The sequence below is a fragment of the Nelumbo lutea genome, chromosome 2 (assembly GCF_056320005.1).
Source record: "Nelumbo lutea isolate HS-2025 chromosome 2, American lotus-T2T, whole genome shotgun sequence".
In the NCBI taxonomy this organism is placed as follows: domain Eukaryota; kingdom Viridiplantae; phylum Streptophyta; class Magnoliopsida; order Proteales; family Nelumbonaceae; genus Nelumbo; species Nelumbo lutea.
Genome location: NC_142685.1, coordinates 6,077,680 through 6,149,768, shown reverse-complemented (window position 1 = coordinate 6,149,768; position 72,089 = coordinate 6,077,680). Strand labels below are relative to the sequence as shown.

The following is a 72,089-nucleotide window of genomic DNA, read 5'->3' as shown; positions in this document are numbered from 1 at the left end:
GGAATATCTCCTCATGAATATTATCATACAAGTATAAGAAATGTTTTCCATGTGTAACTGTAGAGATCATAGCTCCCCACAACATTTCACCACATATCCTTGCCATGTATTGAAAATATCTCCCAATAATAATACAAAAAATGATGGTATCATCATTCGAAGATATTCCCAGTACACACGAGGATATGCTGTGAGACATTATGGGGGGCTGATTTGAACTTGCAGCTGTAATGTCTTGTGGAAAGGGTGTGAGTAGTGGATCCAAAGCTCGGTTTTGTCCCAATTATATGGGTCCGGGTATATAAGTCATGGTCTGTCACAATAATCCTGTTCGATCATTCTAGTCTGTTTAATGTCATATCCATTTTTCTCACTATTTCAATCAATGTCCCGTTGGTCTACTACCCTAATTCTTGTAGACCTTTCAACTCGAAATGCACATGTATGGTTTTGCATGAATAAAAAACTTTCGAGTATATACATTTGCCCAAGTTCTTAGTTCATTGTGGATGAGAGGGACATTTAACTCTATTAGTTAATGACTTTTTTTTTTTCTTTTTTTTAAATCCCTAAATTTACTCCCCGTGGAGGGATATTAGTTAATGACTTAGGTCACCTTCATAATTACTTGATAAAGGGTCAACTGTATTAAATGTGTGGAAAAGGCTCTGTTTGGAAGGAGACAATCACATTGCTCTCAACCAAAGAAAAGATCACATTCAACCCTTTCTTTTAAATCATAAATCAATCACAGATTTCACCATCATTTGGACATTAAAAAAGCTACGGAAAATGACTTATATTAAGGTTCAAAATATCAACACGTATTGACCTAACAATATGTATCATTTTGAGACACTTCCGATACACTCTCGAGGGTTTGACTGGTTTAGGGTGTGGAGGAGGCCTAAATCGACTCTCTTGAATCAGTTGCAAAAAAAAAAAAAAAAAACTAAAAAACTATATCAATTCGCCTGATATACCCACTCCCTTGCTTATAGTATGACCACCATAAATGATTTGAAACTTGATGGTTCTACTTCTAGCTTGTTTGTTTCCATGAAAGAAAAACCAAAGGCCAACCAAAAGAGTATAACTCTGGGTTCTGTTAAAACCAGATGAGTCCATAAATGCTACGACCAAATTGGCTCACAAGGGTCAGATGCCAAGAACAAAAGTGGGTCAGATGGGGATGAAGATGAATACTCCATGCATTGACAACTCAACAGTGGAAGTCTTCTCCAGAAGCTTGTGTAATGAATGAAGGAAAGCAATTATTGGTTGATGAGAAGTCCTGGAGGTGAGGTGACATAACTAGAATTAAGCATCCAGGAACGGTTCTTAGAAGCACAGAAATTAAGAAAGGATTCTACAGACTCTCTCTAGTCTCTACTGCTTCCCTAAGGACATCTCAATCCAGCTAGAAAAGGGAGACATGGTCGGCCTGACAAAATGAGTGGGAACAAAGGAAAAATAAAAAATCCCAGTAGAAGAAAGGCCCCAACTTCCCCATAAAAGCATCCACCAAACATTAAGGCCTCCGAGTTGCATTATTTTAATGTGTCCATGTCTCAAAATTTAAGGATTCTTATCCGGATCCTTCTTTTCTCTCTCTCTCTCTTGTGGAGGCATCAGAAAGTCGTTCATGTGTATTTCTTTCTTTGTGTTGGGTCACTTCAGCCCTACTGTTCACTCACCTTAACTTTCACCTCTTTCCCTTTCAATTCAATTCAATTCAACAACCCCGAAAAAAAAATATTTTCCTATGTCCTTGATATGAAAAGTGAAATCGACTGCACAAGATATATCATATTATCTTGGCTTTCCAACCACCCCAAAAGAAATGATCTTTCAGTGAGTTAAGGGGTGCTTATTTTTTTCTGGGTCACATTAAGGCTGTGTTTGGCTTAAAAGAAAAAGTAAGGAAAAGAAGAAAAAAGTATAAAAATCCTATACAACTTTGTATTTGTTTTCCGACCTTTTCCTTCAAATCAAATACATATTAAGAGAAAGAGCTGGACGAACCTTGATAAACAAGGAAATCCCGGGTAAAAAGACAAAAGACACCCTTATTTTTATCAAGATAGAAATTGATAAGCAAGGGTACTTTTGTCTTAGAGGTGAAGAGATTCTCTCGGTGTTTTTGTGATGTCTGTGTGGAAGGAAGACTGCTTTTAAGTTAAAATGAAAATGGAGAAAGAAAATCAGTGCCCACACAACACATCCATTTATTAATAAAATGACGTTAAATGCATTGAATTATAAAAAGAAAAAAGAGAAAAAATTCAACCATAGATGTACTTAAAAATTAAGAAAAAAAATCTTGAACTGACAAGCATAAAAACATAGATTGTTCTATTCTGAAATCAGTCACTTTATTAGAAAAAAATATTAGTGCAAGGGCACATGCGTAAATAAATATAAAAATATATATTACTTAACATTATACAATCAAATTGGTCTATTTTAAATCTGCCCCTAAAGGCCTTAGATATTTGGGTTCAACGTTTTGAGGTGCCAACAGAAAAATCTAGATGCATGATCAAGTACAGGAATGTGGATTTGAGTTAAGAGTGCCACTTTGCGTGAAATTTGGGGAATAGTTTTGTATGTAGGCTTTTAAGAGAAACGGGGTGGGAAGGTTTGAGTCTATCACATATTTTTTTAAAGAAAAAATATACAAAAAGTCTTTAATTTTGGGAGTTGGAGGAGCATTAAAAAGTGATCAAGCTTGGTGGGGTCCACTTTACTATGTTTGGCCTCCGCTTACTAGCTATTTAAATGATAGTTTTAACAAAAGATTTGAGGGGGCCAAAGACCACTTAATAGCTATTTAAATGATAATTTTGGGTGTTTGCTATTATTGCAGTTTCTACCTGAAATGTTTGAGGTAGAAATAGTAATTTGTATTGAACAATTCAAAAATTTTTGTAGAAAAAAAATATTTTCTCATAAATTTGTATTTACCAACCTTACTTGTCAGGTAGAAATAGCAATGATACAAAACACAACCAACCTATTTAGGGGGTTAGTGGGTTTGTGGTGTCAGGATACATGTATAGACTCACTCTCATTGGCATTCACTACATGATCACTACATGAAGTGATTGTGTTTTCACAGGCAGGGATGTGAGTGAACAACTAAAACTATTTGGTCATTGACAAATCAACTTTATTAATAAAAGGAGAATTAAGTCAGAATTTGTAGGCCCAAAGTATTATTAGGATAGGTGCCAGTTTGGAATTGATGCCAATTTACAGGTAGGCGTTGGTGCATAGAGTGTGGGTTATTGACATTTTGAATGTTTATAGCTTTGCAGTGAAAATCAGAAATCTGCATTGGGCCTATCCATACTTCTCCGAATAATAAAAGGTGGTGTTCATTTTTCGGTAAACGGAAGGTAAGTTGATGGGTCCCGTAGAAAAGAAAGAAACTTATGTTCGTGTTTTGGTATTAATGGGTCCTATGGAAAAGAAAGATTCCTGAACAATTTTTCTTTATGACTTGGGTAAACAACTTTTCTTTATGACTCCGTTCTCTTTTTGGTAAGTTACTTACTTGGGTAAATGCAGTTACTTGGGTAAGTTTATCCTGGGAAATACTTACCCAAGTAAGTGTATTTACCCATATTCATTTATTTCTCATGTAAATAAAGCAATGACTATTTTAATCATAAAAATTCATTATTAAAAAGGACAATTTTGTCCCATTCAAGTGTTGGCAACTTTCCCCCTAAGTGGGAAAGTTATTTATCCACTTAGGAGTTACCTGAGTAAGTGATATCCAGGAAAATAAACTTTCCCTGGTCCCCACATAAATTTGAAGAAGGAACATGGGATTCTTGGTCAATGGGAACCAAAATCCCATTGACCAACTTTCCTCGCTCTCAAAATCCGAAAAAAGAACGCCCCCTATGTGGGAAATTGCTAATGCATGATGAGACAACTTTGTCCCTTCAATAACTAGGGGTGGCCACAAGCTGAGCTTCTCACGAGCTATTCAAGCTCAGCTTGGTTTGGTTTAAACCAAGCTTCGAGTCGAGCTTGAGCCTAATATATAGACTCATTTGCTAGTCGAGCCAAGCTCGAGCCTAGTGAAGCTCGGCTCGTGAGGCCCGTGAGCCTAGTATAATAAATAAATAAATAAATAATTTTTATTATATACATACATACATATACATATTTATACACATAGATATATAAAATATATAATAATATTTTATATATAATATTTTTATTTTTTATGTATAATAATAAATAATTTTTATAATTCTTATTTTTTTGCATGTAAAATAAAAAACATTTTTTATATGTATATTTTTTATTTTTATGTGTAATAATACATAATTTTTATAATTCTTAATTTTTTGTATGTAAAATAAAAAAAATATTTTTATATGTATAATTTTAGTTTTTTAGAAAAAAACTTGGCTTGCAGTCGAGCTCGAGCTCGAATTTGCAAGCTTTGAAACAAGCCAAGCTTTAGCCCAAGCCTAAGACAATTTCAGTGAGACGATCTTGAATAGCCAAGTATTCAGCTCGGCTAAGCTCGAATCCACCCCTAATAATGACTACTCTATGGATAAAATGATCATTATATAACTTTACTTGGGAAATAAAAGAGCACTAGTAAATGTACTTATCTGGCTAAGTATTTCAAAGGATATGCTTGCTCCAATAAATTCATTTACCTAGGTAAATGACTTACTTGAAAACAAATGACAAACTGATACCCTTATACTTTAGGGGTAATGAAACCTCCTAAACTTTCATTTGTAATAAAGACCCACCTTGAACTTCTAGATTTTGACACTTCTGCCCTATTGCTAGCATTTAGACCTGTTCATGGAGCGGGTAGCCTGATGAGCCAATTTGTTCTAAGTTCGGCTTGGACATAACTTTGGGCATGTGGTCTTGGGCTTGGGCCCAAAACACCAGGCCCAACCTTTTTTTTGGGGGTAGGACTCGAGCTTTCTCGAAAAATGATCAACTTTTTAGGAATATATATTCTATATATTTTTCATATATATATTATATATTATATACATATATGCATTATATATAAATAATTCCATATTATTTATAATATAATATATTACATATATTTCTAGTATTTATATTATACAATTATATATTTATGATAATATATTATAAATTAAAAAAGAACCAAAAAACCAAAGAATCAAATTATTAAAAACTGAACCAATCAGCCAGTTAACCTATTGGTTTTGAAAAACAAAACTAGTTCAGTTAGAAAAAAAAAGTCCCATGATTGATTAACCGAACCAGAGTACCCAATTCTATTCCATCCCCACGTAGAAGAATGTTTTATATTGTGGATCCATATCTGATGGTGGGTTCCCATCTTTTTTAATGTTAAAATCATTGAGGATTTGTGTTCAAGAGGGAAGAGAAGAGAGAAGGCGATTTACATGGTTACACCACTAATTAAGCCTACATCTATGGAACAAGCAATTTTTAATTCAATTAAGGTTATGTTTGGTTTTAAGGAAAATATAGGGAAAGGAAAGGAAAGATAAGAAAATTCATACAAGGTTTGTAAAGGTTTCTCTATCTTTTTTTTCCTTTCCCTACTTTTTCATTTAAACCAAACACAACTTAAAGGAACCATCCAACCTAAAAACTTAAGGTTTTTATTATCTAAGATGCACTCTCTCTCATGAGACTACGATTAACCAGTGGTCACTTGGTCATATTAGTGTGTCAAGGAAAATAAATTAAACATCAAGATAGGGTGGGGGGTTTAAGGAATTATTTCTTTATTGAAAAATAAGACAGAGAAAGGCAAAACGCAAAAGAATCGTAGTCTGCACTTCACTACAGTTCCATATAATAGCTGGGCCGAGCCGAAAAAACAACAGTTCCACGCTGAAAGAAAAAATAAAATTCTGAGATTACTTCATCATCAGATTATCTCCGAATGTGGACAATACGAGAAAAGGGGAATTGATTCATGGTAGTCTGGAATTCCTCTCTTTTTTTCCTTTCTTTTTCTTTTTGATTCTTTGAAAGTAATATAATTAGGTGCTCAACTTTTACTTGCCATGACATCTCATCAAATTGAAAACTCTGTCACATTTGACTAAATGCAAGTGGACTTAATAAAGAAGATACCACAAGTTTCAAATTTACTACTACTAGTTGTTGTTGTTGTTCTCCATCCTAACTGTCATCTCTTGCACTAGTTGATTCCATTACTGCTCTCAGCTTTCCAACACAGTTCCTCCAACGATTCTTTCTAGGTTTCCATTCCTTAATCTTGCTGATAGCCGGCGAATGTTTTAAAAAGAAACAAGCCAGAGCTAGCTGTAGCAATACGGCATCTTTCTCTTCTCTGCATTGCTTCCTGAAGAGAAATTCCAACTAACCACGAATAAGCATAAATTCCTGGGTTTGATATCAGTCAATTAAGCATGCTTGCAGGCTATAACTTTAACTATATATAGCCACAACCAGAAAATGAGAGAGAGAGAGAGAGAGGGGGGGGATGCTGTGTACGGGGGACTAGGAAAGGAAAGGAATGGGCAAGAACTCAAATCCTCGTCGTCCAAGACAATTTTATGTATGGACATATATAAATATTCTTCTCCTTTTCTTATAATAATAATAAGGGTAAAATACAAAAACCTCCCCTATAGTTTTATATAAAAAAATACCTCTCTTGAACTTTTGAAAAATTCCACAAAACCCTCCCTTTTATCACCTTCCTAGATACAACATTACACTGATGCACCAAAATTTTCCAAATACCCATTATACCCTTTTATAAATTATTTTACATACAAATTTACTGAAATAACCCTATTTTAACTTAACAAACCTCCTCTAACAATTATCTTCTAAAGTTTTTGTTGAGTGAAAACAGGGTTATTTCAGTAGTTTTGTATTTAAAATAGTTTATAAAGGATAGAATGGGTATTTTGAATAAATTAGTGCATCTTTCTAACAATTTTCATCTGGGAAGGTGATGGAAAGGAGGTTTTTTATCCAAATTTTCAAATTTTTAGGGGAGGTATTTGTTAAAACGAAACTATAGGTGAGATTTTTATGATTGTCAAAAACTTTAGAGGAGGGTTTTGCATTTTACCCTAATAATAATAATAAAAGACTTAAGAAGACAACCCCCACCTTCCTTCCTATCCATTTGCATCCATGACAAGTTTTTTTCTTCATTTCTCTCTTCTATTTTATTTATTTTTTGATAAAGATGAAGAAGAAGAGTACAAACTACAAACCCAATAAGCCCAAAGCTTGGCTGCTTGGCCCACCTCTACCCTCTCTCTCTCTCTATAAATATCTATCTGTCAATCTGTGGTGACCCACTTCCATGTGGCAGAGAAGATGGATATAAAAAAGTGCTGCATTGTATTTGCATCCTCTGTTGATTAGGATTAATTAAGGAGACAACTCATCCTCTTTTTGTTTTGTTTTTCATCTGTGAATATGGGACCCATCCCCCCTTCCAATTCTCCCCAACCTTCCAAGTGGCACATTAGAACTAGATGCGCCTCGTCTTTATATATCTCAAGGTTCTCAACCCAATTCAACACAACACAACTACAAATCAAGATCATTAATCATGCATGCAGATCGCAGAAAAACAAGTCCAAAGTAAGTGGTTTTTCCGATGGAGAGAGAGGCGGAATGAGCACATGCATCCGACTGGGTCTCTGACTGACTTCCAACTTAAGGACGAAAGGCCAGTCTTCAGCCTTCAGCCTTCGAGACAAAGGAATATGCATGCATGCACGCACTGATGCACTGTCTCAGGCTCACACACTTGTTCTTCTTCGCAAAAGCAATTTTTTTTCTTGGGTTTAGGGGGCTGTTACTGTTAATACTGTGGCCGTTTATTTTAGTAAAATTTTGTGTGTGTGTGTGTTTTTTTTTTAATTTTAAAAAAGAGATTAAATAAACAATAAATGTCATTAAATGTCACATAAGCTCAACAATAAATAAATAAACAGCTGGGTGATAAAGAAAATATTAAAAATGGTGTTTCATTTAACTTTTGACTCTCACACAAATTAAAGCGTTTGGAATTGATGCCATTTTGGTATTGTTTTTTCATAAGAAATCACCTTTTGGAAATAAGGAAAGTGTAGTATGAAGCAATGCCAATTTAATGTTTTCTCAGAAAACAGCCCATTGCTGACAGCCATGTAATGATGTTGCATCAATATGGCATCATATTGGATGTTGGGTAATATGACCAATGCTGAAAACGGCCTTAAAGCACTGGTACCAAACAAAACTAGTGCTATTTTCCCAGAAAACAGCCTATGTGCACCACTTCCAAATAAAAAAGAAAACAATGCTCACCACCCAGACATGCTCAACACCAATGCCAAACAACTACTAAGAAAATGTTTGCTTAATAAATAAGTTCTACCAAATAGTGGTGTTTCTCCATCGCCTACATGGTGATGACCTGAACACCATTTTTCAAATAAATGGCCACGGAACCAAACACATCTTAATTTTGCATATTTCAACAAGAGACACAATATACAAGCTGTTCTTACATCCCTATCCAATAGTAAGAGTTCTCTTACTGGGCTCTAAACAACATAACCCACGTAAGTTTCACCACGTTATGCAATGTCTTGTGTGGGGAGGACTGAGGAGATCCAAATTCCCAAGTAGCCTAATACAAATTTCTAAATTCCACTATAGATATATAAATATTCAAAATGTCAAAAAATCCCACTCTATACACCAGTTTGCCCATGAATTGACATTAATACCGAGTTGACTCCTACCACAACTGTACTTTGGGCCTAAAAATTCTGACCCTGGGCTGAACGTCATTCTCCCAAGGATTTATTAGTAATGGGTAGAAGTTGATTCAGTGGTTAAAGCTGTATTTGGTTACAATGCAATTTTATTTGCACTAGTACAAATTCATGAAAATGCAAATAATGCAAATAATGCAAATTCTTTATTAAATATTGTTGTATTTTATTTTATTCTACTTCGGTTATGTTTTATTTAATTTATTTATACTGCAATCAAACAAAATAAGCTAAAATTTAAAACAAAAAAACAAGTCAGGATTTAATTAGATCATTTAGCTGCCATAATTTTGCATCAGTGCAAATTTATGACAAAAGGGTCATGGGCGATGGTGGGTCCCATGCTTATCTTCTTGACAATAAAGTATAAACACGTGAGAGAGTGTTATGGGGGGGCCCAAGACCCATAAACATTTGTCGTGTGGACTCATGCCCACAGGCAAGAGCCAGGAGGGAGGGAGGGCTCCGTTGAGTAAAAAACAGACAACAACATTAATTATTACGGTTTACAAGTGTAGTTTGAGGTTGATGGTTGGTTTGTCACAACTCACAACATGGGATAGGACGTCGCTGGGTTCACCGTACCCTAATAGACCCGTACACGTTGTCCAAGTGGGCTCGGTGGCCCAGACCACTGAATGGTCGGGATCAAAGAGGGCCAGTGGGAGGATCACGTGTACGGCAGACTTTCATTTTATATATATAAAAATATAATATAGCACATCTCTATTGGGCCTCCGCCCTCCACTCTCCACACCTCCATCCATCTCCGTCTTCATTCTCTTATTTAAGATAAGTCAGAAACAAAATACTAGCTATTTCTCTCTCTGTTTACCTCTTTCTCTTTGATTAAGATGATCCCAAAATTAAGGCTTCCACCTTCTTGATTGATTAATCTTCATTCATCTTTTCTTTTATTTTCTTTTGATGTATAAATTATAATTATGTGTTTCTGTCTGAGCTGCTGGGGGGGGGGTTTGAAAAAATAAAAAAAAGAAATTAATGAATGAGTCAATGTTAAATAAGGAGCTCAGTGTTAACAGTTTGGCAGTGAATAGTAGGTGGGTCTGAATCTCATATTTTCAGTGTGTTGAGCTCAAAGGGATATGTCTGTCTCGCTACTATCTTGAGAGTTGAGACTTGGACTTGACAAAAGAAGATGAGACGGGCTACTACTTGGGTTAATGTGGGTGGGAACTGGGAACTGCAAATCATTCAAATCCTTTGTACGTAAAGAGTTATTGCAATGCATTCACTGTGGGTCTGGGGTTGCCTTTCAGCCTTTGGCTCCAAGTTGTACTTTGTGGATCAGAGAGTCCAGAGAGAGAGAGGGTAGCCCAGTTTTGTGATTTCACCATTCAGAAACCAGAACCAGAGCTTCTTGTTAGTACTACTCCATTTTGGCTGTTTTTAACAAATGGGTACGTAGTCGTAGAGTAAAAGATTTCTTCTTCCCTTTTTTTTGGGGTGGGGGATAATTAATGAAGGCCGTGGTTTGCCTTCTACTGGAAATGAGGTTGCCTCTGACGGCTGGGGTCGATTAGGTTAGGTTTTCAGTTTTCTTTCTAGTTTCTACACAACCCCTACCCATTCATTTCTAATTTTCTATTTCTGAAGAAGGAAAAGATGATGTGGCCAATCATGACTCTCCTCGAGGCAAAGCATGCCCCTTTGGATTAGTGGCCAACTATCCGCTCGAGAAAGATTAGAAAGAAAATAAAAGAAAAGCCTAGTTTGGATTGCTACTACAGTAGAATGGATTTGAATTTTGATTCCACCTTTGCTTTTAATAATTAATACCCCCCCACCCACAAAAAAAGAGAGAGAGAGAGAGATTCTCCCTTTCACTACTACTCTCAGAGGTCCAATTCCAAATCCACCCTGATCCACACGAAACGGAACCAAACAGACTAATCAGATGGTTCATGTAATACATTACAAGCACAAGTTCACACTCCAGAGGCCAGAGCATCTTCAGACAGGAATCTCTGATGGCTAACACTCATAAGTCATAGAAACGGGAGAGAAGAACATAATGAGAGAGAGACAGAGAGAGTGAGTGAGCTCTTATGGGCTCTAATTTACTCAAAAAGGCCGACTGGCTGTACAAGAGGCCAAGAGGTGACAGGGGGACTGGAGGGGGAACAGATGAAAAGGCAAAGAAAAAAAAATCATGTTCATGGTCATGGACTCATGGGGCAGAGAGGAGAGGGTTATGTATGTAATTTAGTACCAACAAGGAGTTATGAAAACGGTTCACAAAAGGAGGGAATCCTCAATCCTTTAACCTTAATCAATCACTCTGCCGTTGGCCCGTTGCTTGCTCCCCATGCTTCCACGTGTCACACAAGTGGAGAAGCAGAGAAGCAGCAGGGGCCAAACGAGACATTTATTAGTTTTTTATTTGCTTGGGTTTTCATTGGTTTTGACCAGAAAAAGAAAGAGACTTTTGCTAAAGTGAGAGAGACCCAAGTGAGGGCTGCACCTTACTGCAACATGCTCAACTGGTGCAGATACGAGGACAGTAAATTGTCCATTCCATAGGCCCTACTCAACTCAACAATGAACAATGTGTATAGCTTAGATGGTACATGTACTCTGTCGAGGTTAAAATGTAATAATTATAATTACTATTAGGCCTCAGAACAATCCTGTTTGGGAGTTGGGACCCAACATTCAAAGCCAAAGCCAGGGCCATGGCTTTTTTTCTTTTTTCTTTTTGTTTTTGCCTTTCAATTCAAGGCTTGAGAGAAAATAGACTGGTGAAGAAGAGGATAGAAAAAGTCTGAAAACAATCTTTTTTACAAGCCTGGACTGGAGACTGGAATCCTCTTTTCCTTCTTTCTTCCCCTATTCGTGTTTGGTTCCTGACAGGCTTTTCATGCTACTTAAAGATTTTTACAATACCGACTCTGACTGAACCCAAACCAAAGTCCCCCAACCACATGACACACCCCAGTTCCTCTGTAGCCTGTGTGTGTGTGCTTTCCCCTTGCAGCAGGACAGTGATTCACGTACAGCAAAAAGGTAAAGCCGATGAATTCGGGGTTAAATTCACAAATCACAACCAATCCAATGAGCTTCTTGTTTGTGGGGAAAATAAAAAACAGAACAAGATATAAGAGCATCCTCATTAAGTCCCAAGAATCCAAACCCAATAAAAGATGGACCTGGGCACTGGGCAGAGCTCTTAACAGTCTACAGTCACTAAAAAAGAATAAAGATTAAGAGCATATGAATCAAGAAGAGACCAATTTGTCAAGGAATTAAGTTACATGCCAGATCTTGGTCTTAATTGGGCATGTATAATAATTGTATTAATATAAAAAAACATTCGTGAATCAATTAAAAAAATTAAAAAAAACTAACATGCTCGAGTTTGTTTTGTTTGCCCATCCACCTATGTCTGAGCAGACGGACTATGTCTGTTGTTTTCAGCTCCTGTAATAAAAGAAGTGAGACGTGTTGGCCATGGGATTTGTGGGATTAGGAGGATAATAGTGTTGGTGGGATGTATTCAAAGGGGGTGGTGGAGGAAGGGCAGCTGATGAAGCATTGGCTGTAGAAGATGAGAATCCTGATGATGCTGCAGTAGAAAACAGTGGCATTGGGGTTGCAGTGCCTCCGCTGTGGCCGTGCATTTGCCATGCCCAGTTGGAGAGTCCAAGCGATCCTACTTCGGCCCTCTTCTCTGCCATTCTTTCCTGCCAACAACATAAACGGCAGTGCTGTTACTTTCCTTGCCATTCACCATGGACAAACCACCCTACTAGTACTAATCAATAAGAAAATAATTCTCATGAAATGCTGCAAACTAAACAACAATCCATCAACAGTAATAAAAATGAACTAGGTTTTTCTCCAAAGCAGCCCAAGAGCCATTTACTAAATATACACAAAAGGACTCCATAGAAGTTTTTTAGAGAAATTTCCATGTTTTCAGCTTAACCAACTGGGAATCTGTACCAAAAGATTGCTTAAAAACCCCAACATTTAACAAGTTAGTTAGGTGTTCCAACTGCCACGGGCTAGATTAGCAAGTTATGAAAATCAACTTAGTAACAACAGTGGGCTGGAAGCTAAGATTAATCCTATATATCTCACCAGTCACCAATAACTAACTAATAAAGAAACCCAACCTAAGTTTCAAACTAGGGTGAACCTGAAGGTTCAAGATCCTTTTCATAATCTTTTCATAGACAGACAACGGGCGGAACTTGTGCTCATTGACTTTTATGGAGAAATGCAGATGCTAGATTATTAGAAAGAAGATATATTACCTCATGATTGGGAAAGTAACTAGGACATACACCAGTCAAGATGGGAGGGTTCTCTGATGCCATCGCTGGGCCATGCGAGGCTTGACCACCCACTGTCGCTGAAGGAAGGTTCTCCATCTATGGGAAGCAACAAAGAGGAGATAAACCATCAACCCTATTTAGACTAACACACTAAATTGACCTTCTATACTATTCTACATCTATCCAAAGGCAAGGACAAACGACTCTTGCTCTATAATTCTCAAGACATTTGGCTTTTAATAGAGTCCTTACTTAAATATATGGAGATGATACCAGAAAAAGATCACCTAAGACAGATTTGTCAGCAACTAGTGATTTTGTTCCCTAATTGAATTGTTAGAAACAAGGAGATAAATTCAAGTTTGAATTCAGATAATTACCCTTGTTCTCCTTGTGTCAGGGATGTCACCAGGCTCACAATGAAGACAGAATCCCCCCACACTTTCATTCCCCTTAGGGCCATCCATAAAACATGGGGGAGATATACCTAGGTTCAGATCAAGAATGTGACCGTTGCCTGCATCAAAAGCACAAGGAAGCCTAATCATGTATTGGTTAACAAATATCACTCGATAGAGACTCTTTGAGTGACAAGTAATATTCGTTCAAATTAAACAGTTCTAAACAATACCTCCATTATCAGCCTCAGAGGATATCTCTCCTTCATAGGTGCTGGGCTCGAAGTTGGTCACTGCTTCCCTTCCATTGCACTTGATAGCTGCCTTGTCATAAGCCCTGATTTCCAGAAAATCAAAATGGAGATTCGAGTTGGATGGAACCCTACTGAGGTTGAGAATTCAGGGTAAGAAATTCAGTATCAGAGAGAGGGAAATGCATGATAAGTAGGACCTTGCGGCTTCTATTTCGCTGTCGAATAGCCCAAGATATATATACCTGCAAGCAAGCATTGCATTCTTACTGATGAAAACACTCCCGGTTCTCAAGCACTTTCATTTGCTTTTTCTTTTTTCTCTTCCTATCTCTCTGCCATGAATTAGGCATCTTGGAGATGTTTTCCATGAGGAAAGATTTCCTCCATAGACAAGTTATCAGATCTTCTTTTTAAAGACTATCTAATCACCACTTAATCTTAGATGCATAAAGTAATACGAAGATGTAATTTCATTTCATGGATGTCTTACTTCTTCCCAAGGAACTGCCCCATTCGAGCTTCCCACCGACCACATTTATGCAACGTCACCCCTCTGTATTTTGAGCTTCCTCTTGAAAATCCGGTGCTTTGGCGTCGAAGAATATGCACAAATTCTTCCTTGGTAAGGTTCCTCATCTGAGAATCAACAAAAGAAACATAAACACTGCATCATTCAAAAAAATTGCGAGTATAGTTGAGACTCTGTGAGCAATGCCTATCCCACCTGTTTCAGATCTTCGTCGTAATCGCTGAGAGTAAAATTGATATCCGCATCAACTCCACGGAATTTGATAGCAGCTCGATCGTATGCCCTGAAAGCAACAATCACCAGATATCGACCATGTGAGTCCAAATTGTAAAAACAAGCAGTCAACCTCAGCGTTCAATCCGAAAACAGGCTTACCTCGCAGCAGCGTGCGCAGTATCAAATCCACCTAAGAAACCCAAAACAAAATTCATCAATCATCACTAATGGTAATAACGTGGAGTTAAGAAAAAGCATCCCTCACACTAGTAAGGGATGATATTTAACCAAAAAGAGAGATAATTCCATACCCAGATACACTTGTTTTCCGCAATCCCTGAACAAAGAGAAAACGAGAAATTGTGGAAAATTACAGAGGAGCCAGAAAAGAATCAACTAGGAATGGACGAATTAGCAAATGGGCAGCTTGTGCCTACCAGATATGGGACTCCCATCTCCCAGTCCTCCGATAAAATGTAACTCCCCGATACTGAGAACTTCGAGACCTGGGCCCACGACGACTCTTCTTGACCTGCGGTTGCTGCTGCTGGTGCAAGACCTTCATCCCCGGCTGGCCACCGGTGTCCGGTTGGCAGAATGAGAGATCCACCCAATGCGGCCGAGAAGAGGAAGAGGAAGACGGCCCTAAACGGGAGCCAGCATCCCCAGCAGCTACTCCTCGTCCTCCGTCCGCTGTGACCGGGAAGAGCTGCCTCGTAACGAAACCACTCGGCATCGTCATATTACCGTTCTCTGATTCACCTTCGTCGTCGTCGTCCTCATCGGCAGCAGCCTCTTTTTTCAGAATATCAAAGCTGAAGGCGAAGAGATCGCCGCCGCCAGGACGCCTGTCGTGAATTGAACATGAATCATCATCTCCTCCGTTGCTCGAAGCATCAGCATTGACAACGGAGGAATTCGAGGAGCCGGAATCGTCCATTTGGCCGCCGGAAACCACCGGAAGCTTGCCAATCATCACCCTATCTCCATCGCAGGTTGAATCAGCGGAAACAACGTTAAGATCCAACATCACGGCTTCCAATTCGTCAACAATTTATGTGGTTTACTTGTACTTTGTCCCTTTCCTTCTTCGATTGATCTTGCGTCCTTAAGCCAAGAAAACTCCGAAAGGGTGTTTATATGTGTATCTGATGAAGAAGAGCCAGAGCAGGTAAAGCAGAGAGGCGTCTAAGGAACATTAGCTCTTCGACACCCAGAAATCTCTGTTACTTCTATCCTTCTACAGCGCATTTAGAGGACTATTCCAGACAATAAACGAAACAATTGAGAAATACATATACAAAAAAAACAGAGTTCGGTGGGCGCACAAAAATTCAAGTCAGAGAGACGATCGAACAGACACGAGAAGAAATACAATCGAAAGCAAAATAGAAAAAAGGGGTGAAGCCAGATAAGAGATAAACTGATGATGCCGGAGGGTATCGAACCAATAAGCTATAGTAGGCAACAGCCGGCGACTCTGGCCGGAGAAGTAACTGAGTAAGAAGAGTGTGAAGCCTTATTTCGCACAGACGGACGCATTTCTCTTACTCAGAGAGAGGAAAAAGAAGTGTTGATCATATTGGGTTGAAGATGATCGTTGGGGGAGAAATCACGACCGTCTGTCTGTCGGGTTCCTGGGAAGGAGGAGACAGAACTTAGTAACAAACGGCCATAGAACTGAAAATACTTATAGAAGAGAGAAACCGAAGCTCAAAATATTGAAATTTTGAAAAAGAAAAAACAGAAAAAAAAACGAGATAACGGTGTTGGTTTATCATTTATGGAGAGTAAGGAAGCATTGAGGCAGGGCTAATAGCCTAATACAGATTAGAGAGAGAGGGCCGACCGGCCGAAGGGCAACGGGCAAAAGGAACAGCCGGTCAGGTCCAACTCCGGACCAGATGGGACGTGTGAAAGAACATCATGTATGTAGGTTGTAGCATATTTTTAGTTGTATTCCACTCCCCAATTTTCTCTAACTACTTTTACGCCCTCCTTTTTTCACTTTTTACACCTTAATTAAATATCTTTTATCAAAAGATCATGTCATTACCGTTTCTTCCGGTCTCACGGTGTTCTAGGTTTTTCTGCTGCTTATCCTAGATATCTGTTGACCTTTTTTCCGGGTCAAGAAATAAAAGAGGAAAAAGAATTTGTTGACCTTTTATAAATAAATAATGCGCTCCGAGCGCGAGTTTGCCTGACTGGCGTACTATGGCCCTAATGACATGAACGTCTAAGCAGATGTATAGGTGTAGTTGTAGAGATCGGAGGCCAAAAATAGCAAAAATCAGATTTTCTTGATCATCTGATCGGTTGATTTCCGGCGACGGTCCAGACTAACCAGGTCAGAAAATACTGTGCCGTAATAATATCACACCATCGTTGTCCTCTAGCCGTGTAGGTTTCCTTGATGGGACCCATCATCGAGCGTCTACCACAGTTAAAACCAACCAATTACGCTCAGATCTCCACGTGTCAAGATTGTTTTTTGGGGGCACAACAGAGTTGGAAGGGATGGACCCACTAAATGGTGGGTCCCAATGGTGTTCTCATCGAACATCTTCTGATCTTGTGTCGAAAAATTTTGGCCAAATAAAAACAAAAAATTAGGTGGCATGGGATTATATAATTGGAATGATGACACGTGTTAGAAAACAGTACGCAGAAACCATCCAATCAGAGGAACCACGTGGGCGAAGAAAGAATCGCCAGATGTCAAATCATGTTACACCAATGTTAAACATGCCATAAATGGTCCTTTCGCTGGGACCAATGTGTCTACTTCTCTATGATAACCAGAATATTTGATCCATCCATGCCTTTTGATCTTATCGCCTCCCTACTCCTACGTATGGGCCCACCAATTTTCCGACCCCTGTTACCAGTTACGAACCAAGTATGCGAAACACGAAAATTGTTTTTTTTTGCAAATAGATCCTCCTTATTTAGCAATTTTCCTTATTTCCTCTATGCATTTGTTTTGCTATCATGCAAATAGATCCTCCCTCTTGTAGTATAGGGTCAATGATAAAAAATTCTCTATACTTTAATTTGCAACAAAGACCTCCTAAACTTTTATATTGACCCTTATACTTTAATTTGTTACAAAATCCCCTCTAAACTTTTGTTGTGACAAATTGAATGGATGATTAATAACCTAAGCTTCTCAACAGACAGAATCAAGACAAAATATAACCATTCCATGGAAGATCGACCCAATAATCAAAGACACTTGAGAAATGGCAAGGGACATTAACATCTTGGTATTAATACAAGTCATCAATTCAGAGAAGGTAAACAAATTGCAGAACAGCATTGACGTCAAGAAATTAAGGGAGATGTGGAGGGGTTAAGTTGCACCATATGCAAAGTTTTATGGAACTCTTTTCTCTTGCTTTACAAGAACCACTTTGTACGCCAATTATTGAATCTCTCATATATTTCTGATTCATCTCACCACACTTGAGTATTTATCCACAAAGGATCGTTTACAAGAAAGTAACATATATCTTATACATGTCTCCAAAGAATTTGCAACCTGCTTGTGAAACTGCAAGGGTGAAGCTGAATAAAATAAGTTCAATCAGGTTGTGCCCACAAGTCTATATATAGTACGAGTGGAATTGACGGGATTGATTTGGAAACTTTGGGACATTTTGATATATTAATAAATGTGTATGTGCATTTGCACGTGACAGTATCTCTAAGACAAAATTATTTATAATTCATTGACCGCTTCTAAGCTATTTTAAGTGGATAGTTTCTAAACAGTTATACGTGGACAGTTTTTGAAATAAGAATAAATGACATACATGTCCTCTTTATGCCCATTGTATCCTTTGACAAAGGGGACAGAAAATATCCAATGAAAATTCTAGAAATAAGGGGCATTGGCTCTTTTATAGGTAGTATAGATATTATTGATTTTAGTGTTTTACTCAAATCGACCTATCTATTCAACACTTGAACTCAAGAACGTACTGAACTAACCTAGCATGGCCCCGTTTCTCAGTTCAAAATCCATGTCTATTTTCGTATTTATTGATCATCCGCATGCCTAATTCCAGCCGTAGTTGAACTATTAAATGCAGCTTTCGGGTTCACACAAGTAGTTATCTGTGGCTATGAACCAGTTCCATCAAAGGAGCAATTACATGAAACCTTTCTCAATTCTGGATGTAGGCGGATTGTCAGATTTCAATCGGAAGGTCAAGTCGTTCTTTTCTTGTTGGAGCTATCATTGTCCCTTTCTCTTCTGTCTTCTACATCATTACTCTTTGTTTCTACGTCCATGGATTCGAATGCTGCATTTTTAGCTATAGAGCCATAATCTCTCAATGATCGCCATAAAGAAGTTCGTGATCAATCTATAAGATATTTTCCACAGATTTGCCTTGACAATATTTTGAAGATTGTTTTTGTATTTGACCCAAAATACTTGTCTCCCTCATTTCCATTGATAGAATTCACCAACAAATTTAAAAGTGTTGTCTGCCTGAGCAACATAAGGTTTTGCTCAATTAGGAGGTGTTCTGTAGTGTGGATGATAAATTGGTGGGTGTGGATTGGTCCACACCACACCACACCTTGTGGTAGGGACCAATTTACAGCATACCATAGTCCACAGTTGTTCTTAATTGTAGATAGATTGTGTGGATTAGATGAATCCACACCCACGGTGGCGATATGGTGTGATCCACACTATACTTTTTGATTCCATGTATCCCTTATACATTTTATGGGAGATCTATACGGTCGATCATAAATATCTAATTTTTGCATTTTATATGGTAAATAAATTGAAAAAAGGCATCAATATGTAGACAACTATTGCATTTTTAAATAATTTAAAAAATAATATTTTAAATATTAAAAAATTAAAATAATAATAATATTTTAAATATTATTTTATTGATAAAAATAATACAAATTAATATTTAAATAATGAAAAAAGAGTTGAGAAGGAGAACTGTCGGACTTGTGCTGAAATTAACATTAAAAATTATATTGATAAAATATTAAAAATTATTAAAAGATTAAATAAAATGATAATAATTAGACTAATGTAACGCAGGTGCATTACACTGAAACCTTCCCACAAATTGTCCATACCATAGTATAGACCATCCACGAGAAAATACTGTGGACAATAAATTGGAGTGTGGCTCATCCCTATCCATGCTATTTTGTGGGTGAGGACCGCCACACTTAGCAAAACACCATATCTTACCATGGATGAGACAAAGACGGTCCCGTCCACGATATATACATACTACCGAATGCCGCCTTAATTGTAAAAGGATAATTTGGGCATTTAAAAATTTTAAACACTCAAACGAGAATATTTTTTGAAATTAATTAATGGAACGTTAACGGAGGGGGGTCTTTGTTTAATGGCCAAAGTTTAGAGGGGTCTTTGTCACTAAACCCATAGTATTGGGGGTCTTTGTATTATTTTAGGATGGCCATGTAGTAAGTATGTGGCAACCGGAAACTACACGTACATATCATTTCATGCTTGACTGATTTATCATTTATAGGGTATATTTATCTTGAAGTTTTTTTTTTTTTTAATTTTTATTTTAAAATAATTAAATGGGTTATTTGATATTTTCTATAATGATTTATTTAATTTGAAAGTTTTATAATGAATTTTTTGTTTAAATTATGAAATTGAACCAAATTCATTAACTGATTTTTGAGAGTGGATAAACACGTGTCTAAATAATTCAATTTGATAGGAGATAAACTTTTGTTTGAGAGTGAGAGTAATCCACTTCTTATATGCTCTTTCTTTAAAACAATATGGCATTTGTTTGAAGAAAAAACCTCTCTAGTCTAAGGGCTACCTTGTAACATGAATGGATCAAACTAAATTGTAAATCTGTCTTGACGCTATAAGGTTGAGTATCCGGTTGGCTTTATTGAGCTTGGTGTTAGGTTTGATGTTGGGGGGTTTGACCTCTGTGAGCCTTTGACCAGATAAGGATATGCTTCCAACAAAACGCTCCCAATTATGTTCCAACATGCCACTACAGCCATTGCGTATTAGGAATCTTTCCTTTGTCATTCATGGGGAGATGCTCCCAATGTACGGCTATAATGACTGGTTGAGACATTGTTGGCATCATGTATTGGGTTTTGTATTACGTTTCATTAGTTATATCTCCTGATCAATAAAAACATACAAGTATAAAGATATCTTCAATAAACAGTTGCAAGTGGTTGTAAATATGATGTGAGCACCATTTTATGAACAATGAATCGGAGATCTTCTTGGCAGGTTCGAGTTGAACCAAACCCTTAACGAAGGTGACCCATAAAATTCCTAATGAATATGTTTTTTCTTAAATGCAAAAACATAAAAAACCTTGTTTTAGATGAATGAGAAATCTGTATTCCATTGGCATATAGATCTCTGTTACCATTTAATGCTTTCCTAGTTTTTATTAAATTATTAATATTGATCTCATTACTTGATGTAATGGATCAACAATTTGGGGAGAGAAGTCTTATAAACGTAGGAATTGAATTGGAATTTCAACTTCAATTCCTATTCCTACTCCAATTCAACATTCTAAACACATTCTAATTATTCTAAATCTAGATTGCTTTTAATGACAAGAGTATGGATGAATATCTCAGCCCTACAATATTTATAGATGAAGTTGATTTATAAATCAAAGGGGAGTCCATTAGAGATTTTTGTCGTAGTGCTCGCAGTTACATTCTTCTTCTTCTTCTCTTTCTCTCTCTCCTTTTGCTAGTTGCGTCTCCTCACCTTGTCATTTGAATATTATAAGCCTAAAAAATAAAAAGAAAAGGAAAAGAAACATACGAGGGATACTACTCTATTAGAAAGACAAAAGAAAAAATCATAAATTTGTTTTCCTTTTTTTTTTGCTGGATGGACCAAAATTTTGTTGATGTAGGTTTCTGTTGGAAGGCCAATGTGAATTGGGTTGGATCAGTATGGACTTTTTTTTTTTTTTTTTTTTTTCTGATTTTGTTACAAATTTAAAGTTCTTAGCTTGACTTGATGCATTTTCATCGGTCTTAACGCTTTTGGCATATTAATTAAGCATATAACAAATGGTATCATAAAGAACAAAGGCTTCTAATGTATTGGTTAAATATAACAAATTGTAGTAGAGCGTACCCCACCCAACATCTTAAGTTTTAATCATGAAGATTGCCTGGGAGAAGAAACACCTAGAGAAAAGTGAAATCCGTCATTGAAATGGCTACTGGGAATAGAGTGAAAGCTACCAAAGTGAAAGTGAAATGATTACCACCTATCACTGGAGAGAGATTTGTATGAGTGAAACTGTTGAGACATTGGTTGCGGGAGCATGGTGGTATGTTACGGTTGTAAATGTTAAAAGTGTTTGTTTTGATGTGTTGCAATAGTCTTAAGACTTTTGGCATATTTGTCAAATTTATAATAATTTTCTAGCGTAATCTTTATCGATATGGGTTTCATTTCATTAGCAAATTGTGGGTTTTTTCTTGAGACTGCTGTGCATGTGTTGCATTATTGACCTAATTCTTGAATGAAATCGGTCCTTTCTGATATGGTCCACATAAATCATTTAAAGCTTCCCTAGGTTTTCTGAAAAGGTCTTAAACCTCCCCTTAACTTTGACCTGCGCTTAAACCTCTCCTGACTTTTGGGGACCGAGGGATTTATACACCCCTTTCCGTTACTTTTAAGTGGAGAGGGACATTAAATGTCTATTATGCCCATACTAATTCTTCTTATCAAGTTAGAATATTTTTCCTAATTATAACTTTACCCTTAAACTATTAATATGACCAAATATTATTTTAGTATTTCGTTTTGTTATGTGGCATAAACAATTTATCTATGTTCTTTTATTTTCTAAGTAAATAAGATAATGATAATTTTAGCCATATTAAAAGGGATAATATTGTCCCATCCAAGTGTTGACAAATTCCACTTCTTGTGAATATCTTGGTCAATGAGAATCAAAATCCCATTGATCAACTTTTCATCCTTTCAAAATCCAAAAAGTGAACAAGACTTTGTGTTTGATTTAAGAAAAAAAAAAGAAGGAAAGAAAAATTTAAAAAACCTTGTATAGAAAAAAATTAAGGAAAGGTCAAAGTTGTGGGAAGATTTAAGACTTGTTGAAAAACAAAGAAACGTTTAAAGGGATTTACCCTTTTAACAATGATTATAATTTAGAAGTTTTGTCTCATTTATTAATAATGAGATGTGCCGGAATCGCTGTGGGACTCCTAGAAGAAGTCCTTAACACATGGTTTTTGGAATTGCCGTCTTATTAATGCTAGGAGGAGATGAATGATCGTGTGGAAAAAAGGCTTAAAGATTGGTAAAATTACTAGAATAGGCATTAACTATTTTAATTATTTCATTTAGAGGTATCACAGCAAGGATATCATATCAACCGATCTGTGAGTCCAACCGAAACCCGAGCTGACCCACCCCCATCCCATGAAATAGACCCTAATCTAAGCCAATTGGCAATGGGTTGGAATTTGGAGCGGGAGCGGATCACCTCTCTCTCTCTCTCTCTCTCTCTCTCTCTGACATTTTAATCAAACTGATTATTTTATTATAATGACTATTGATTTTTTAGAACTAGACTCATATTTTTAATAGAATTTAAAAACTCTACTATTTATGAGTCAAACCTTTATGTATTTCAAATTGACCACACAATTATTATTTTAGTTAAGCCAACTTTGAAAAAAAGAAAAAGAAAAATCAAACAGCAATTTTGAATGATACCTCGAAGTATTTAAGAAGTCTGAGTGGGTTGAATTTCTTACCCTCATGACAACGTAGATCGGTCTATGTCTATTGCCTTTGGTGGTAATTTAGCAACTTCGGTTTTCTTTCATACAACATGTGTCGCATGGTTGCCTCAAAAGGACATTTATTAATCCGTGGTATGCCCATTTTCATGAGAAATAAAAGAAAAGGGATGTGGAAATGGAAAAATAAATGGATTAAAGATTTATTTTATATTTTTAATGATATTTTATGTACGAGGGCAAATCATACACGAATGAACAAGTCAGTACTGTACGATATCCAATTATCCAATTATATGCATTATATATATATAATGATGATAATTGTAACGCAATTGATAAAGAAATTGTACTCTTATTGATTGAACTATTTATTCATCATGCCCACTTTTACAATAAGATGGATTCCCTTTATATATAATATAATAGAGCAATAATTGAGAGCCCTGTCATCCACAGGGAGTCACTTTGATGGCTGGCGTGGAGTGGAGAATTGCTTAAGGCAGATGGAAATCATTGCCATGGAGACACACTTTCATAATATGATCACACCCATGAAAATTTAAGTCCAATTGGTGGTGATAGACACATCATTTAGTAAAAAGTTGATGGCATCGGCACTGTGTTTATTAATAAGTGTTGATGGGCGATAGTGTTACTGACAGGATGATTGAAATCTCATAGAAATTGAGAGCAGTGATATTTGGACATTATCTTCCAAAGCTGTTTGGTATAGCCATCGATTTTGATGTCAATTGTTGTTAATCTGCTGGATTTAAATCTAATGTTGCAGAGAGAATTTCACTGAAAAGGAAAAACAATACAAGCAAAAAAAAAATATTGTGGTTTGAAATTTTGTCTATGTCCAAGTAGAAACAAATCATTTTAATGAAAGACAAGAAGAGATAACCATACCAGAATCAATGTTGAAGCAATGGTTCTGGACTTATTGGCCACTGGCCTTTCATATATCATTTTAGTAATTAAATCCCCTTTTTTGAGAAACATTTTGTTAGGATTCATGTGTGATTAGTGTATGAGAGTCTTGTATTGGAGATGAATGAAGGGTGCGAGAGATTTATATATAAGAGTGGCTCATAACCTAATAGGTTAAGCTTTTGGGTTGTTAGTGGTGTTCATCTCTTGCAAGTTGTATGCAAGTCCTTTCCTATACTTGTGTATGTATACAAGTGCTTGGTTTTAAGCGACTCTCCTCAAGCCGAAGATTTGACAAAAGCACGTCGACTCCCATGGCTTTGTTGTCTTCTCCATGGCCAAAATATTGGCAAAAGCATTTGATCTTCCATGATGATGAAGTCTCCACCCATGGGCTCCCCTATGGTCCTAAGCAAATGGCTCTTTTTTGGTTGGTGTATGTCAAGCTTGGCAATATAATAATAATTTTTGTTCAATAGGGGTATGAGAGTTTCACATTGGAAAGGAATGAGAATTGCAAGGTACTAGTAAACAAGACTGGCCTATCACTTAATAGCTTAAGCTTTGGGGTTATAAGTGGTGTCCATCTCCTATGTGTAAGTCCTATGCACGTGTACGTGTATAAACCCTTGGTTTCTTACGACTCCCATCAATACACAACACGTTCCTAGTTGCAAGTAAAACAAAACAAGACACGCGCGTTGTAAATGACCTTGATGTGTTATATATGTGGTTATTAGCCTGGTCGCATCAATCCATAGTTGATTCACCCTTATTTGCCACTTAGTTTTCATTGATATGAAATGAATCAAATTTTTTTTTTCTACCATACGATCATTCAACTGCCTGGGTGGAGACATCAAATTCGTTTAACATAACACGAAATAAGACAGGTTTTAAGGAAGAAGGCAAATCGCTAAGTCAAATATCTGCAAGGATGGAAGAACTCTTGGGTTTAGATAGTGTAGCGTTGATTTGGTGAGGAACTTAGTATTAGTTTATGTTTCTTCTATTTTTCCCTGTTTTATTTGTATATGTGTGGGTGTATGTATATGTTTTATGAGATTGGATTAATTGAACACTTTGGTTGTATTGTGGGTTCCATGTATTTTATGACTGGTGTGGGGCGTTATCTTTAGTTCTACAACCTATGATATGCAACCATTGGCAATCAAATAATCCGAGTTTGTTTTTCCTATACTTGGTTGTGCCTGTACTCCAATATGGATTATATAAACTTAGGCTATGTTTGGTTTGAAGGAAAAAGTAGGGAAAGGAAGGAAAAGATAGAGGAGCCAATACAAGTGTTGTAAAGGTTTCCTTACCTTTTCCTTCCTTTCTCTACATTTTCCTTTAAACCAAACATAGCCTAAGGTATAAGTTGTACACCAACTGATGAGAATTCAACAAAATTCTTGGAGGTGGTTATTATTATCAAACTCTCCCTCATTAGTTAGTAATATACCCCTTTAGCACCAGGGGTGTTCATAAAAAAACCAGAAAATCAAACTGAACCAATGAAACTAAATTGAAAAATCCAATTAATTGAACCGATCGATTTGATTTTAAGTTAACCTATAAAAAACCAACAGTTAATCTAACCAATTGGTATATATAGTTGTATATATTATATACATTTATAATATTTATAAAATAATATACACATTTATGATATATTATATATTATTTACAATAATATTATATTTATATATTTATTTGTAATATATATATATATATATATATATATATATATATTATAAATATGAAAAAACTGAAAAACTGAAGACTTGAACCAGTTAAAAACTGAATCAATCTATTGGTTAACTAATTGATTTGGTTTGGTTTCAATTCAGAATAATCTAAAAACCAGTGGGACTGCTTCGATTTCAAAAATCTATCTATGGTGCAATTAACCCAACGGTGAGCACCCTTATTACAAAGACTTTTGGAATTGATTAAAGGATTTTTCCTTGAGGGTCTTCTTTATTTTTTTTTAGGCCCCAAATTTTACTCCTTGTGGAGGAGTAACCACCTTAAATTTTCTTAATCATTTTCAAAAGGAAATTTTATAATAACAGGAAGGGACTTACCTCACCTTACCCCATAATCTAAGCATTCATAACTCTCCCTCACCACCTCAAGCCCATCCCCCCAAAAAGAAAATCAAACCAAACAAGCCTCTAACAATTAATTAATTCTAAGAACATGTAAACCCAAACTATAAATCTCTAGGAATTTGGGAATTACCATTAATCACCTTAAACGAGCATCTTTCGTTTAAAGCCTACTTTAAAAGTAATTTACAATGATTTTTCCTTAAAATTGTCTCCCTTATCTCTAATATAACTTCTCTCAATATTCGAAGCCTAATTTTGGGCACCCCCGCACAGATGCACAAGTTCTGGTATCGTACCATTATTATTATGCAAATCAAAATAGAAAAACAACCAAAAGCATAGGGGGTTTACAACAACTAGGGATGTCAATCGATCGGTTTTCGATTGGATCCAATCCGATCTAAACTATATCAAATCGGATTTAGACAGTACATTATAATTATTGGATTGATCTAATCCAAAATAAATTGGTCCATATTCTTATTGATTTGCATTGGATCTAAACCAAATTTCCAATAATCCGATCATAAGGCCAAACTTTTGTCCAATTTGAGAGCAATCAAAACTGAATCCAGCATAAAATCACTTTATGAAAGTGCTTTTACGAAACCACTTTTACGAAAATAATTTTATGAAAAGGAATTTTACGAAAACACTTTTATAAAAGTATTTTTACATGAAAGCACTTTTACAAAAGCATTTTTATGAAAGTACTTTTATCAAAGCACTTTTACAAAAATGTTTTTTTCAATGACAAAAGGGTATATTTTTGTAATTTTCGATTTTCATGTTAATATATTTTTGTAATTTTTTATATGTTTTATTTTTTTATATAATTTTTGATATTTCATTGGATTTGGATTGGATCCAATCCAGTCCATTTGCATTTTAATAAATTAGATTGAATTTGGTTTGTATTAGATTTGGACTGGATTAGGTCCAATCCACTTGTAAGTGAATTCACATTGGATTGGATCGGGCTGGGCCAAATCCAATCCAATTGACACCCCTGATTATGTCAACAACCATACATTATTTGTAGGATCAACGGTTCAACACAAAAGTCAAAATTCAGGAATGAAATTTGGCAAAATATTTGTTATCTTATAAATTATATTTTATGAAATGAAGAAAAGAAGACGAGAAATATTGAAATCTGAATTTAAGGATTGCAGATGAGGTGGCACTTTGGAGTGGACAAGAGCCAAACACGTCGTTTGGTGTCGAAATCCCGCAAGCTGTCATACCCGAGACGCCATGGTTTTTCCTTGAGAATTTTGCTATATTAAAAGCCGATGAATGGGACTCTATATTATTAAATATATATTAATGTTGGTCTTTGGGATTTTGAGAAGAAGAAGAAAGAAAAGTAGCTCCAACGTAACCAAACTGGCACAGATATTTACTCACAATCTCCTTAATTTCCTTTCCTTTATCCACATGAGTTTCTCACCTTTGATGGGCCCAAGCAAATGTGAATGTCACATTCACTGTATTCTCTCTCTCAAATGTTTCCTTAATTTATTTAAGTTTTGCATGCAATGCATTGAGTTGAATAAGATAGAAGATATAAAAATGGCAGAAGACTACATGAATAAGAAGATTATCAAACATCAATAAAAAATCTGCTAATGTTCCACCTAATTAAGCCCATTCTAAGTGGTATTAGATTTGGCTTTGGTTTGGGTCCTTGCCCAAGGTTCATGTTCATGTTTCCGGCTTTCAGGATTGGTTTTAACCCGAATTAAACCCATCTCTTCAATATTTTATTAGGAGTTGATTGATGAGAGGGATTGAAAGGGGTTTAAGAGGAGAGAAATAGAGATTTGATGGGAAAAAGGAAAAGTTACAAAACATTAATTGTTGGAGAGAGAGAGAGAGAGAGAGACAACAAAAGATTTTATTAGAGAATTAAACCATGCAAAGACTTATATTGTGATATTTTATGTTTTTAATTTAAAAATGAACAAACCGCGTGTGAGAAAACAAGAGGAGAGAAGAAAGAGATGAATCGGTTGAGATTTTTTTTTACAAAGTCTCCAACTTATAACTTGATCAACAATATGTTGTGATGGAATGATGTGGACATTGAATAATTGAGAATATGGTTTTCGAAATCAGACCAGAATGGACGATTGGAACAGAAAAACTGGCAATCGATCAGGTAATCAATTCAGTTTCATCCTAAAATCATTTTTTTTAGTAAAAAAACATTGATTTGGTCAGCAATCCACTGGCCCTGACAGTTGAACCGTTGAACTGGACAGTAATTTTTAGTCTTTTTTTTTTATTTTTTATTAAGTCAGAACGGGCCATTCATTCAAAACGAACAGTTGGGCCATTCGGCCCTGAAACCAGCCCCTACAGGCTAGAACGATTCCCCGTCTATTCCAATTTTAAAAATCTTGATTGAGAAAAATAGTTCAAAATCTTTTGTGCCATAATTCCAGGAACAAATAAATGATGAAAGGTGTCTGTTCTATGGGTCCAACAGCAAACACACTTAAATAGAATAGCACCATGCATGGATTTCCACATGAACACACACTCTCTAATTAGATAGCTTGCAAAGCTAAGAGAGAAAATTTCCATTCGAATTACAAATCCAAATCAACCGACCATTAGAATCCTCATTAAAACACCTAGCTCGATTCTTTGATCCAAGGAATAGCATAACCATGAAATTCCATAATCGATCCATTTTGGTCAAGAACCTGATTAACTGTAAAATCATCAACCTCCTCATGGTCATTTTCATTAATCAACCGACCAAACCCACCAATTATCCTACCAAAAAGAGACATGACCTCTACCTTCAATCTATTGACAACAAGCTAGAGCAATATTTTCAATTGCAACTTAGAAAACTTAAAAAAGGAAAATTAGGCTTCTAGCATTGCAAGGTAGGCCCCTCACATGAAAGGTTGTGGAGTTGTTCTTGGTAGAAAACTTTGAAAGCGAAAATTAGGCTTACATGAGCTGGGAATTCAACTCTACACACACTGAAGCTACTTTCGATGACTTCTTGAAAATGGTTTAGTCAACAAATCTCAATAAATGCTGAAGAGGCCCAATCTATTCCTCACACCAACCGTGAGAGACATTGTAGTCACACATTGGGAACATTTTGTATGTTGAAAATGATTTGGATGAATATATATAATGTGCTGTGCAATTGGTGTGAAGAATACTCTCTTAAGTTGTGTTTGGTTATTGTACAATTTTATTTGCACTAGTACTAATTATGGGAATGCAAATGAAAAAAAAAAAATGCAAATTTAAGTTTAATTTTACTTTGGATTTTATTCTATTCTGTTTTAGGTCATATTTTACTTCATTTGTACAGAAACCAAACAAAGTAAGGTAATATTTGAAACAAAAGTAAATCAAAGTTTACACCCAAAACATTTGCACTGCCATAATTTTGCATCAGTTCAAATAAATTTGCAATGCAACCGACCACAGCCTAAGGAATAGGTCGAAGTTCAATGCCTTAGCCCTCTCAAGTGCCAAACACCTTAAGAGTTTCTTCAAAGTGTATCAACCAAAGTAACTCAATCCTAAAGCGACTTTAAGACCAAATTTGAGAATACTTAAAAATAAGTACTTATTTAAATAAGCACTTGTTTTAAATAGAAATCACACCAATAAGTACTTATTTGTATTTTCATTTTGAAAACAAATCCAAAATAAATACTTATTGATAAGGTTGAAAATATTGATACATTCAATACACAAAATAAATCCATCCACCCTCTGAACTAGTTGGAATAGGGACGCTGCATCATTTTAAAAATACTATCGATTTTTCACCAAAAATTTCTAAATAGGCACTCTCAAATTTGGCCAAAATCGCAATTTCATTCATGTCAAACTCACAATTTAATGCATTTAGAGGAAAGTCAACCTCCGTTGGTCATCAGTAATAATATCTTGAGAAGCACAAGGAGATTGGTGGAGGAGAGCAGCAAACGATTTAAAATTTGCCACGTATACAAATAAACAGACCTCTTAAACGATTTATATAATAAATCAAGCCACATATTAATTGCATTACTTGTGGATGCAAGGAGTTAAAAGAAGATCAGATTTTTTGTTTTTTGTTTCGAAAATTTGAATAGAAGGATCGATGTTAGCGGTTGCGTAATCATCAATACGACCACTGTATATGAGTAGTTCCTTTCAAATAAAAGTTGAAAAGAAATTAGAAAGAAGGTAAAAAAAAACTAATGGATGAATGGTCGCTAATCGCTAAGGAAACCTTAATTTACACATTTCAGTTCAGGTGGTAGAAGTCATCATCGTAAAAGTCACGCACACACGCCACGTCATCCTCCCATTAAGGTCCACCCAATAAAACAAAAGACGTCCCTTCGATAGAAAAAATAATTATAAATATATATCACGGGAAATACAATATCCACCGTCCATCCTCACATAGAACTTTTCCTCTTACGGTAACCCTTCAGTGCCTCATAAGCCCCTTTATCCTGTTATCTCTTTTCCCATTAAAGGCAACCTGCCAGCCTCATCCATCATCCAACTACCCTTCAGTAGCTGGTTGCCACGTGTCCTTTAACTCGAATCTTTTCGTTTTCTCTATCTCCAAAAGTTGTGGACGTATGCATGTGATAATGAATGCTGGGGTCGATCCATAAAAAGGGAAATCAATACTTGGTGATAATAATCAATGAAAATTGCACCAATTTACGCAGTATTTACTCAATCTTACTCTACAGTTTATTCATCTTTGATTTGCTTTGTTGTTGTATTCATACTTTTTAGTATTATTGGACAACTTTAGTGGGAATATAGAGGAACAGGCCCCACCATGACTGTAAATAGATAGAAACGGATCTTACAAAAACTATTAGAGAGTAAAGGTCACTTTTATTAATTGAATTATTGACAAATTAAATATATAGAACCTAGGAAAGCAGCCCACCTTAACTATATAAATATCTCTCTCTCTCTCCGTTGGGTGGCTATCCTATTTGCCACATGATGTTACTAAAATGCCCTCATCCCAATTGAATATTTATTGGTTGAAACTTGAAATATCAAATACATTCAATGGTGTTACCAGACATTGGGACAAAAATCAAACTGGAATGGTTTTCATCATCCGGTTCAATTGTACTCAATCAAAGAGACTGTGGAAGGAGCTGTTAAACACTATTTTTTATAATTAAATCTTGTGAAAATTATGGTTTACCCTATTTTATAATTTTTTATTTGTTTTTGTAAAATTTGTACCTATGATACACATATCTCTTGAATTGTGTCTGATTCCTATATTATTATACACATATCTTTTTAGCTTTCTAGTTTTTTGCTAAACATGGTTCAACTAATTCTTCGGGTTTCTCAGCTCATATAAGCACCAAAAATCACTGCTTAAAAGTCCTCCCAAACGGACACTTATTTAGAAGAAGAAGAAAAAAAAATATAAAAGACAAAGGTAGTTTGGGTAATCTAAGTGAGGGTAAAATGTTAAATGGTGAGAGCAAGCAGGATGCATGGGTAATCACAAATTGGCAAAAAGTTATTCAGGATTCATGAATATTTGAGTGGGATGCTTGGTTGTCTTTTTCTGATTGAACCGGATGGTGGTGGACCTGGACCCCGGTGGTGGCCGGCCAGGAGTCGTGGACTCGTGGTGCTGCCGTTGCTGCCAAATTGCCAATGCATTGGCTGATGCTCATGCTCCCTACAAAGCAAAATATCTGCTGCCACGTGAAACACTCCAAAACTGATATGGGTATTTTCGGTATTTTGATGAGATGGAAAGGACATTTAAGGCAACAAAAATATATAGATGAGAGAGATACAGAGAGAGAAGGCATATGCAGTCTGTGACCCTGTGCTGGGTCTGCGACTGCACTCTGTGACTCTGCAGTATATGATTGGAGACTGGGGACTCACACAAGACATGCCCAACCGTCCATCATGACCTTTTATTTTGCCACGTGGTTAATTGCTAGGTGCTGAATCCACGTGGCTTTTTTCACTTTCCCATTTTATAGTTGATGTGATCTGACGCGTTCCATGCCGGTGGGGCCCACAATTGGGACTACGGGATGGTTTCGTAGCACCAGATGTATATAATAATGTTGTTTTGTTTCCTCTGTTTTTTCCGCTTCTGGAGGGTTAGGGTTTCCTTTTCGGTGTACTGTCGGCAGGGTGTACGAGGTTTACGCCTTGGGAGACGTGGACGCTTCCCCTCCATACAAGGAAAGTCAAGCCAAACATTTATTTATTTAAGTCTTTGATAATTACTGATATATAACCAAATTCAAATCTGATTATTAATTAATCAATTGCTGCCTCAAATTTCAGAAATCACTCTTAGCCGCCTCGAATTTTGGGTGTGTCGTGGGCAGACTCTAAACCATTCAATTTGTGGAATTTTTAAAGGATAAGTTGCCCAGCACTCAACTGTTCCTATAAGCATCCCATAACCACCACTTGGATCATTGAGCTAATCCAGAAGGGAACGGATGGATGGATCGGACGGTGGAGATTGATGCATGGGAGATAATGTCTTGGGGAGCGGAGACAGCATAATTGGTAGTTAGGTGCAAGGTGAGACAGCTAATGCCTAATGGGTAGGCCGGGAGCTCAAAATCTCTAATCCCCACTTGCTGCTGCTGCTGCTGCTGTTGCGCATTAGAGAGATGCAGATTAAAATAAGAACAAGTTGTGGAATTTGGCCACGAGATGCAATGCCACTAAGCCAATATTATAAAGCCCAAATGGTTCCTAGTACCAAATTCCTTTGCTGTTTGTGTGAGCATAAAGCTTCGAGGAGATTAAGATGCCCAAAGTCCAAAATGTTTTAGTTTATATTATAAACGGAAAAGGTTTAATCAGAAGATAAGTTTTAATTAGTGAAGTTGATTAAACCTAATTAATATTTATATTAGATGTCAAAACCTCAAAACCAGGTCAGACACAAATATAGTTTTTTTTTTCTTTTTTTTTTTAATTTTGTTGTTTATTTTAAAGTAAATTCAGGCTGGTGGATGATTCACAAAAGCCATGACTGTCTCTTTTTTCATTTTTGAAAATATATTATTTGGGTATATAAGATATTTAATTGGATACGTGTCGAGAAATAAATCAAATCATGTATTAAAAATAAAAATGAAAAGGCAAAGGGCAAAGGGACCTCACACAAACGGGCCAATCTCGGCTTCTTCTTTCAGCTTTCCTTTTACTTTAAGATCCTCGGCACTACAATACCAAGCACAGCTCGCACATTTGAATTCTTTATTTTCTCTCTCTCTCCCTCTCATAATGTAAAGAGTATACATAGCTCCTGGGTCACGTGTAGGGATTAGTTCTATAGATTAAAATATTGGTTAATCATTAATGATCAGGCGGGAGCGGTCACGCTGGATGCATCCTGTGAGCCCTAACGTATTGGACACTACACTTATTGAACAGGAAGTTGAGGCGAGAACGTGTGTGAGATTCTTCAATTTTTAGGCTAACGAGTGATGATGAACACGGTAGGGGGTTTTACCATTTACACAGCGCGACCGCTTCCTCTGAATCAGCATCCTTTTCTTTCGTGTATCAAAATGTTGATTACCTGATTGATTTACTAAGATGGGATCAAGGTTCAAAATATTGATATAGGATGATACATTGGTAGAGTGTATTGGTCTGTATCGGTATTGTTTTTTATGTTATTTTATGTTTTTTCAGAACTGATTCAGAAGGGCCGGTTTAAGGCCAGTCTATCCCTTGAATTACTCACTGACCCAAAGCACCCCCTATAATGGCATATCGAGAAGGCTCTGATACGATATATATTGACCAATATGTGACAAAATTTTGATCCTTGGATGGGATATCCTACTCTATGCTTCAACCATCGGTACTTGGTTGGCCCATATAATTAGCTACTGGGTCGGAATGGGCAATTTAATTCACAGTCGGATGCGAGCCGGCCCATCTATGAGGGCTTGAGTTGCAGAAGCTGAAAGTTAGCTCAATCCCAACTTGGCCTAAATATGACGTCTTTTGAATTTGAACAAAGCATAGGCCCGATATTAGCCCAAGTGGATTTTCACCAGCCGGTACAAAATGGCAGTGGTTGGATTCCCTCTTTATTTTCAGATCGTCCGATTATCAGTTTTTGTAATTAATGCAAGTGATGTAGTTAAATGGATGTTGGCAGATACATCAAAATATCGGTATGGACCCCAAAATGCATAGATTCACTGATTCAAATGGGTGTACTATTCCTTCATATTTCGTTTGGAACTCACTATCGTGTGGCAAACTTAAGTTGGTTTTTATTTGAATAAGGGGTCTAAGGCTGCATTTGGCATTCCTTATTTTAAGGACTTATCTCTTTTTTGTAGTTGAAATGCCCTTATGAACACTAAAATTATGCAAAAATGAAACCCACACCAAGGCAGCTCAATCCATCTTGTTGATGATGAGATACTTCATAAAATTGTGAATTTAAACATGCAGATAATCATAGATAGGGATGCAAATCAGGTACCTGATTTGAAGAATTTACACTGCATTGATCCCGGGCTTCTGGGTCAGGCTCCTTCAAAGTTTAACAAAATCGCAACCCAAGCCCACCCAAGTTACATCCCTAGATAATCAGACGTAGGAATGTTTCAGAAATCCAGTTGACAGACAATCTAGAGGTCTGGTAAAATTATTGGGCCAACTTTCAGGTAGGGCATGACCATGAAGTATAACATAACTGTGCATCTAACAAGGTCCATAACAATCATTAACCAGTTCTTTCAATGTGCTTGATTGCCTTTCAGTTGATCTCCATTCAAAATTGAGGACATCGTTCTGGTCCCTGAGGTGTTGAACTGTGGATTCAATAAATAACATCATCAGAAACTGTTCTCTTAGCCATCCTTTTGAACAGAAAAACCCATCTTCTACTTGGGTAACCTCCATGAGTAGCACACCTCTTGCAGTTTTAGCTCTCAACGCTGCTCTGATACATGTCATGGGTCAGTCCTTCCGGTTCAACCTTGTTCAACAATTTAAAGCAGTTTACTTCAATCTCATATAAGATATATCTAAAAGCTAACATGTTATGAACAAAAGATGAATAATTAATGTACATAGGAACCAAGCCTCCAAACAGTGGAAGTTAGAGAGAGCATGTTCAACATTGATAATCAGATTTCTTACCTGAAACAATAAACAATATATCCAAATTGCCTGTATAATGATCCTCAAATCAGTGAAGCCATTACCTATTGAAGTCAAAGATGTCATCATATCCTGCATTTTTCATCAAGTAAACTATGAGGTTTTTATATCTCAATCAACCATCAAGTGAACTAAGATAAGAACTAAATTGTGAAGCCATGGATTTGGTGAACGTGGATTAGGGTGGAATCAACCATATAATATGGATGCCACATACAAAAGTAGCTGATAGACATAAAAATCTGCCATAGATCTGTTTCCTTCTTTTCTTTTTCAATGGGATATCTCCTAGCATTTATTCTCTCATATTAAACATTTATATACTAACTTCATTGTCTAGAAGAAGAAGACTCCACATTTAGATAATAAGAGAAATACAATCAATCTCAATAACAGACCTTGACAGTGAATTGCGCTTATCTCTGGTCCAGGTATTTCTATTCCATCATCGCTTACTAATGAAATCCCTGATGAAGTAACGACAAAAGGAAATGCAAGAGATGGTGATACTGGAGATTTTGCCACTTTAATAAACCTTTTACCTACAAAAAGTAAAATAAAATTAGAAAAGGTCGTATGGAAATATGACCCTGATCTCCTGTCTGGTTAAATATTTTAACACATCTCCTGAGCTAACAATAAACATGTAGAATCAAAGCACATAAAGACTCTTCATCACAAAGAAACCATCCCCTTGCATGGATTCTTACTTTCTCATGCAAATATGATGTGGAAGAAACTCCCAATCTTGTAAAGGATGTCAATGGTTACCCAAAGCAGAAATATACTACTTGCCAGAAAAAAAAAGAAAAGAAAAGAAAAGAAAAGAAAATTGTTCAGGCATTTCCCCAAGTGTCCAGAATTTGACTGTCCGGTTCTTGACAGATCTGTCAACTCGATGTAAGAAAGAGAGAACAAAATAGAAAATGTAGATATGTATTGGGTAGTCAAAATTGTTGACTGCTCTGTTTCCTTATCTATTTATAACTAATGAAGTTATGAACAATGGCTAATACACCTAGAGAGGGGCTAAACAGAAAATAAAGAAAAAAAATTAAAATACTTACAAATTGGTAAATACTACTACGTAACATATCTTACACTAATATGGTACAACCAGCTGCACTTTCTTAATCTTCTTCCCAACTATTTAGCACTGCATAAAACACCGTATTATACATTATTATTTATCTTTTTCTGAAGACAACCAAGATCTATAGACAATTCCCAGAATAAGCATGGTTTGAAATTAATGGGATCCAAAAGGATAAATGGATATGATAGGCCAAGGGATCATGCACGAAGGGGTGCATCCAGAGTCTCATGTTATGGGAGAATACTACTTACAGGCAAAAAGGAAAACTTTATAAAATGGTTGAAAGGCCAACAACAATGTTTTGGTGTGTTGAGATGGATGAGCGTGGTAGACTGTTCCATACAACATTGTTGTTGGAAATGAATGAGCATGATAGACATGTGAATGTTGACATGGATGAGTGGGAAAACTAAGAAGATAGGATAAAAATGAACTTACTCAAAAGAATGTAGGAGCAGCTTTTTTCCTGCTTTTCAAAAAAAAAAAGTGATAGAATGGGGAAAATAGACTAAGATGGTCTAGTCAGATGCAAAAAAAGACCATCTACAGCACTTGTAGGAAGAACAGATCCATTACAAGTTGAAAGAGATAGAAAAGCTAGGGGCAGACTGAAAAGGACATTGGTTGAAGTAATGATAGATGAGTTAAGGTCCCATAGATTAATAATGGATATGCCATAGACAAAACAGAATGGTGAAACAGGATTCATGCAGTTGACCCCATATATTTGGGGTAAAGCAACAATCGGAATCTGACTCCGGTTCCCGACTGAACCAAACAGGCATCAGGAATAGGTGATTCCAATTACTTATGTATGCTATGACAAATTTACAGGACCCATTTTCAAAACTTCAAGGGACTGCTTCATGGGCTGTGGAAGCTTATAATCATTTAATTCTTTTTGAAGGTAAAGTATTGTATAGCAAAAAAGAAAGCCAAATACATCAGTCCATGTACTATGAGAACCTGTACATTGGGAATTTACAAAAAGATCTGAGAGATCAGTTAAAAAAAGGTCCAACTTGCAAAAAAGATAAAAACTAAACACCAATAAAAGCTCTTTGTACACTTAACCAAGAACATAGAGAACCTAAAACTTTGTTCTTGACTGAAGCTATATCATTAAAATGATTATATGTTTGTGGTGATTCGTGGGGATTGGGAGAGAGAGAGAGAGAGAGAGAGAGAGGTACGGTTGAGAGAAAAAAAATATCTACTGGCTGCTGCCAGTTTTCTATTTATATTAACTTCATAAAAGAATCTGAAATTATAAGTATGCCCCTGGCGGCATATCCTAGAATCAGAATAATAAGAAAAAAGAAAGAAGAAAAACAAGTAACTGTAACTGTCCTACTAACAGCAGCTATAAAGTAACAATTAAGTAAGCCTTACAACACTCCCCCTCAAGTTGGGCTGAAGATGTCTATCATGCCCAGCTTGTCACATAACTCATTGTGCAACGAGAGCACGGAAGCCCCTTTGTAAGGATATCAGCAAGTTGTTCCTTGGAATTGACATAAGGGATGCAAATTTTCCTTTTTTTTCAGTTTCACCCTTATAAAGTGTTTATCCACCTCAATATGCTTGGTCCTCTCATGTAGGACTGAGTTGCTGGCGAGTTTATTGCAGCCTTGTTGTCACAGTAAAGAGACATAGGACTATGAACAACAACTCCAAGATCCCCTAGAAGGTTCTTTAGCCAAAGGACTTCAGCCACCCCCATGTGCCATGGCTCTATATTCAGCTTCGGCACTTGACCTTGCTACCACACTTTGTTTCTTACTCTTCCAGGTCACCAAATTTCCTCCCACAAATGTGCAATACCCACTAGTGGACTTTCTGTCATCCACAGCTCTTGCCCAATCAGCATCTGTAAAGACTTCCACCTTTAGGTGATTGTGTTTACTGAATAGTAGGCATGTTCTTGGATATTTCTTCAAGTATCTAAGGACTCTCTATTGCCTCCATGTGTGGCTTCTTAGGAGAGTGCATAAACTGGCTCAGGACCCCAACGGAATAGGCAATGTCTGGACGGGTCATGGACAGATAAATCAGCTTTCCCACTAACTTTTGGAACTGCTTCACATCTTTTAGAGGTTCACCAACACAGTCACCTAGCTTGTGGTCCACATCCATAGGAGTATCTGCCGGCCTTGCACCTAATTTACCTATATCTCGTAATAGATCAAGGGTGTATTTCCTTTGAGAGACAAAGATACCCTTTTTTGAGCGGGCAACTTCAATCCCAAGGAAATACTTTAGGAGTCCTAGATCTTTCACTTCAAATTTAGATGCAAGGAATTGTTTCAAGTTCTGTATCTCTAAGCTCCAACTTCCTGTAATGATGATATCATCTACATACACTATCAATACAGCAACCTGCTCCTGACATCTCTTCACAAAGAGTGTATGATCAGACTGACATCGTTTGAATCCCATCTCTCGAACTGCCATGTGAAACTTACTGAACCAGGCTCTGGGAGACTATTTTAAACCATAAAGAGACTTCCGTAGCTTGCACACCTTGTTTTCACTTCCCTTGGCATAGAATCCAGGAGGTTGAACCATGTATACCTCTTCTTCTAAGTCACCATTCAGGAAAGCATTCTTTATGTCCAGCTGATGCAATTCCCAATCAAAGTTAGTAGCTAAGGACAGGAGAACCCTAATCGAGTTCATCTTAGCCACCGGGGCAAAAGTCTCATCATAGTCAACCCCATATACTTGTGTGTACCCTTTGGCTACTAGTCTTGCTTTGTACCTTTCAACTGTTCCATCTGCCTTGTGTTTAACTGTAAACACCCATTTGCACCCCACGGGGTCTTTCCCCTTTGGAGGATCCACCAATTCCCAAGTCTGATTTTTGTGGAGGGCATTAATCTCCTCCTTCATGGCATCTACTCATTCAGGGCATTTTAAGGCTTCTGCAACATTTTTGGGAACAGGGATGCAATCAACTGCCTATAGGAAGGCTCGGTACGAGGGAGAAATGTGGTCATAGGAGACAAAGTGGGTAATGGGGTGTTTGGTAGTGTAGGACCTAACTCCCTTTCGTTGGGCAATAGGGATGTCAAGGTCATCCACAGTAGGAGTAGGGTTAGGGGGTGGATTTACCACCTGGGAGTCTGATGATGTCAGTTGCACAGTGTTTGGCTGCTCCACATTTCTATCACACTGTTGATCTCTCCGACGTGTATGTTGTAAGACATGAAAGGGAGTAAGGTCCGGAATAGAAGGAAAAGATACTTGACCCTGCTTCTCCTCTTCCACACTACGAATAGAAGGAAGAGATATTTGACCCTACTTCTCCTCTTCCACACTACGAATAGAAGGAAGAGATACATGACCCTGCTTCTCCTCTTCCACACTATGACTCTCCCCCCTGAGGAGGAGGGAAGAATGGCTCGGATTCAAAGAAGGACACGTCCATAGACACAAAAAATTTATGACTAGCTGGGTCAAAGCACCGATACCCTTTTTGAGAGGAGGGGTACCCCAGAAAGACACAAGGAATGGACCGAGGGTCTAACTTACCTCGGGATGGAGACAAATCATGGACAAAGGCCCGAGAACCAAAAACTCGCATGGGGATGGAAAATAAAGGAGACTGAGGGTACAATAACTGATGAAGGGCCATGTAGTTCAGTACTCTGGAGGGCATGCGGTTGATGACATACGCAGCTGCAAGTATAGCATCCACCCAAAACCTTTTTGGGACATTCATGTGTAACATCATCCCGCGGGCTACCTCAAGAAGGTGTCTGTTTTTCCTTTCTGCAACACCATTTTGTTGTGGTGTTTTGGCACAAGAGCTCCTATGAATAGATCTGTGGGAGGCGAAGAACTCATTGAGCTCCCCATGGAAGTATTCCTTCGCATGATCAAATTGGAAGATCTGTATTTCAACATGGAACTGCGTAAACACCATCCTTTGGAAGTCTTTCACTATCTTTAGAACCTCGTCTCTGCTACGCATAGGAATTACCCATGTATAGCGAGAGTGATCATCGATCAATGTAATAAAGTACTTATATCCGCCCTCAGAGATTACATTGGTAGGTCCCCATACATCAGAATACACAACATGAAAAGGAACCTTTGATCTTTTATTACTTTGAGTGAAAAGTTGTCCTACATTGTTTGCTCAACTGACACGTTTGACACATGAACTCTGACACTGAACATGACTTAAATAAAACTGGAAACAAACATTTTATTATTTTGAAAGAAACATGACCTAAACAACTATGCCACAAGAAAATTTGACTGTTATTTGACTGACTATGCGACTCTAAGGATGACACCGAGAGACCAGCTTTGTTGTCGAGAATGTAGAGACCATCCACTAGGCTTCCTCTACCAATCGTCCTCCTAGATGTTAGATCCTGAAAAACACATGAGTTAGCAAAAAAAGTCACACTACAATTCAAGGAGCTTATAATGCTACTAATTGAAAGCAAGTTTATGGGAAGCTAAGGGACATGCAATACACAATTCAGGTTAAGGCCATGGGGAAGGGATATTGATCATTGGCCTGCAATGGAAGAAAAATAACCATCTACAAGTTTCACTCTATCCCTTCCTGACAAAAGGCTATAAGACTGGAATAAGTTAGGCTTACCGGTCATGTGGTTGGAGGCCCCTAAGTCAATGATCCAAGGGGAATCTGTGGGAGTGACATGGAATGCATAAGCCATATTACTTGAAGTAGATGCAAATGAAGTAGAGGGAGTACCAGTGATTGAGTTGTCCATTTGCGGCAAGGCCCTACCATAAGATTCCAGGTGCTCTCTGAATGAATTCATTATATCCTCCTTGGGGTCAGACTTATTAGGGTGGTCTCGAGTATTACCGGCAACTTGAGTATCTTGGGTTGCCACATGTGTTGTGCTCATTTTCTTCAAATGACCTTTACCCTGTTCTTGATTCTTTGCTGCCCATTTGGGTTTCCCGTGGATGTCCCAACAAGTGTCACGTGTATGTCGTGAACGCATAAAATTCTTTTTCACATCAGGTTCCCAGATCTCACTGGCGGTGTCTGCCCACATAAAATTCTTTTTCACATCAGGTTCCATGGCTGCAAGGAGCCAAGACATCACCATACTGTTTTCTTGGTCCCACCTATCATGTTCAGCCGTCTCACCCTTGGGTTCTTTCACCCTTCCATTGATGTAACCAGCTTTGCCCATTGCCGTTACATAGAGTTTTACACTCTTAGCCCATCCCAAGTAGTTCAGACCGTTTAAAGGGGTAATTGGCATTGGAAAAACCATGTTTTCGCCTCCCATACCTGCTGTGCTGCGGGTTGGTGTAGCCCCCGATGAAGTTAATTCATGATTTGCCATTGATTACTACTGAAAACCAGTCCAAATACACAGCTGCCACAATCAGAATGTGAGCAACTCAGGGTTTACTCCTAGAATGTGAGCAAAAGAACATTAAATATTGCTAAGAACACAGGGAACTGTTGAGAACAAGGGGTTCAGTCAATACAACGTCCAAACAGAACAATAAACCAGTCCGGTAATCAGTTCAGCAACACCAATACAGACATTATAATTAGTCTGACCGTAGCTCACACACTCTAACCATCCAACGTCCAAACAAATAACTATATAATCAAGGCATGAGCCCTACGCACCATTGGCCAAAGAAGACTGAGACAAACTGAAACAAAAAACACACCTGTTCAGCACTTGTACGAAGGTGCTAGGCTGAACTTGACTTCACAGCATCGAACAGAGGAGTCTGCACCAGCATCACCCTTCTCCGACTAGGGTTTCATTGCTATTACAGCCAGGAAAAAGAAATCACAAAATCTTCCGCCAGAAACTGCTAGGGTTTCCAAAAAAAACTGCCGCCAGAAACTCATAGGTTTTCTGCAGAAACAGCCGCCAGAAACTTGCTAGGGTTTCTGCAGAAACAGCCACGTCCAAACACTTTTAAGAAACCTGATACCAGGACCGTAGGTCTTTTTCAACTCAGAAAACCAGCTCTGATACCATGTGGTGATTCATGGGGAGAGAGAGGGAGAGAGAGAGAGAGAGGTACAGTTGAGAGAAAAAAATAGGTACAGTTGAGAAAAAAAGTAGGTACAGTAGAGAAAAAAAGTATCTACTGGCTGCCGCCAGTTTTCTATTTATATTAACTTCATAAAAGAATCTGAAATTGCAAGTATGCCCCAGGCGGCATATCCTAGAATCAGAATAACAAGAAAAAAGAAAGAAGAAAAACAAGTAACTGTAACTGTCCTACTAACAGCAGCTATAAAGTAACAATTAAGTAAGCCTTACAACAATGTTCTTTGTACACTTAAACCAAGAACATATAACCATGTAATTTTTTTTATCAATATATAATCATTTAATTTTAATACAGATGTTAACCTGAATGAGCCTCAAGCACAAGACGGATTGTCACAGCATGAGCCCAGTGGATCCCTAAAGCAGCAACAAGATGGGATTCCATTCTTGGAAGGTCCTTCATGCTCTCATCATTGCTCCACACTGCATATAATGAAATATTATGTAGAGAAGTTTTGAGCAGAAATGTGCAAAACAAAATTATCACATCACACCTTGGAAGGGATAGTGAAAGGATTCATTGCTATTTTGACTTCTGACTTGGTTGGTCACAACAATAGGAATTCGTGAAAACTCTGCAAGTGACCTATATATCAAAAAAAATATCATTTTAAGTAAAAAAGCCATGAACAAAAACTTGTGGAAACATGGTAGTTAAATTAACAAAGATAAATCTTACTTAACATAAGAAATATGCCAGCCCAATGGATGTTGTTTAGAAGCCTTTAAGTCCTTATCACTTTCCCTGGAAACAAAGTAGTGAACAATTTTCTGTTAATATAGTATAAGACAACAAGAAATTGGTAAATAATCATGCAGTCTAACAACATGAACCTCACCAACTAATTCAATTATATTTTCACAAGAAATAGAGAAAAAGAAAAATGAGAAACAAACTCTCTGAAGTTTTCAACTAGACATACAGAATCCAAATTCAATGAACAAAGAAAGATTCATTATGCAAGGAATATGGCTTAGATGGTCTGTTAATAAGGGGGAAATGAGTTTCTGTCTGTCAATAAATACCTCAATGATATTAAGGATCATCATCATCATCCATGCATTGTCCCAACTATAAGGGTTCGGCTACATGAATCCTGTTTCACCAATCCGTTGTATTTAAAGTCATATCCACTGTTAAATTATTAGTGCTTAAATCATTTCTTACTCCTTCTACCCATGTCCTTTTTGGTCTACCCTGTTCTTTTCTATCCCCTTCAATGTGTAACAAATCACTTCTTATAACTAGCACAGTTGGTGGTCTTTTATGCTCATGCCCAAACCATCTTACTCTCTCATTTTATCACCCATTGAAGTTACTCCTAGATAATTTCATTCCTAACCCTATCCTTTCTAGTTTTCCACTGATCAGTAAATAAAAAGTATTTCACTGAAGAGATTCCAAAAAGGGAAAAAACTAAAGGCCAAAGGGCTAAAGTAAACAGAAGAGATTCCACTGATCAGTAAACAAAAGGCCAAAGGGCTAAAGTCCAGATGGGTAAATTTTCACCCAAAAAGGGATAAAACCCTAATGGTGGGACCCACAGTGCACTAGCAAGATCTACTAGTGTGTGGGAAGCTTAGAAGAGATTCCAGTGTTGGCAAGGTTTTATCCAAGATTAGGGTGTCATTTGGCAAGTCTTTTTAGAAAGATCTTCCAACAGCCTAGATGGCCAAAAGACATAATGAGCTTTTGGGGACTTGTCTTTAAAGACAAAGATCGTTTGGTAAGCAGCTCAGTCTACCGGGCTTTTGAAAACATGTTTAGAGGCTATCTATCACGCAGAAAGACCAGAAAGCTTCATTTAAAGCTTTCCGAAATTCGGTGTTTTCAGGTATTTCCGAGCACGCGTCTTCTCATCTTTCTAGCTTTTGGTTACTAAATGGAAAAAGACACATTTTCGGTCTTTCGAGCTTTCTGAAGCCCAGAAGGCCACGTGGAAAGACTTGCCAAATGCCACCTAGGTCTAGATTAGAGTGCACAATAGGGCTGTATGTGTAGAGGTCCATAAACAGAGATACATTTAACAGTTGGAGAAACAGGATTATGTAGCAGACCCTATATAGTTGGGACAAGGATTAGATGTTGATGATGATGACAATCACTTTTTAAAAAGATTCCAGAACCTGAAGATGCTGATGTGCTCTGCCTTATCTTTTGATTCATACAGATACTGCCGATATTAGTTTCAGTAACTACCTACCATTCTCTTCAGCTTCTCTATCATTCCAATGGATACTGGATCCGGTCTGTTCTGGCTTGTTACCATTTGGCACCTAGGCTGATCCTGGGCCTAATTCTAGAGCAATTGTCTGCTGTTGAGCCAAAAAAAAGAATCGGAAAAGTACAAACAGGCCCAATGCAGATTTCTGAATTCCATTGCAGAGCTATAAACATTCAAAATGTCAAAAACCCCCAATCTACACACCAATGCTCGCCCGTGAATTGGCATCAATTCTGAGCTGGAACCCACCCCAACTATAATTTGGGCCTAAAAATTCTGACCCTGGGCTGAACCGTCATTCTCCCAAAAAGAATAGTGAAAGCTGGCCCAAACCAGATTTGATGTATAGAGGATTTTAAAATTGCTATATTTAATAGTTAACATTCCCAAAGACCCAAGATAATGTCATTTGTTGAGCAAGAGCAAGAGAAGAGAGGAGAGGAGAAGAGAGAAGAGAGGAGAATCGAGTGGACTGAAAACCCTCCAGAATACAGGGGCCGAGTGTAAGAGTTATTATTTATACTGGCCCAGTTGTACAATATAAACGAGAGAAATTACAACAGTACCCTTGTGGTACTAAACCCGAGTACACAAAACAACTGTCAACACTCCCCCTCAAGTTGGAGCATAGATATCAATCATGCCCAACTTGTCACAAAGACCATGATGTCTGGAAAGGTTTAAACCCTTTGTAAAGATGTCTGCAAGCTGGTTCTCAGAAGTGACATAGGGAGTACACATTTCGCCTGTGATAACTTTCTCTCTGATAAAATGCTTGTCAACTTCGATGTGTTTTGTTCTATCATGTAGCACCGGATTGGCAGCAATGCTTATAGCTGCTTTGTTATCACAGAATAGAGTTATAGGTTTGGCCACTGGGAAACCCAACTCACCCAACAAATTCTTTATCCACATGCCTTCAGCAACCTCGTGGGCCATAGCACGATATTCAGCTTCAGCACTAGATCTAGCCACCACATTTTGCTTTTTACTCCTCCATGTAACAAGGTTCCCTCCTATAAAGGTGCAGTAGCCACTGGTAGACTTTCTGTCACTTAGGGATCCAGCCCAATCTGCATCTGTATAAACTTCAACTTTCAAATGCCCGTGCTTTTGAAATAACAAGCCAGTACCCGGATACTTCTTTAGATATCGGAGGATTCTCTCTGCTGCTTCAAGATGAGAGGATCTAGGAGCATGCATGAACTGACTGAGAACACCAACAGCATATGCAATGTCTGGGCGAGTCATAGAAAGGTATAACAATCTCCCCACAAGCCTTTGAAACTGTTTCACATCCTTGAGAGGTTCACCACAGCTGTCACCTAATTTATGGTTGGGGTCAATGGGAGAGTCAACTGGCTTCACCCCCATCTTCCTAGTGTCCTGAAGTAAATCTAGGACATATTTCCTTTGAGAAATGATGATACCCTTCTTTGATCGGGCGACTTCAATTCCAAGGAAGTACCTGGCAGATCCTAGATCCTTCACTTCAAACTGAGTGGCAAGAAAAATCTTCAACCTCTGAATTTCATCCTCCCAGTCACCAGTAACAATTATGTCATTCACATATACAATTAGAGCAGCAATTTTACCTTCTCCTCTTTTCACAAACAGTGTGTGATCTGATTGACATTGCCCGTATCCTTTCTGTTGAACTGCCACATGGAATATGATGAACCAAGCTCTTGGTGATTGTTTCAACCCGTATAAGGACTTCTTCAACTTGCACACTTTCTGTTCATTGCCTTGAGCCAGAAAACCAAGAGGTTGAATCATGTAAAGTTCCTCTTCAAGGTCACCATTCAAAAATGCATTCTTGATGTCAAGCTGGTGTAAATCCCAAGCCACAAGAGAGAAAATGACTCAAATGGAGTTCATCTTGGCAACAGGGGCAAAAGTTTCTGCATAATCAACTCCATACACTTGAGTAAATCCCTTTGCCACGAAGCGAGCTTTATACCTTTCTATTGTTCCATCAGCCTTATGCTTGACTGTGAACACCCATTTACATCCAACTGGAACCTATCCCTTAGGAAGATCAGTAGGTTCCCATGTGCCATTTTTGTGAAGGGCATTAATTTCTTCCTTCATGGCATTTGTCCATTCAGGAACTGAAAGAGCTTTTGCCACATTCTTAGGGATAGGGACACTGTCAATAGAGGAAAGGAAAGCATGGAATGAAGATGAAGTGTTCTCATAGGAGACAAAGTTGGAAATGGGATGTTTAGTGGTGTCAATCTAACACCCTTCCTGTGAGCAATAGGACGATCAAGATCATTAGCAGTAGAGGAATCATTTTCAATAGATTCAAGGACATCATTGGGAGCCAAAATACCTGAGTGCGTATGATCCTCCCCCGAGGAGTCTGGTGGCATTGGAGGTACAGCTTCCAGATTCTCTACAGCTCTTGAATTTGGTTGGCCTTTGCGACGACGAGAAAAAACACGAAAAGGCGGAGTGTCAGGGAGAGAGGGAAGCTGAACCAGTTTCTTCTCATGCCTACACTCCCCCTGAGGAGAAACAGGAAAGAAAGGCTCATCTTCCAAGAAAGAAACATCCATGGAGACATAGAATTTCCAAGAAACAGGATCAAAACAACGATATCCCTTTTGAGTGAAGGAGTTGTTAGATAGTTTTGTATGCCCTTAGCTTCAATCAAAATGTACTTTATGATTTTATTGTAAATGAATAAAAGTTCATATTTGATTCATGTTCCCTTAGTATGTTTCTGTGTAATACCTGTTGAAACTGAAGAGAGGAGAGGAGACTTGTGTGTTTCGGCAATGAGGGTTCTGAGAAGAGTTTTCGAACAGTCTCTATCTCAGCCCTCTAACACTGTTTTATTAGATATTTTTGAGTAATTACAAGGAGGCCCTTAGTTGGGCAGAATTTACAAAGAACTTAAAAAAAATAACTTAACATTGCAGGATGGGCCCAAAATAACAAGAAGAATAAACAACCTATGGGCCATTCGGCCCATCTTCTCTACACTCCCCCTCAAGCTGAGCATAGATGTCAATCATGCCAAGCTTGCTGGTATCATGCTGAAGTTTTGCCTTGGGAATGCCTTTGGTAAGAAAATCTGCCAACTGTCCTTCAGATGTGATGAAAGGAAGACACACTTCACCCGAAGAGACCCTTTCCCTAATGAAGTGTTGATCAACTTCAATATGCTTGGTTCTATCATGTTGCACTGGGTTGTGAGCAATGTTGATGGCAGCCTGATTATCACAGTATAACATCATTGGCTTGTCATATTCAACTCCAAGTTCTTTCATCAAAGATTTTAGCCATAATAAGTCAGAAACCCCATGTGCCATGGCCCTGTATTCTGCTTCAGCAGAAGACCGAGCAACAACCGATTGTTTCTTGCTTCTCCAAGAAACAACATTACCAGCTACCAAGCTGCAATACCCAGATGTAGATCTTCTGTCATCAATGTTCCCGGCCCAGTCAGCATCGGTGTAAGCTTCAAGTTTCATATGACCATGCTTGGCAAACAGAATACCCTTTCCTAGGGAGCCCTTCAAATAACTTAGGATTCTCTCTGCAACTGCCAAATGAGTGTCTCGAGGAGCATGCATGAATTGGCTAATGCAATTGACTGTATATGCAATATCTAGCCGAGTCATGCATAGATACAAAAGTTTCCCAAGAAGTCTCTGAAAGATTCCTTTGTCTTCTAACAATGTCCCTTCTGAGGCTGAGAGTTTATGACTCATATCAATAGGAGTAGCAGCTGGTCTAGCACCCATCTTTCCAGTTTTAGAGAGCAAGTCAAGAACATACTTTCTTTGGGAGATAAGAATCCCATCCTTGGATCGAGCCACTTCTATGCCAAGAAAGTATCTCAATTCCCCCAAATCTTTAATCTCAAACTCTGTATGGAGAAAAGATTTTAGATCTTGAATTCCTGAGGCATCATTACCCGTCACTACAATACCATCTACATACACAATGAGGTATACTGCCAAAGGTCCACTCCTCTTCACAAAAAGAGTATGATCGGACTGTGTCTGCACATAACCAAAGTTAACAAGTGCTGTTTTAAATCTCTCAAACCATACTCTAGGGGACTGTTTTAGTCCATAAAGAGATTTCTTCAGCCTGCATACCTTTCCTTTTATATCAGTTCCATACATCCCTGGAGGAAGAGACATGTAAACCTCCTCATGTAATTCACCATTCAGAAATGCATTCTTCACATCCAATTGATAAAGGGGCCAGTCAAAGTGAGCAGCTAAAGATAGAAGAACCCTCACAGATGTCATCTTGGCAACAGGTGCAAAAGTCTCTAAATAATCAATCCCATATGTCTGTGTATAGTCTTTTGCAACCAGCCTGGCCTTGTACCTTTCAATGGTACCATCAGTTCTGTATTTTATAGTAAAGACCCACTTGCAACCAACAGGATCCTTCCCTTCAGGCAAATTCATCACTTCCCAAGTGTCATTCTTGTGTAGGGCATCTATGTTAGATTTCATAGCATCCCTCCATTTTGGAATCTTAAGAGCTTCTGACACAGACCTGGGAATAGGATGAGAAGCAACAGAAGAGAGATAGGCAAAATATGAAGGTGAAAGGAAACTGTAAGAAAGGTGCTTGGAAATGCAGTGTACAGTGCACTTCCGTTTTCCTTTTCTAACAGCAATGGGAATATCAAGGTCAGGGAATGATGAATCCAAAGGTGTTGAACCAGTAGTTGTTGTCTCTTCTGTGACTGGAAGTGTAGGAGGCTCATGTGTTGTAGGAGAAACCTGCACATTTCTGGATCTTTGCCTTTGATACACCTTGGGATTGAGGACAGGACGAGGAGGTAGGGTACCAGGACAAGGAGAATGGAACGACTGATCCAACCTTGATTCATTTGAGGGAGAGGCAAACACATCAAGGGACTCAACAGGGACAGGAAGAGGAAGAGCAAACACCTGTGTCAAATTCTCCCCCTGTGGACAATGTCCTTCTGGAGAGGAACCATAAAAAGGGGAAGACTCATCAAAGGTGACATCCATTGAGACATACCGATTGCTAGACTTTGGATCAAAACAGCAATAACCCTTATGTTTGGGGGAATAACCAAGGAAGATACACTTTTGGGCTTTGGGTTCAAATTTATGCCTTTGGACACTTGGAACATGTACATAACAGGTGCAGCCAAAGACACGAATAGGAATAGGAAAAAGATCTTTGTCCGGATGAAGAAGAGTGAAGGGAGACTTAAAACCCAAAACCCTGGATGGCATGCGGTTTATGAGATAGGTAGCAGTAAGTATAGCATCACCCCAAAACCTGGTAGGAACATGTGAGGCAAATAAGATACTTCTTGCAACCTCAACAATATGCCTGTTTTTCCTCTCAGCAACCCCATTTTGTTCTGAGGTCCTAGTACATGAGCTTTGATGAATAACCCCCATGTCAGAAAGATAGCAGGATAGGTTTTTCTCAAAGTATTCTTTTGCATTGTCTGATCTGAAGATTTTAATCCTGGTATCAAATTGGGTTAGAACAAATTCATGGAATTGTTTTACAAGTCTTGGGACTTCATCATGGGATTACATCAGGAATATCCAAGTGAATCGTGAAAAGTCATCAATAAACAGGATAAAATATTTGTAACCACCCATGGAGGGTAGGTGGTAAGACCCCCACACATCAGAATGCACAATATTAAAAGGAACAGAAGATCTTTTATTTCTCAAAGGATACTTGCTTCTACAATGCTTTGACAATTCACAAGACTCACAATGAAGACTGAACAGACTAATTCCCTTAAACAGTTCAGGGAATAGATGACTCAAAGCCAAAAAAGACATATGACCAAAACGACAATGACACAACATAATCTGACTAACAAACTCTGAAGGGACAAATCCAAGAGCAACATTCCCAAGATGATCAGTGCATTGTCCCGGAGTATCAAGCAGGTATATTCTGTTCGCCTCATGGCCACTCCCAATCCCCTTCTGAAACTCCAGATCTTGAAAAACACAGTAGGAAGGAAAAAAGGTTACACAACAGTTTAGTGACTTGGTTAAACTGCTCACAGACAACAAATTTGTATTTAGTTTAGGTACATGAAGGGCATAAGGGAGGTACAAGGAATCTGTAGCCTTGATGGTTCCCTTATCAGAGATAGGGGCAAGTGAACTATCAGCTAAAGTGATTTTATCACGTCCAGGAAGTAAATCATATGAAACAAACAAGGTAGACAGATTGGTCATATGGTCAGAAGCACCTGAGTCAATAATCCAAGGGATCTTGAGATTACCTGAAGAAGTAGCATGATTAGCTGAAGCCCTTATACCTGAATGAGCAAATGATGAAGTAGTAGATTTTCCTGAAGGGTCGGTAGCAGAGGTCACATCACTCAGCTGACTGATCATCTTCCCAAACTTTTCATATTTTGCTCTCATGGCTGCCAACTGTGCAGATGCAGACATCTCTTCATTATCTGGCCCGACGGCTACATTTGCACTTTCTGATCTTTTACTATCATATTTTTTCCGAAACCTGATGGGAACAAGGTTAGGATGTAACTTCGAGCACTTATCTTTGGTGTGCTTTGGCCTCTTGCAGTACTCACATACAACTTCTTTCTTTCCTGTGCCACTAGAAGTTCCAACATTCCCTTTAGGTTTAATCCCCATATTGGCAAAGTGATCATTAATATCAGCCCCTTGAACCTGTACAACCCTTCTGCTCTCTTCACTACTCACCAATGCATAATCTTGTGACAAAGATACACACTTCTTGGAAAGAATATTTTGTTTTGTGATATCATGTTCCGGGTTTAGTCCGGTTAAGAACTCAAATACCCTGTTTCTTTCAACCAGTTTCCTATAGGTCTCTGCATCATTGATGGTGTCCCAGGTTACAGCTTCTATCAAGTCTATTTCTTGCCACAAGGACTTCAAAGTTGAGAAGTATACAAATAGTGGTTTCTCCCCCTGTCTCAGATTCTTCACATCACTTCTCAACTTATAGGCTCTAGCCACATTTAGTTTTTGGGAATAGGTTTCAGCAACACTATCCCATATTTCCTTTGCTGAATTCATCCATAGATAGTGCTGGCTGATCTGTGGCTGCATTGAGTTCACAAGCCACCCAATGACAGTGTAATTTTCTTGCATCCACTTCTCGTAAGATGGATCATCTTCTGGGGGAGCCTTCTTACTCCCGGAAATGAACCCCCACTTTCCTCTACTACAAACATGAATCTTTACTGATTGTGACCATGCCAGATAATTAGTTCCATCTAGCTTAACTGTGGTCACAGTCAATAAGGAATCACTTGGAGTCCCCTAACCCAGTCCATATTCAACACCACTTTTGTTTTCAAACTCTGAGGAGTACATCATGTAAACACTCCAAATATTATTTCAGATGACTTCTACAAGTATGTTGGATAAGAACAAGCAATAACTGAGTTCGGCTGACCACAAGGAGACAACACACTGAGTCCAGCCGACCACAAGGAGGCAACACACTGAGTTTAGGCTTCAAGAAGAAATCAGAAAACTCCTAGGCACTGTGCACTTAGCCGAAGTACCTTTTCAAGGTTGTACACTCAGCCAAGAAGAGTAAGTACCAATCGGTATTGCTGAATAGGCCTTTTCACAAACACTGTGTGGGCAATAGAGACAACCCCATTGTCAAAGAAGAGAAAAGACCCCAAAAACTGTTCGTACAGCCCTCTAAAAACAGCCGAACAAGAGTAACAATACACAGCCTTGTTACAAGGATGTTTCGGCAGATTTTAACAGTCCAAGAAGAAGAGAAAAAACAGCCCAGAAATTTCTGAGTTAAACCAGATTTAATGGAGTTGAAGGTAGTACAGAACAGCTAGGATTTTCAAACACTTCAACAGTCCAAACACAGTCGAAGGTAATGCAAAACAGAACCAGAAAACTGAGCACAACTTACAGTTCGAGCTTCAAAAACAGAACCGAGTTGTTCCCCTTCCCCTTTTTTCTTCTTCTCCGATTCTTCCTGGTCACCGAGCCCCTTCTCCAAGAGATTCTAGTCTTGGGCTTGTCCAATGACCTCCAAGAATCAGGCAGTACGTGACTAAGCCTCCAGCCCTAGGACGTTCAAGTTCAGATACGCTCTAATACCATGTTGAAACTGAAGAGAGGAGAGGAGACTTGTGTGTTTCGACAATGAGGGTTCTGAGAAGAGTTTTCGAACAGTCTCTATCTCAGCCCTCTAACACTATTTTATTAGATATTTTTGAGTAATTACAAGGAGGCCCTTAGTTGGGCAGAATTTACAAAGAACTTAAAAAAAATAACTTAACATTGACAGGATGGGCCCAAAATAACAAGAAGAATAAACAACCTATGGGCCATTCGGCCCATCTTCTCTACAATACCCTTAAACTGGACACTTAATGAGACTCGTGTTAGTTTAAAATGTTCACAGCCAGTGGGTCGGTCTGGGGAGACCTATCCTGACAAGGCTGACACTATGGTGCCACCAAGTCGGTTGGGGTGGCTTGTCTCAGCTACTGGGGTGAGACCCTAGGCACATACAGTGTGGGATTAATTGAATCTTTGAACTGGACCAAATTTCCAGTATTACCCTAGACCTTGGAGATTGATGGGCAAAACTGAAAAGTTACACCCGACCCCTAGACTCGATTATGATACTGCACTAGGTGTCGGATTGGGCTGTCTTTGATGTACCAATTAGTGAGATCCTTAGCGGGGGTCAAAACCTGTGTATGTTGGGACAGTCTGAGAATTCATCTGAGTGGGTGATCATAGTGACAGGATCAGCCCCTTTGTTGGACAAAGGTAATGATCGGGGATGCACTCTCACTGATGGAAACCAAGACTGCCGGCAGCCGATTTCAATCGTTGAGATTTGTTTTGCAAAATATATTTTATATGAGATATAAAAGTATATATATTATGGTTTCGAAATGATTTGCAAAAGGTTTTAATTCCCAGGATCCATACTTGAGAGAGTGCAACACTGTTCCTTGCAGCCGAGGGAGAGGTCCTCTCTTGTCAGGCAGTGTATGATCATTATGGGCTGAGAGGTTAAGTGTAAGACCATTGAGGATAATACCTGATGGGTTAATCTTGCATCTGCCCACAGTCCCTGGGTGTTACAAGGTGGCTTGGCCCAGGGACCACTTAGGGTAAGTGTTGGTCCCATAGAGCCCATCTGATAGGTTTCAGGGGGTGCACTGTCTATAACAGTGTATTCGGCCAGGCCTTGTAGCAAAGGTTGGGCTGAACCCATGTGGCTAATGTGTAGATCAATGTTTGGGTCCCACGCCATACAAGGAAGCCCAACTAGGTAACAGTTTGGAAGGCTAAATGAATACATAACCCTAAATGGGCCTTAAGCCCATTTCGAACTGGGCTAATTTGATTAGTCACTTAAGGGGCGAATTCTGAGATAAGATCAGCTGATAGGATTGGGCCCACACCCTATCCACTTAGAGAGTCCAAGATCTAAATAAGATTTAGATATGGAAACTTCCTAATTAGATAAGGAGATGGCTGATCTAATCTGCAGATAAGATAAGGGTTATCCCTTATCTTAAAGGGACTTCTAATCCAGATATGATTTGGGTTAGCAACTCCTAATGGGATTAGGAGCTGATCCCTTTAAGTCTATAAAAGGAAGAGGGAGCGGCAGCCTTTAGACACATCACAACAGACAAACACAGAGATAGTCTTGTCTACAGAGCTGAAATCACAGAAGAGAGAATTCTGCACCCTGCAAATATTCTCTTGCCACCTCCTTCCTGCAGCCACCACCTACAGCAGTTCGATCTCCATTCCTTGGGAGAAATCAAGATTGGATCTTGATTCCAATCTTTTGGAGAAAAGATTGGTGGGAGTTGTATTCACAAGCCGTCCAGGAGATTATTGAGAAAGATCAAGTTCTTTTGGAAGAACATTGCTGATTCTGCTCCACCCTGCATTGCGCCATGTTCAGTGGGAGCAGATTTTGGATCCTACCTTGGGTGTGAATACTTCCATTGAGAGATATTATTTCTCTGTATCAGGTATTATCTCTCCCTACTCCTTTTGGTTCAAATCTGGTTCAGTTTATGGTTCAAGAATGATCATTGAAAATATGATTTTCTAAATAAGGAATTCGATTCCCAGTTGAAGGGAAAGAAAAAATTTTTGAAATTCGCCCCCTTTATTCCGCAATCTTTGGGCGTCCATATGATGGATTTCCTATCCCTTCAGGAGTAACCAAGAAATATGCAAGAGATAGCACGAGAATCCAATATCCCACGGGTGGGAGACAGATTTTGGACAAAACACCAACAACTAAAGACACGAGGAGGAATAGAAAGAAGAGGAGCCTTAGGAAAGAGAAGTTGATGTGAGGCTTTGTACTCTAACGACGAGAGGGCATACGGTTTATAAGGTAAGTGGAACAAAGAACAGCTTCAAGCCAAAAACGTTTGGGAACATTCATATGTAGTAAACCCCGAGCCACTTCCAGGAGATGTCGGTTCTTCCGTTCGGCCACACTGTTTTGTTGTGGCGTGTGGGTACAAGAGCTACGGTGAAGGGAACCACGCGAAGCAAAAAAACTCCGTGAGGTCACTATGAAAAAATTCTTTTGCATTGTCAGATTGAAAAATTTGGATTTCAGTTTGAAATTGAGTGAAGACCATCCGCTGGAAATCTTGAATGATTTTTGGTACTTCTTCCCTGGTTCGCATCGGGTATACCCAAGTATATCTAGAATAATCATCAATGAGGGTAATGAAATACTTGTAGCTACTCTTAGATGGTAAAGTAACAGGGCCCCATACATCAAAATGAACAATGTGAAAAAGAGATTCAGATTTACTATTTCTTTGAAGAAAATGAGTTCTACAATGTTTACTTAACTGACACGTTTGACAAGAAAAATCAGAAACAGACATTGACTTAAACAGTTATGGGAATAAAACTTTCAAAGACTCGAAAGACAAATGACCAAGACGACAATGCCATAAATAGACTTTTTTCTTACAGGACTGACTCATAGACTTTATAACATGAAAACCAGCCTTATTCTCCAGCATGTAAAGTCCATCAGCCATACGTCCCCTACCAATCGTCCTCCCCGAGGCCAGATCCTGAATCACACAATGAGAAGGGAAAAAAGCCACTGAGCAATTCAAGGAATTAGTAACACTACTAACAGAGAACAAATTAATAGGAAATTTTGGAACATGAAGGACATCAGAAAGGGTAAGACCAAGAGGAAGAGAGAGAGTTCCTTGACTTGCTATGGAAGTGTATGATCCATCGGCTAGTCTCACCTTGTCTCTTCTAGAAAGAGGGTGATAGGTTTGAAAGTAAGAGGACGTACCAGTCATGTGTTTTGATGCTCTAGAATCAATGATCCATGGAAAGTTAGGGGTGTGAGAAGCAGCATGGAAAGCAGTGGCAAGGTTACCTGACGTAGATGCAAATGAGGTTGAGGGAGGAGCATCCATCTGACGAATTGCTCTACCATAGAGCTTTAAATGGTCACGGAAGGAATTCATAATTTCCTCCCTCGGGTCAGGTCCAGTGAGATGTGTCTGAGTCACAGTAGAAATGGGGGGCTGATGCTCCCGAGTAGCCATGTTGGCCATGTGATGTTTCTTTGTATTTTGTTGTTTGTACTTCTTATTCACCTCTGAACCTTGCTTCTTAGTCAGATCTTGAGCCCATTTTGGTTTCCCATGAAGATCCCAATAGGTATCTTTGGGGTGTCGGGGTTTCTAGTAATGAGTGCACCACAATTTGTCCTTATCTTCTATTTTTTTTCTAGAGATCTCCTTTCCTGGAGGAAGATCCCACACCAGTAGAGACACCCCATTTTGCTACCAACACAACAGCATCTCCATTAGGGTTGTTCATAAAATTTCTTCTGCTTTCTTCAGACTGTACAAGAGCATAGACTTCCTGAACAGATGGGAGATCCTTAGAGCTGAGAATCTGAACCCTGATAGATTCATACATAGGATTCAGACCATGTAAGAATGCAAACACCCTTTGCTAAGAGACAAGTTGCTTGTACTTTTTGGCATCCTCATCACACTTCCATCCACACTCTGGTAGTGATCCAACTCCTTCCAGACAAAGGTCAAGTCAGAGTAATAAATTGATAAACACCTCTCCCCCTGTCTACAAGTAGATGATGCTGCCTGCAGTTGATAAATTTTGGCATAGTGTCGCAATTCTGAATATGTAGACTTTGCTTGTTCCCAGATTTCATTTGCTGTTTCAGCCCACATGAAATTCTTCTTTATTTGAGGTTGCATGGAAACCAAGAGCCAAGACATAACAATACTATTCTCCTAATTCCATCTATCATATTCAGCACTCCCAGAGGATGGTTCTTTTATCCTCCCATTAATATAGCCTATCTTCCCCCTTGCAGTGATGTATAATTTGATCCCTCTTGACCACTCTAAGTAATTTAAACCATCAAGAGAGACAACAGCCATAGGAAAGGATAGGTCATCCCCACCCATTCCATTCAACATTGAAGAAACTCCAAATGTGGTTGAATCTTCACTGCCCATGATATCAGAATAAAAAACGAAACAACAACCAAATGAGTACTGTCGTACAAGGCTATTGCAGAAACAGGTCCTTCTGACCTCTGGTTTCACTGGGAGCAAAATCAGAACACTGTTGTTGCAGTACTGGAACAGGTCCTTCTGACCTACGGTTTCACTGAGAACAAAGTCTGAACATTGCCGTTGCAGTACAAGAACAGGTCTGTATGACCTACGATTTTGTAGGAATCAAAAAGAAACACTGCAGTTGCAGTACATCACTAGGTCTGAATGACCTAATCAGTAGGCCTGATAGCCAACCAGTCAATGAGATCAACAAGGTAGCTGAACAGTCAATGAATAAGATTAATACAATATCAGTTTCAGGGCATCAACAGTCCATAATACCAAAAAAAAAAACAGTTGAATACAATTACTTTGTTAAGGAATACAGTCAATCAACAGTCCATCAATCGGCTGAACAGACAATCAGTAGGGCAGTCGAACAGAAGATGACCAGTACCTCTTTTAGTTTTAGATGATAGTCTCTCTGTAAACCAAAACTCCCTCTACGAACTTCAAACGATAGCCTCTCTACAGTCGAGCAGACAAGAGGTACAACTTCTGGGCTAGAAGATGAAAAGACTGTGTAACTTCTGGGTCGAACTGAGTACACCAGATTAGGAGTTCGATGGAGACAGCTCTGGGAGATGAAAGGTCACTATAACTTCTGGGTCAAACTAGATGCAACAGCTTAGCATTTCGAGGGATGCAGCTCTGGGAGATGGAGAGACCATCTGCACGACATTGAACAGCAGGTTTGCTTGACACCACCCTTCAGGCCTGGACGACTTGCTCTGAAACCATGTTGAGCAAGAGCAAGAGAAGAGAGGAGAGGAGAAGAGAGAAGAGAGGAGAGTCGAGTGGACTGAAAACCCTCCAGAATACAGGGGGCAAGTGTAAGAGTTATTATTTATACTGGCCCAGTCGTACAATATAAACAAGAGAGAAATTACAACAGTACCCTTGTGGTACTAAACCTGAGTACACAAAACAACTGTCAACACCATTAAATAAATATGGGTTTTAAGTTTTAAGAATCCAGTCTTCTACCTTTTATATATATCCTTCACTACAGTATTAGAAGTAGTATAAAGTAGTATATACATTTTGCTAAAAGACTATGTACGAAAATAATTTCATATTTTTTTTATTTTGCACTGCTACTGTTTGTTGTTATTAGATCAGTTTTTCAATGCAACACAGGAAATATCCTTTTCTGTCACCCCTAGAGCTTTCTAGAGGTTTCTTTCATTTTAAATTGGTGGCAGATGAATTTTTTTTATTATGATGAAATGAGGATGTACAATAGGTGCCAAGTACTCCCAAGCAGTACCTATCTCATTCATTCTTTCTAGATGCAAAGGATCATTGCCCCAACAAACATTTGAGCCCTATTCACCTCTTGTTTAACCATCTTGTCAGTCAATGAATGCTATTCTTTTAAGCCATGAATTGGTGATTGTGAAATCACTTTCCATCTGCCTAATTTTCCTTGTAGCATTTCTGTATTCCCATGAGCTCTAACTATCTTTTCTCAGTCAATCTATTACAACTTTCCATAGGCTTTTTGGTGTTGAATATGGAGAAACTAGGACCCTTCGCATCATGTTTGAGTCAATGGGAAAACCAAACCCACCCCATAATGAAAGCACACTAGCCAAGTTTGTTGCCATTTTCAACAGTATTCAATGGATTTTGTATGCTCAAGCCCTAACTTCTTTCTCACTAACAAGAAATTCCCTTTGGATAGTAAGTATCAAATCATCCTTAAAGGAAAAATGCCCAATCACTTTTTGGTATTTTATCCAAGTCTACTCATGTAAATAGGCCAGAAGTGGCTAGGTGAAAGGGAGCATAAATGAGACATTCTCAAGAAAGGTTGAAAATCACCCTTCTAGGTAGCCTTAGAAGGGGAAAATTACACATTTAAGAAGAGTATTTCATCAGTGATGAGAAACTATTTTTCCAATTTCATATTGATGGCAACTCATGCAAATTGACACTGCAGTACATACCTTCAAAAGCAGGATGAATATTCATGTATGCACTTCTTGGGATATATGTCTAAGCATTGGACTACATAGTACACTGGATGTAGAATCCAAAACTGTACTTCAAAACTAATGGATCAAAAGAATTATCATTTTTGACATCACATAACACATTCACATGCTCACAAGCAATGTTAAAATTGACAAAGTATAGTTTGGCTGATGGGTCATTTGCTTTTTAAGAAAATAGGTTTCAGTTCCCTTTTAATACATGAAAAGCCTTTTGTAAAGCAGGGTGGGGGGTATAATGCTTCCAGGGCAGTTTTTTTATCAGTCCCTTTGTATATCATCTTGCTGTACATGTTTTGTTTTTCATCCTAATACATTTATACTTTACCTTTGTCTCAAAAAAAAAACAAAAAAAGAAAAAGAAACCTTCCACTAACAATTCTTGATTGGCAATCCACTAACAAAAATAGCTGACCCCAAATAGTTGGATCTATATCTGAATCAGTGCTTTAAAAGGCGTGGGTGGTGTATGCCTAGAGGCACGCCTCCAGGCGAGCACTCCCAAAACGCCCTAAGGCGTATGCCAGAAGCACTGACACCTATGAGGTGTACGCCTCATGCGCTTTTTTCATGAGGCGTGCTAGAGGCGTACGCCTCATGCACATCTTATATAAAAAGACAGAAAAAAGAAGAAAGAAGAAAAAAAGGAAAGGAATAGAAAGGGAAGGGAAAGAAAAAGAAAGAGAAGAAAAAAAGAGAAAAGGAAAGAAAAGACAAAGGAAAGGGAAGGGAAGAAAAGATAAGGGGAAAGAAAGTGGTTTGCCCCCTGCCCCTTCGACAAGACCCCCCCCCCTTTCAACTAATATTATGCATCTTTGTTCTTCTTAATATAAAAGACTTTTATTAAAAATAAAGAAAAAAATGAGATCCCCCCTTCCTCTTCATCCTCCCCCTAACCCCCTCCTCTTAAAGAGGCGCTTACACCTCTTGCGTTCTGAACTATGCCTCACGCCTCTAGGTAGTGGAGTGCCTCGCATCATACCTCTGCATTTTAAAACATTGATCTGAATTGAGTTAAATCAACTGACAAAATCATCATCATCATCATCATCATCCATGCCTCAACCCAACTATATGGGGTCAGCTACATGAATCCTGTTTTGCCACTCTGCTCTATTTAAAACCATATCCGCTGTTAAAAGTACTCTGCTCTTCTAATTGGAGTTGGTGGTGGTAAGGTTCAAAGTACTCGTATCATATCTTTTGATCTTGATACACCTATTTATAGGTTTTTCGGGACCCTCATTTATTTCAGCAAAAAAAAACCATTAAAAACATCTTTAAAAATCAAATTTTGAAAAAAAAAACCCATTGAGCGGGTACTTTTTAGTACTGATACGCCTCTGCCGATACACAAGGGCGTATCGATACTTTGAACCATGGTTGGTGGTCTTTTATGCATGTGACCAAACCATCTTAGCCTACTCTCTCATTTTATCACTTATTGGAGCTACTCCTAGGTTTCTGCCCAACACTCTACTTCATACAACATAACTAGCCTTACAACGGTTTTATAAAACTTTCCTTTTAATCTAAGGCCAAGTTTGAGAGTGCTTATTTGAAAAATAAGTGCTTAAAAATAGGTGCTTATTTTAATAAGTGTTCATAAGTGTTTAGTGAAAAAGCACTTATTTCAAATAGGGGTAGTATAGGTATTTTCAAAATGATGTGGCAGGCCAAGATAGGCCAGAAAAGGAAATAAGCGCTTATTGAATGAATACTTAAAAATAAGCTTGAATTTTGGGCTTCTCAAATAAATATTTTGGGCTTATTTCCCGAACACCAATAAGTGCTTATTGGTGTGTCATATTAATGTATCTGTTAATACATTTGATTATATGCTATATATATATATATATATATCAATTATACTTTGTTTTAATGTTTTACTATTGAAATTTAAAAGATCAAAGGGTTATGAGAAGAGAAAAAGAAAGAAAGAAAATAAAGAGGAAAGAAGGAATAGAATAATAGAGCTCTTTTTTTCTATTCTCTCTCTAATTAAATAAAACTGAAACTCCATCCTTGTTTTTTTTTTCTATTTTACTTTCCATCTTGAATATTTATCATATAAAGTTAATAACCTTCTTTAGCTGCTAATTAATATGAATTTGCTCTATTAAATACTTATTATAGTAGTATTATTTTTTAAAATAATAAAATTAATATATGTAAAAGATTTTTATCTTTTAGATGTGGTGATTTGCCACATTTTTAGAGGAAATTTGATGTTCTTAATAAAGAGAATTGCTATTTTTTTCAATTAACATACATGCTGAATGGTATATAAAACTAGGAAACTAGCCAAAAGTCAGTTTTTTATATTATAAATTTTTTATCGCCTAGGCGACTAGGCACCCCAATGTCACCCAGAATCGCCTAGGCGCCTTGAAAACTATGGTCCTGGCTCAAAATAAGTGCTTATTCAAATAAGCAGTTATTTTTAAGCACTCCCAAACTTGGCCTAAGTGGTATTCTCTTATCACACAAAAGTCTAGATGCACCCCTCCACAGCTCCACTTTTCCCAACCTCCTCTAATTCTTTAGGTGACGTCCTCCTCAATCTCTCCCTTGCCATGAATTATTGAACCAAGGTACCGGAAATGTTCACATTAAGTTCTTGGCCTGCAATCCCAAGTGTATCTTGATTTACAGTCTTGTTATTACTAAATTTACATGTCATATAGTCTATCTTAGTCCTACTTATTTTAAAACCTCTTGTTTCTAAGGAATTTTTTCATAAGCTTATTTTGATGTAATCCTTCATTAGTTTCATCAATTAAAACAATGTCATCCGTAAACAATATGCACCGTGGAACTTCTTGAACATGTTTAGACAATTCATCTATGATCAGTGCAAGATAGAAAAGGGCTAAGTGTTGAACCTTGGTGAAGACCAATTATAACTGTAAAATCTGAAGTCACTCCCATTGGTGTTCTAATATTGGTTGTTGCCCCCTCATACATATCCGTAATTACGTCTATATACCTATTTTGAACCCCTTTCTTTTCCAATACCCACCATATTATCTCTCTAGGAACTCTATCCTAAGCCTTTTGTAGATCAATGAACACCATATGAAGATCTTTCTTCTTCTCTCTAAACTTTTCTATAAATCATTTCAAAAGAAATATAGCTTCCATTGTTAATCTCCCTGGCATAAAGCCAAATTGGTTCTCTAACACACTCGTTTCAAGTCGTAATCTTTGTTCAATTATTCTCTTCCAAAGTTCATAGTGGGGACCACAGCACTATGTTGGGACCCTTTGGAGTGATGTTTTTAAGTTTTTTATGCAGTTTTATGCATTAGCCACCCTAAAAGGGCATATTAGTCATTGTACTCTATTTTTAATTAAAGTATAAATACTAATGGAGAGGGCGGCCAGATCTGATTTGCCCTCTCTTTCTTTCTCAACTTCTTCTCTTCTCTTTCTCTTCTTCCATAAGAAACTCTTCTTTTGTTTGCAGATTTTTTATTCAACAGATTTCTACTCTCCCATACCTTTCTACACTTCCATTGGAATCCCATCAGGTCCTAACGCCTTTACCTTCATCTTATTTATTGTCTCTTTTCCTTCAATCGGTCTAACTCTACAAAAGTACGTATTAATATTATTTTTAACACTATTAACCTTTCTAGCTTCTCCTCTCTTAGCACCCTTTCCTCATCTTTGTTTGATTTCTTCATCTTTTACCAAGACTCTTTGATCTTCATCTTTAATGCACCTAACATGGTTTAAATCTATCTTTCCTTTATCTCAGCTTTGTTGGTATATAAATTCCTTTTTCTCCCTCTTTAGTGCATAATTTATAGTAAAGCTCACCATAAGCCCTATTTTAGCTTCACTCACTTTCTTTTTTAATTTCCTTTCTTATGGTTCTAAATTTTTCCAATTTTCTGCATTCTTAGCCTTTTGTCATTCTTTGTAACATGCTCGTTTTAATCTCTGATTATATTTTGAACTTCTTCATTCCACCAAGTTTCTTTAGTACTTTTCCATTTCCCTTCAAATTCTCCTAAGACCTCCTTTGCTACTTTCTTTATGTTGTTTGCTATTTCAAGCCAGATATCATTAATCATTCCATCTAAATTCCAATCCCATTCTATTATCAACTTGTTTCTAAATTGAGCTAGCTTTTCTCCTTTTAGGTTTTTCCATTTAATTCTAGGACACCTATTTCCTTTCCTATTTCTCTTCGATTTGCTACTACGCACATTTACCACCACTAATTTATGTTGTGTTGCTAAACTTTCTCCCTAAATAACTTTGCAATCTTTACACATCATTCATTCTATTTTCCTAATAAGGAAAAAAAATCTATTTATGTTTGATCCACTTTTAAATGTTATTAAGTGTTCATCTTTCTTTTGGAAAAATGTGTTTAAATTTGTCATATCACAAGCTACTGAAAAATCTAATATTGTACCTCCTAATTCATTCCTCCCCCCAAATCCAAATCCTCCATGTACCATATTATATCCTACACTTTTCCTACATATCCATTTAAGTCTCCTCTTATAAAAACCTTCTCTTCATTATCCTTTCAAGTTTTTTCCAAAATTGTCTTGTAATGTTTATTCTAAACCCATTTGAGGTGTATAAGCACTAATTATGTTAATGATTTCCTCCCCTAAAACAAGTCTAATTAAAATTATTTTATCCCTAATTCTTCTAACATTTACTATTTCATTTTTAAATCTTTATCTACTATTATTGCTACACTGTTTCTATTATTCACCTCTCTTGTATATCATAATTTATAGCCATCAATTTCTTTAGCTTTTTTACTCTTCCGTTTAGTTTCTTGTAAGCATGCAATATTAACCCTTCTCTTCATAGTGTCTACTAATTCCATAGTTTTTCCTGTCAATGTCCCTACATTCCAAGTGGCTAAACGAAGTCATGTTTCTTGGATTACTTCTTTATCCACCCCCGTCCAGAATGATGTGGGAACCCTTATTTATTTGACACCACAACTGGGCGTTATCGTGGTAGGTCACTTATGTGAACCATCCTAGCAAACCCTTGCCCACTTAAAAGTTAAAACTAAACGTGGGTTAGGGTGCAATGCGTTGTTTCTAGAGAATACCTAGCATGAGCACAAAAAGACAAATCAGGATCCATATTCATGAGGGTTTGGCAAAAGTTTTAGAACCGGCCACCAACCTGACGCAACCCTCCTTTATCTAGGCTTGGGACTGATAGTGTAAGACAAGCTCACACTGGTAAAGTTTACAAAAACTTGATTCATGAAAATAAATATATAATAATACATAAAGCAAATTTGGCAATGTTCTCATTGTTTTGAAAACCAGGATTTCCATATATCAATAATTACACTGGTACAAGACAACAAATGATATGATAAGAAACATTATACTAACCCGGAAACAAGAGCAGTCATGCTGTCAATGATGAGCAATTTCACTTGATGTTGGAGAAGTGACAACTGGATTTGTTCTAAGCTGGTATAGATTATGTAGCATATGAAAACAGTAAATAACAAATATTGACTATGTGAACTGAGTTAAGAATTCTTAGAGATGCTCTTGTAGGTATTGAATTATCCAAATGCTAATACAAAGTTACAAACAATCATATTAGAAGTTTCTAGCCATCAAAATATATCTTTAACTCAGCATGATAAAAAGCACTTAAAACTAATAGTAAATACAGAAATAACAAGTTTTAGAATAAATGGCCACATGGCTTGTAATACGCTGTACAATTATCCGCTTAACCAACTGGACTGAACAAAGCCAGATCATAACTATATGGCCGTTACGCAAATCCTATTTTGCCATTCCACTCAATCAAGGACCATACCTACTATTAAAACATGAGCCCTTAAATATTTCTCACTAGCTCATATTGAAATGCCAAGACTTGTTGCAGCGGATTCTAGCAAGATGTTATCCTACTAAATAAAAGTTAAAAGAAGCCAAGAGATTTCTTTAAGGTGTCTTAGCTCAAAAAATCCATAAGGACAAAAGTATTGGTAAGAAAATGTGCTTTAAGTAGCATATCATTAGACAATCAAGAAAAAATGTAACCCCAAAAATGAGCATAGAGATGAAAATGTGGAGATGAAGTGGTACCAACAGGTGCAAGATAACAAAAAGTTGATTGAGATAAAATTGTACACCAAAAATGAAAGCAAAGAACACCAAGGAGTGATTTTTTTATCAGCAACAATCAAAAGGATTTTTTAATTTACTTTAAAAAATGGATTACAATGCTTGTATTGAGCACCCCGATGTAGTTCTTACAAAGAACTCCCTTATAGGTCACTCCCCAATAATCACCAAGAGGACAGAGAAAGGCCAGAATGAACAGGATTCTTGTTAGTTGTTATCAACATGTAAGGCGGATGATCATGAATTAAGTTTTACCATCACCATATCTTCAATGTCAGAATGTGGTTTCACAAATAAACCAACTATGCTGTCCAATATTGTCAAAATTCAGAAAAATGCAGTGCCCTTGTTACATAGGTTTTGGTCCATGCAAAGGAATTCATACTTCTCAGTGAATTCAGGCAATGATGCTGGCCGCAAAACAAGGATCCTACCAGCCATCTGCAAAATAATGAAGCAGACTTCCTAAAGCCCTCAAGTTTTCTTTAGTAAATCAGAATTGAAAAATATTAACACGGATTCTATAAACCTCTTGAGCCATTCCATCCAGATGAAATATCTCTGGGAAACTTGTTGCTCCAATCTCTATCATCCTGTTCAAAGCAGAATTAACAGTAACTGACTGGCATGCTTTAATACATCCTAGGGACAAAAATTATTCCAAAAGCACAAGAAAATAGATATCAATGTCATTCTCTTTAGTACCTTCTTGAACTAAACTTGGATTCGGTGTCAATATATATTACACGACCATTTAAACCTCCATAATTTGCAGGAAGTGCAGCCAACAGTGAAAGCTTTAGGCAAAACTACAGAGTGATTGGAGAAATCATTCCCAAAAAGTGTACCCAACAAAAATGTGCAATATATATATATATAGTATTAATCACTGCCTGACACCCCCATAGGTGTCGATATTCTTTTGAGTGAACAGTACAATATCACATCAACAGCTCTTTTCTTACAGTGATGATAATAGCGAGATTCGAAATCACACCACCACAGGGAAAATTCATCCAGCGCACCAACTGGGCTACCCCTCAGTTAAAATGTATATAGGTATTCTAAGGGAAATTTTGGCTGCAGGGATGATAGGCATCATTCATTTCCCTCACTAAATTCATCTTGCATAGAAAAAAAAATCCAGCGATTACATCTTACAAGTGGGCAAAAGGCTCTATTTTTCTGCCTTCACATCCCATTACCTTAATTCTGGCAAGTCAAACCATTTGTTTCTTCAAGAAGGAAAGCATTTATCTTGCAGATAACCACACCTTATGAGGACTCTATGATACCCAGATACCTCAAAAAGGTGATGTATTATGCATTCATGTTGGATACTTCAATTTTTAGTGTAAAATTCATATCTGAAACCATGTCCTTGATATATCAGGGTAACAAAGTGAAAAAAAAAAAAAGGAAAATAAGGCAAGTAAAAACATAGTTGGAAAATAAACCTAATTTAACTTCAGTTTGAACTTTTTAGTAACTTTTAGATAGAGGCTCAGTTTAGGCATATTTAAGGTAACACAATTATTTAATAAATGAGTTCTTTTTAGGATCAGCAGACCTCTACCAATATGGCTCACCCCATTGAAATGACCAGTATAAGGAGTTTACTGGGCAAACAATTCAATTTACCAATTACTTGAAGCTTGAAATTACTATTTCTTTCAGTAGAAAATTTTTTATGTCGACCTTATAAAAAGTACTAAAAGTTCCTTCCCCTTCACAGAATTGTTTATGGAAAGGTAGGTTGGGGCCTAAGTCTACTTCTCTAGAATCTTATAATAAGAAACAAGGAAGCATTATTACATATTTTTTGAATCTTAAAGATAATTCTCCATTTATGAATAAATTGGAAATGCAATATCTAACACACTAATATAATTTTAAGCGTTACAGGACCCTTTTGCTAGGATGTGGTTATATTCTAAAATTCCAATCTTCTTCCATCATCGTCAAATGATAATTCCTAATGGATTTTTACAAATAATAAAACCACATAATTGCCGTCCTGTTTTCCTAGCATTTTGATAGAATTTTTTTGGCCCAACATAGTAACAAAGACAACCTATCAAACAAAAAAAAAATAGTAACAAAGACACTTTTCCCTTCTATGCCATAAGGCTCTCCTTCTGAAAAAGAGGAGAATCCATTTCAAAGCTTTAAGTCAAGTGATTTAGAGCCCATTTGGGAGGGCTGAGCCTGAGCTGAATATTCAGGTAAGCTGGTTCGGCTGCTTTTAAGTGCTCCAGATAAGCTATTTAAAGAGGCTGAAGCCAACAGTCCCTCAAATGACTGACTGACAGCCAATCTCCAGATTTTTCATCAAATATAGCTTATAGGCTGTCCATGTGGAGCCCACCTAGGAAATCCAAAAGCCGCATTAAGCTTCAGCCTTCCCAAACGGGCACTTAGTATTGAAGTGTTCATCTGTCCTGTTGCTTCTATTGGTTATCTGGGAACAAATCCATGACCTCAGTATCTGTCTTCAGAGCAAAATGTTCCCAAAACTGAAACAGGTCAAGGATGGACTTAAGTCTTAACCAAAACTCAATAGATGTGTGTATACACCACTAAAATGAATATTTAGTAGGTCTCCACTTACCATGAATCTCCCCCCCACCTACTTACCTTTCCACCACCTACTTTCTTTTCTTTATTCTTTCCTTTTGTAGAAATTAATACAATATCCCAGCTCAACCATGTGAGATGCATGGAATGTAGAAACGTGCATTAGTTATATACCATCTTGGTATCCCATTTGGCTATGCAGGTCCCAGTGTTCCACATTTCCTAACTTCTTAAGTTGTAAGAGTACTGTGAAATGTTATTCAACCATTCTAACACTTCCCATCTGTTTCTTACAGCATAACATCAATTAGTTCACAACTTTATATGCATTTTTTTTTATAAATAACTTTATATGCATTGTTTTTTTAGGGAGAATGACCGTTCAGCCCAGGGTCAGAATTTTTAGGCCCTAAGTACAGTTGGGTGGGTGCCAGCTCGAAATTGATGCCAATTCACGGGTGGTTGGTGTGTAGAGTGGGGTTTTTTGACCTTTTAAATGTTTATAGCTCTACAGTGGAAATCAGAAATCTGCATTGGGCCTGTCCGTACTTACCCGTATTTTTTATAAATAACTTTACATGCCTTTTTTTTTTTCTTCACTATCCTTCACTATCTTCTTCTATCAAAAAATAAATAAATAAAATAAAATACTTCAAGATCTTCGGAACAGGGTTCTTTTAGTTGACAATCCACCTTAACCAACTAAGACTTCCAACCACTCTTGCTCCTCAATTCAATTCACTAATTCAAATGGAAGAATGAGATGTATTCAAGCCAGGGCAGTTGTAGTAATTATGTGTGTTTATGTGTTTAGTATTTTAATTGGCTTGAGTTGGTATAGATCCATTTCCATTTGGATATTTGATTATTAATTTAATCTGATTATTTGTCCTGTCTTGTTCTTTTCAGATCTGTATGACAACTATTCTTTTCTTTTATCATATTTTTTACTAACTTAGCATTATCATTCTTTGATTGTAGATTATCTTCTTGGGATTAATATAACCTTAACATGTTGAGTCTTTTTTTCCTAAGCAATTTGAAGCACTCTCTATCTGACAGCTTTATTTATCCTGTGTATTTATTTATTTTATGAACTTTTCTATGACATTCAGGTCTGTTCTTCATTTCACACTAATTAATTCTTTTAATTTACCAAGTAAATAGATAAAAATTTATGTTCTTAATTTTGCAATTTTTATTTTTATATTCTTTGTCTAATGTTGAATTTACAAATTTGTGCCATTTCCCTGGAACTACGTTTCTGATTTCTGAATGTTGTTTATTTTCTTTAACATATTTATTAGTTCAAATACCTGTTCTTCAGTTTCAAATGTAAATGATTTTTTTTTCTTTTATTTTGATCAGGGGGGAGAAGTAAATAAGTTGAAGAGTATATAATTGTCCAAACAACATAACAAAACAAATATTCTAGAAACCAATTCAAATACTATAGCATAACTAGACTTCCCATGGTAGGATTCCTAAATTAAACAAAACTAAATGCTATTTGGATTGACTTTCTAGAGTACTTTCGTACTTTTGAAAGTACAAAAAGTAGCATTTCAAATTTGTTTGTACTTTTAAAAAGCACAAAGGAAAAGTACAAACAGCCAAAAGCACAGAATTGGCTGTTTATACTTTGTGCTTTTGGGCCCTTAACATATTTTGTACTTTCTAAAACATGTGCACCAACTATACATGTGGTATTTACCATGTGACAGGTGGCAGCATATATGAATGTCAAATGGAATTTAAGGTACATCAATGTATTCAATGAGTCAATGACACACCGCGTAGCATGTGTCACCATGTATAAATGACACATGGCATTTGAATGTATCCAATGACACATATGTGCCATTGTCAGCATATTTAGATGCCAATGACATGTGTGGCAACATATATGGATAACATATGGCATTTGGATGCATTTCTTGACATTGTATGACATGTGGCAGTGTATATGGATGTCACAAGGCACCAATGACATGCATGTGCCACATGGCAACATATGCTGATGACATGTGGCATTTAAATCTATTCAATATCATATGTGTGCCACATGGCTTTTGGTGTACATGATTTGGCAGCACATATGGATGCCACAAGGCATTCACACATGTGCTACATCTCGTTGTATCTACACGCATGTTTTACTTGAAAGACATGCTTTAAAAGCCTATTTTGCCAAACATGTTTCAACAAAAAAAAAAAAAAAAAAAAAAAAAAACGGAAACTAAAAACACAATGTCTGCTTTCTAGTTTTGTACTTTCAACAGTACAAAAGCATAAATATATCGAGTTACATGTCGTAGCCACTGAAATGAGTAGGATTTGCATTACCTGCGTTTTGCCAATGCCAGCTGGGCCAACCAACTCCGTCACAGCACCGAAAGGTACTCCTCCGAGTAAGGCCTCATCCAGCCCTTTCAGACGAGTGGGAAGGTGGCCAGCCAAATATTCATTTTTAACTCGTTCCTGCATCAGCGAAAGCGCCTGGAGACGGCCAAAATGACATATTGGCAAATAGCAAGGAATGAGGGAAATGAAGAGAGTGGGGAAAAACCCAAAACAAAAGGGATAAAAAGATTTCAACATAGACAAGAAGTGGCTTCAACTGCAGGAATTTGATCAGTTAAATGATTAAGGGAAGAGAAATATGGATACAGTTTGATATGGTGGACACGCAATTTCACTGATGAGAGCTACTGCAGATGTTACTTCAGACAGCCCCACATCTAACAATTCCATCAGCTCGAATTCAGTCAAAGACAAGGCATCCTGTATGTATCCCGAACACCAAACACATGGTATGCCCCTCAGATGAAATCATTAAATTCATTAAAATTTCTCAAAAGTCATAATTTCCAGATGTTACAAACTTCATACAACACTCTGTATGAACCAGAAATGAACATGAATTGAATTTCCCCTGGATCCAAAGGATTAGCTGGAATGAGCACAGAAAGGAATAGGTAAAATATCGAGTCCCTAGTGGAGCAGAAGCTGGAGAGGACGTCGTTTGGTTAAACCAAACCAAAAATTCAACTCCGAAAGAGGAAAGAAATTCCAAATAGCGAGGGACCTTACCTTGGCAGTTAAGATGTTACGAGCTGCAAGGATGTTACCAATTGATTTGGGAAGACCCATTTGGCTGATCAGCTTGTTCGCCATCTCTCTCTCTCTCTCTCTCTCTCTCGAGTTCGGCTTCAGTCCATTCATTGCATCCCCACAGCCCACAATATTATTATGCTGGGGAACATCTCGCCATGAAAAACAAGGGAGATGTTCCGAATGCACGGCTAAAATGACTATTGGGACTGTTTTTTTTTTTGCAAATTGGGGCTGGTTGTTAGGACCTCGTATGGGACAACACACTAGCACCATGTAGAAGTTTTGATTTCCCCCAAACTTTAAGAGCTTTTTACATTTGATTATGGATAATTAATCAAGACCCGTCTGATGCACTTGGCTTTATTTATAAGCAAAATTAAGGACAGAGCTTATGACATTTTCAATTAATTGGTGTCCATCTAAGTTTAATTTAAATATTATTTTTTGGGTTATGTATAGTTTATCCAATTAAATTTTAAGTTGTTCTTTAGTGAGAATGGCCAATTTTTATTTTTTTAGATAAATTTGTATTATTTTTTATATTAATGTTGATTTTTATCTATTTATTTGAAAAAAAACATTTTATTAATGTTTATTTGATTATTATTATTTTTGTACAATTTTTAGTT

General features: G+C 37.5%; 2 protein-coding genes across 31 annotated transcripts; both read right to left on the bottom strand.

The window, feature by feature from the left end:
- Positions 1–12,070: 12,070 nt before the first annotated feature.
- On the bottom strand, positions 12,071–16,418 carry LOC148868284 (AP2-like ethylene-responsive transcription factor TOE3). 4 transcript variants are annotated; one of them, XM_088973087.1, is made up of 10 exons: positions 14,952–16,418; positions 14,826–14,851; positions 14,674–14,704; positions 14,494–14,581; positions 14,260–14,405; positions 13,967–14,011; positions 13,749–13,852; positions 13,498–13,634; positions 13,097–13,213; positions 12,071–12,520 (listed from the first exon to the last, which is right to left on the bottom strand). In XM_088973087.1, the coding sequence occupies exons 1-10, from the start codon at positions 15,542–15,544 to the stop codon at positions 12,251–12,253; spliced, it is 1,557 nt and encodes a 518-aa protein (XP_088829213.1). In that variant the 5' UTR covers positions 15,545–16,418; the 3' UTR covers positions 12,071–12,250. The 4 variants fall into 4 exon arrangements, with proteins under 4 accessions (XP_088829213.1, XP_088829215.1, XP_088829214.1 ...); XM_088973089.1 differs by lacking the exon at positions 13,097–13,213; XM_088973088.1 differs by lacking the exon at positions 13,967–14,011.
- Positions 16,419–34,800: 18,382 nt separating this feature from the next.
- On the bottom strand, positions 34,801–71,728 carry RAD51B (DNA repair (Rad51) family protein). 27 transcript variants are annotated; one of them, XM_088967752.1, is made up of 17 exons: positions 71,437–71,615; positions 71,014–71,127; positions 70,690–70,842; positions 66,472–66,575; positions 66,296–66,359; positions 66,152–66,207; positions 65,014–65,094; positions 43,438–43,503; positions 43,253–43,344; positions 43,062–43,181; positions 42,361–42,589; positions 41,966–42,053; positions 41,447–41,713; positions 41,297–41,341; positions 35,978–36,121; positions 35,559–35,651; positions 34,801–35,394 (listed from the first exon to the last, which is right to left on the bottom strand). In XM_088967752.1, the coding sequence occupies exons 1-11, from the start codon at positions 71,566–71,568 to the stop codon at positions 42,486–42,488; spliced, it is 1,086 nt and encodes a 361-aa protein (XP_088823878.1). In that variant the 5' UTR covers positions 71,569–71,615; the 3' UTR covers positions 34,801–35,394; positions 35,559–35,651; positions 35,978–36,121; positions 41,297–41,341; positions 41,447–41,713; positions 41,966–42,053; positions 42,361–42,485. The 27 variants fall into 27 exon arrangements, with proteins under 27 accessions (XP_088823878.1, XP_088823877.1, XP_088823880.1 ...); XM_088967751.1 differs by having other exon boundaries at positions 41,447–42,053; XM_088967754.1 differs by lacking the exon at positions 41,297–41,341 and having other exon boundaries at positions 34,801–35,358; positions 41,411–41,713.
- Positions 71,729–72,089: the final 361 nt, after the last annotated feature.

What these genes read in the sequence shown, in the direction of transcription:
- LOC148868284 (XM_088973087.1), bottom strand. Translation starts at nt 15,544, where the DNA reads ATGTTGGATCTTAACGTTGTTTCCGCTGATTCAACCTGCGATGGAGAT. An exon ending in AGATGGGAGTCCCATATCTG is followed by an intron (nt 14,852 to 14,951) that starts GTAGGCACAAGC and finishes CTCTTTGTTCAG; the next exon opens with GGATTGCGGAAAACAAGTGT. An exon ending in CGGAAAACAAGTGTATCTGG is followed by an intron (nt 14,705 to 14,825) that starts GTATGGAATTAT and finishes TGGGTTTCTTAG; the next exon opens with GTGGATTTGATACTGCGCAC.
- RAD51B (XM_088967747.1), bottom strand. Translation starts at nt 71,568, where the DNA reads ATGAATGGACTGAAGCCGAACTCGAGAGAGAGAGAGAGAGAGAGAGAG. An exon ending in GTAACATCTTAACTGCCAAG is followed by an intron (nt 71,128 to 71,436) that starts GTAAGGTCCCTC and finishes GGATACATACAG; the next exon opens with GATGCCTTGTCTTTGACTGA. An exon ending in AAGCGCAATTCACTGTCAAG is followed by an intron (nt 35,652 to 35,977) that starts GTCTGTTATTGA and finishes TGAAAAATGCAG; the next exon opens with GATATGATGACATCTTTGAC.